At 45.0% G+C, this 71,928-nt stretch overlaps 1 protein-coding gene across 2 annotated transcripts; it reads left to right on the top strand.

Annotated features, from left to right (window-relative positions):
* Positions 1 to 38,068: 38,068 nt before the first annotated feature.
* SLC35C1 (solute carrier family 35 member C1) lies at positions 38,069 to 45,446 on the top strand. 2 transcript variants are annotated; one of them, XM_027837662.1, is made up of 3 exons: positions 38,069 to 38,142; positions 39,619 to 40,145; positions 44,853 to 45,446. In XM_027837662.1, the coding sequence occupies exons 2-3, from the start codon at positions 39,650 to 39,652 to the stop codon at positions 45,410 to 45,412; spliced, it is 1,056 nt and encodes a 351-aa protein (XP_027693463.1). In that variant the 5' UTR covers positions 38,069 to 38,142; positions 39,619 to 39,649; the 3' UTR covers positions 45,413 to 45,446. The 2 variants fall into 2 exon arrangements, with proteins under 2 accessions (XP_027693463.1, XP_027693462.1); XM_027837661.1 differs by lacking the exon at positions 38,069 to 38,142 and having other exon boundaries at positions 38,446 to 40,145.
* Positions 45,447 to 71,928: the final 26,482 nt, after the last annotated feature.

Here is a 71,928-nt window from a genome sequence, read left to right as displayed (position 1 = left end):
CAGCCTTGGAGTCAAGAGGACCTGAGTTCAAATCAGACCTCAGACACTAACTGTGTGACCTTGGCTAAGTCACTTAATCCCAATTGCCTCACCAAAAGAAAAGCAAAAAAAGAAGAAGAAGAAAGTGGCCTGGGGGTGCTGAGAGGTCAGTCAAGCAACTAGCATTTAGTAAGCTCCTACAGTCAGCATGTGTCAGAGGCAGATTCTGAGCCTCCTTTATGCCAGGAAGGCCCACCTAGGAAATAATTATTATCATTAATAGCAATAATAATTGAAAGATTTACAAAAAGCCATGCAAGATAGAAAGTGAAACTGTTATCACACCCATTTTACAGCTGGGAAGACTGAAGCTCCATGAGGTTAATAGATGGTTGTTAAGTTGAGGAACAATTAAAGGACTTAACCATAGTCACATAGCTAACTGTCAGGGCTAGGATTCAAACCCAGGTCTCCCTACCTGCAGCCCCAGTGCTTTAGACTCTACATCATGTTTCTTCTCTAGGAAGAAGGCAGACTGTTTCCTTTGATGGCTCTTTAGGTGCATGGTGAGAGTAAGCGTAAAAGGTCCTAGAAGAGCTGAGTGGCAGAGGCAGAAAGAAGGGAAAGGACCCGCTCCCTCCCCCCCAGCCCAGCCCACCATCCTCTCCATCCTTTATCAGACCACCACGCCCAGGCCCCCGCTCGCCCGGCCATTCCCTGGCATGCTGTCTCATGGAGAAGAGGCAGCAGGTGGTGCTGAGAGATAACTGGTCCATGGGGCCGGCCGGCCTGCTGCCCAGGCAACGAAAGGATGACTGGGGAGGGGATGGGGCAGGGGCGGGGAGAGCTGGTCGAGAAAGAAGAGAGGGAGGAAGTTGTGGGGCATGCTGGGCAGCTGAGAGGGAGGCGCCCGAGAGACGGGGTCAAGGAGAAAGAGGAGACAGGAAGGGGGGCTGGGATCGTGGAAAGTGGAGCAAATCGATTAACCTCCCTGGGTCTCAGTTTCCTCACCAGTACGATGGAGCTAATGGCACTGACTTCCCAGGGTATTGGGAAGGCTCAAATGAGATCGTGTGTCAGAAGCGTTCTGTAAACCTGAAAGTGCTGTGTGAATGTGAGTTTTTATTATGAGTCATCTGGATTCTGGGATCCTTGAGCTCAGACCATTGCTGCCTTATTTCCTCCTCCCTCCCCAGCTTTCCTCTCCATCCCATCCTGGCCAAGGACAAGTGTCAATCACCCTTCGGGCCACTGGCCAAATGTCCAGCTGGCTTCATCTGACTCTGCAAATAGCCCCTCGCCTCCCCAGACAGAGAGGGTCAGGATTGTCTACAGCCGAGGTCAAGTTATATTTATTCAATCCCCAGCTAAGGCCGGGGAAATAAGTGAGAATGAGCAGCAAGAGAAATCTCTCTGGCCTCGTTGACAGAACGGCATGGTCCCAGCGGATGGGCACCTCCTCTGTTTAACTGGCAGCAAATTCCTCATCGTTCCAGCCAGATCCGGCCTCTGTTCCTCAAGGAGGCTGGACTAAAGCCGGAGCTCATCCTCCTGAAATCCAGCAAAGAGGAGAGGATGAGGCAGGGGGTGGGGATGGGGAGCTATGCCCCCACTGATTAGAGGCAGAGGCTGGTTTGGGGGCTCTGTCTCTGCACCCCCAGATTACCTCCCCTTTCCAATGTGTATACATTCTGTGTACGTGATTACTTACACGTTGTCATGCCATTATACTGTAAGCTCCTTGAAGGCAGGGACTTTGTCTTTGATTTTTTTTTTTTTTTTGCTTCTGCGTCTCCAATGTTTAGCACAGCCTCTGGCACATAGTAGGTGTTTAATAAATGCCTCTTGACTGACTCATTCGCATGTAGTAAGCCTTAATAAATGTTTGTCTCATTTGATAGCTTCGGGAGGCAATGTGGGACCCTCTGCATGGGGTGTTATTGAGTATGGTATACTTTTAGCACGGTGCTCGGCGTGTAGTAGGTGCCTGATAAATACTTGTTGACTTGTTGAATTGATGCCTCATTGCAAAGCCAACCAGACACCATTTTGACTCCCCGTTTTTCACCCCCCTACAAGCTCTGACCCACTGCTACCTCTACCCAGTGTGCTGTCTTCCTTTACCTCTCTCCTTTCTCCAACAGCCACTAAGCCAGAGGTGGGGAACCTGCAGCCTCAAGGCCACATGTGGCCCTCTAGGTCCTCAAGTGTGGTCCTTTGACTGAATCCAAACTTCATGAACAAATCCCCGTAATAAAAGGATTTGTTCTATAAAACTTGGATTCAGTCTACAGATGGAACCCAAGGACCTGGAAGGCCATGTGTGGCCTTGAGGAGACAGGTTCTCCACTCCTTCACTAAGCCATTAATTGCTGAGCCTAGGAAAAAAGAGTACCAGAATGAAAGCTGGGAAGTCTGGGTCCTAGTCCTTGCTCTCCTGAAAGCTCAACTTTTTTTTTTTACCATTAACAACCATTAACACTACTCTTTGAGTCCAGCCACCCCACCAGTGCTGAACCATCTGACCATCCAATCCAAGTCTCTCCATCCTCTCCATCAGGAATACTATAAGATACTTTGTCAAAAGCTTTGCTATTAGGAAAAACATCAAGGTAAACTGTATCCACAGTGTTTTCCCCCTCGCCTACTCATTTAGTAATCTCATCCAAAAAAAGAAGTGAGGTTAGTCTGCATCATCTCTTCATGGCTCTTTGCAATCACTGTTTCTCTTTCTAGATGTTCACCAACTATCTCTTTGATGGTCTGTTCTAGAATTTTCCTAGAAATAAAAGTCAAGCTCACTGGTCTATAATAATTTCCAAACTACATTTTCTTCACTTTTTTTGGAAAAGCAGGACAATATTGGTTTTCTCCAACTTCATGGTGTCTCTCCCAAATATCACTGGTGGTGACCTCTGCTGGTCTTTCTGAGGATCTAGTTCATCTGAGCCAGCTACTGTCTTCTGGGCTCCTTCCTCATCTCGAGCGCCAAACCTCCATCAGCCATTTTGGTTCTTTCATTTCCAGTGTAGAGGTCATTCTCATCTGTCAAATGAGGGGGTCAGTCAGCAGCTTCTACAATCCCTTCCAGCTCTAAATCTATGATCCTATGAAATGAATGATGTGAAATTATAATGACCAAGCCTAGTCTCAAAGGAGAAGGCATCTCCCAGCCTTCTTTGCAGGGGTGGGGAACTGTGGACTGCGATGTCAGATTGGGTTTTTTCTGATTAGTTAGTTAATTCTGCTGAATTAGTGTTAGTTAATTCCGCTGAACTTTTTTTTCTCTTTTTTATTCTTTGTGATAAGGGATAGATCTTTGGAAGAAGCAGAAGACAGTACTGTAATTTAAAAAGATGTAAAAAAAGCCAAAAGATATTAATGATAAAAATGTATCTTTTAAAAAAGTACCCTGCCTGCTCTCTTACCCTCACTTTGCACCATACCCACTACTTCCCCAGGAAGTGCCCAGGAATGGAACTAGGAGGCACTGGGCAGTCACATCTGGTTTTGCCTTTACCATCCCATTTCAGCCCTGCCTGAGGTCTTTGGAATTCTCCCAGTATCTCTTTTCCTCACCAATCACTCCTCACCCCTAGTGGTTTCCATTCTCTCCAGAGATGAGAGCAATTCTCATGTGTAGGACATCATCTACTTCCCAAGATTCCCCTTCCTGGAATTCCTCTTCCCTCTTCTGTGGTGCAGCTTCTGCTGGCTGTGTTACTGCTCCCTGCATCTCAGTGTAAGGTTTTTCCTTGGAGCCAGCCAGGGATGAACTGGGAATGTCTGGAGACAGAAATCATGGGCTGCAGTTCATCATTCAGCCAGCAGAGGGCAGCAGATGAGCTTCTTTGGGTTACTGTGGTACCAATCAGAAAGAATGAACTTTAACGTGGAGGAGTCCAATAAAGGTAATCATGGAAGGATTGTAGGCAAGGATCCCCTCTGCTGAAATCAAGCCCTTCGTGCTGCAGAAGGCAGCTCCAGTTACACGATCCCTTTAAAAGAACTCTCCCGCCATACAAAAACAGGAGCCCTGATACACTATTGGTCGAAATGTGATTTGGTCCAACCATTCTGGAAAACAATGTGGACTGATGAAAAGAAAGTCCCCAAAGTGATCACAACCTTTGGCCCAGAGATTCCACTTCTAGGCAGATAAACCAGGGAGGTCAGGGACAAGCAAGACTCCATATACACCATACTGTCCACAGCAGCCCTTGCAGTGCTATCAAGGAACCAGACACAAAGCAGATGCCCATCATTTGGGAAATGGTGACAAGGTGTGGTCTGTGAATGTTTGCTATTGCATCACAGGCAGTGATGACTGTAAAGAATTCCAAGAAGCACGGGAAGACTCATGTGACTTTGATGCACAGCAAAGTAAATGGAAGCAAAATACGCTGGTATACAATGACAACCAGAGAAACAACCCACACAGTGACTACAACAATGTGAATGGAAAGAAAAGAAAAACTGAATGATGTGGAATTATAATGACCAAAGCTTGACTCTGGAGAGATTCAAAAATTCACCTTCCTCCCTTCTTTGTAGAAGTGGAATATTATATACACTGTCAGACACCATTAATTTGTTGGTTGGTTTTAATGAGCTTCTCTCTCTCTCTCTCCCCCCTCTCTTTTTCTTTCATGCTTTCCCTCCCTCTCTCCTTCTTTCTCTCCCTCTCTTTCTTTTCTCTTTCCCCATCCCTCCCTCACTGTCTCTCCCTCTGTTCCTCCCTCCCTCTTTTTCTCTCTGTCCCTCCCTCCCTCTTTCTTTCTCTCTCCTCCTCCCTCCCCACCCCTCTCTCTTCTCTCTTTCCTCTCTTCTTTTTCTCTTCCTCCTCCCCCTCCTCCCCTCCTCCTCCTCTTCCTCCTCCTCCTCCTCTTCCTCCTCCTCCTCCTCATCCTCCTCCTCCTCCTCCTCCTCCTTCTTCTTCTTCTTCTTCTTCTTCTTCTTCTGCTGCTGCTGCTGCTGCTGCTGCTGCTGCTGCTTCTCTCTCTCTCCCCTAACACAGAAGCTAACTAGGTTTTGCTTCCTGAGGCTCCAGGGTCTGACAGCCTGTGCCAGTTCTTGGCCTTTACCTGTCAATGCTATTTGCCCTGAGTTCATTGCTCTGGGATTGCCAGACTTCTCAGCAGATAATGTAGGTTCCCCAGCCCTCAAATTCACTGGCCCTTATCCTCACCTGAGAAACTCCAGGGAGAGTCATTACTTACAGAGTTACTAATTTTAGAAGTGGCAATGGCCTTGGGGGTCTAAGGGTTCTCCCAAACACAAAAAGGTACACAAAATGTACAAATATAAATCAGGTATGAAATGAGTAGTTTATTGCCACACACAAAAAAATGCTAAGTAATAATCATTAATTGATTAGAACAGAATTTAGTAACTGATCATCGCTAATACAATCAGATAGAAAGGTAATATGCAGACTTCTTTGGGACACAGTTTTTGCAGGGCTGCTCATCAGCCCTATTCACGTTTCACTTCCACCGAACACAATCTGAAATGGGATCATCTTTCTGGGAGGATACAACCACAAGCCTCCAGTAGAATCTACCCTTCTCGCTGGCACCTTTCACTGCTCACAAGGTCAATGCTGGAAGAAAGGAAACACAAAAGGAGAGGTTAGGTATCAAGGTCCTCCAGCACTAAGCTAGCTGGCTGAAGGCATTCTCCATGTGAGAAGCAAGGGCTTAGAATACCCCAGCCCTACCATCATGCAATGGGAGGGAAGGACCCTTCCTTCCTCCTTCCCCCAAATGGAGTCACACGTCTTCTTGAAGCTGCCCCCAAAGCCCATCAGCCTGAAGCCACCTCTTATCCTTCCAGGCATCGTCAGCTTTTCCAGCCCAGTCACCACCCGGGGTAGGGGAGGGGGAAATCAACCAAGTCATCCATCATCCATCAGAGGATAGCGGCCCAAGTTTCTACTTGGTTTCCCCAGGACAATTGGAGAATATCTGTGCATGCTATCAGGAAGAGAACCTGTCACCTTTCATCTTTGTTACAAGGAATATTTCACTGGAAGGAAGGATTTATTTGGAAAAGGTGATGTAAAAATTAAATATTTTAACCAATAATTATGGTATTAAAAGATAAATGTTTTATGTGTATGTTTTATGCATTTCTGAGTTTCTGAACTTTTTCTGTGTCATCTGCTGGCTTTTGAGAGCCATCAGCTTTCACAAAATTCCAGAAAAATTCCCATTTCATTTCCTATGACAACCTGCGATATATCAAAACCGTGATGGGAAAGTCACAATATGGAAGGGATAATTGTACAAGCATATATACATTCACTCAACCAGACATACAGAGAACTCACAGAACAAAACTTCGCATGTTTTCAAAACAGAGTATATTTGGGAGGCTGTATTTTTTTTCCAAACTGTACTTTTCATAAGATAAGAAGGTTTGTTTGGTTGGTTTTTTTTTTTAAGATTTTCCTCCATCTGATTTACAAATGGTTTTGAACACTCACTCATAGGGCCTAGAACTGAAGGCCCTCCTGAAGAACGTCTAATCCAATCCCTTCATTTTGCAGTTGAAGAAAATGAGTCTCCAAAAAGGTTGAGCGTCTTATCTGAGAAGATCCAGGCTAGTAAGTCTCAAAGCTAGGTTTGGACCTCAGGTTTCTGACAGCAAAGCCAAGACTCTTCCCACTATGCCATGCTGCCTGAATGCCCTACTCTGATCACGCAGCAACCCTTACCCTGGCCAACCACTGATCATTCTGTCAAGTGAGTGTGAATCTCCCCAAACCCTCTGTTGCGATGATGAATCTTGTTGCTAGCCTGGGTCAATGACTGCAATATGGGTTCCTGTTGAGTGCTAGGATTCACCCGCAGCATTTTTTACGCCCTTCTAAAAGGAAAAGGCAGTTTGGGTCAGTTTGATGGCCAACTTAATTCAACAGTAATACACCAAAGTATCGTTTCCAGGAAACAGAAAATATTTCAAGCAGGAAGGAATAATAACTCATACTTTCAGAACTTGCAGAATGCAACGTGCTTCCATAACTGCCCGGTGATATTTGCCCAACTTCCTCCATTGGGGTGGTTGTAAGGAAAGTGTTTTGTAATCCTTTTTGATGCCACAGAAATAAGCTGCCATGTTACTGCTTCCGACTACACAGGGTGCTAACGAGATTAACTGAAAAAACTGGGCTGTGCCAATGAAAAGGATTACTGTGATTATTTAATTTTCCTATCATTTAGAATCCTCAGATTCAACTCTTCAGTATCCAGAGGGTTCCATAATACTCCATCACCAAGAGAACATGGGTGTTTTTTAAAAGTGAGCCACTGCTTCAGAGAGAAGCTTAGGGGGTCATTAAGAAAATTTTGCAATTTCCCAAAGGGAATCGCCCCACTTTTGTCTTGTTCAGCTCCGGGCCCAGCTCAACACCCATTTACAGTGTCTGTCCAAAGTTGTTGTTGTGTGTGTCCTTCATTCTCAAAGAGGACCATGACGTCATGACTTGCAATTGACTTTGATCTGAGTGAGGGAGGGCTGTGCAAGGTCACCAGCCTCACTTTCTCCTCCAGAGCCATCTGGGTCCAGTGGCCAGATATGGATCAGGACTACTGGAGATGGCCCCCCGGTCCAAAGGACACATGCTGACGGATAGGCCCTATGGATTGCCCATTCAAACGCAGAGCTGGATAACAAGTTTCATCCACTTAGTTTGTCCTGCTATGGTGAGGAAGAGCCGAAGTGCAAAGGTGATATGCACGGCAGGCAAGAGCAAGCAATGATCTGTTATAAATAGGAACTAGACAAGCAACACAGTGTAAAGGCCGTCATAGAAGAAATGTAGGAAGAAAAGAGATGGTCCAGTCATGTGGCAAGAGCACGGAATCATAGATTCATGAATTTAGAGCTGGAAGTTACCTCAGAAGTCATCAAATCCAACTCCCTCATTTTACCCATGGGGAACTGAGGCTGAGAAGTTAAGGGAAGTGTCCAAGGTCACACAGTATTCAATCAGTCAGGCAGTCAATAAATATTAAGCACCTACTATGTGCCAGGCACTGTGTTAATCACTAGAGATACAAAGGAAGGTCAAAAGTCCCTGCCTTCAAGGAGTTCACAATCTATGGGGGAGACAACATAAAAACAACTACGTTAAAAACAAACTATTTACAGGATAAATTGGAAATGTCAGAGGGAAGGCACTCAGATAAAGAAGGACTGGGAAAGGCTTCCTGGGATTTTAGCTGGGACCTGAAGGATGCCAGGAGGCAGAGATACCACGGGAGAACATTGCAGTAATGGGAGACTGAAACCCAGATTCTCTGGCACCCTAATAACCAAAGCAAAGCTTGTGAATTCCACTAGTATCTGCATGATATCAAGAAAACATGAGGGGGCTCCCCAGAACACTGGAGAGACTCCTCCCCCTGCCCTGAACAACTTTGGGAAAGATCAGATTAGAGCTACAGGGGACCTCAGAAGACAACGAGTCCAATGTCCTCATTTTACAGATAAGGAAACTGAGGCCCACAGAGGAGAAAGGTTAAGTGACTTGACCAGGGTCTGAGGCAGGATTGGATCTCAGGTCCTTTTGAGTTCAAGTTCAGTGCCCTATCCACCATGCCACCTACCTGCCACTAGGCCATGGAATAAAGTCATGCTTGCTGGGCAAATATGAATGATTTAACCTTTCTCTAAATCAGTGGAAGAAATATCCCCGTGGATAAGATTACAATTCCATCGGATTCTTGATGGCAATGATGCCAACAGAGACGGCAGCATGAGGTGGTACAGGAGGGTCAAACTGCTCTACCTACAAACTACCAGATGCCTAAACCCAATTAAAATGTAATTGGGAAATGTTTAACAAAACGAATAAAAATACAATGCAACATAGATAATATTGATATGTGGTTTTCTAAGTCAACACACACCCTGAAGGAATCTATTTGTTTGAGTTTGGTTCCACAGACTCACATCATCTCATGGAAACCTCACAATAGGCCTGTGATATAAATACTTTACTATGCCAATTTCACAGATCGTGTCCAATTCCTCATGACCCCATTTGGTGTTTTCATGGCAGAGACAATGGAGTGGTTGGCCATTTCCTTCTCCAGCTCATTTTACAGATGAGGAAACTGAGGCAAACAGTGTCAAGTGATTTGCCCAGGGTCACACAGCTAGTAAGTATCAGAGGTGGGATTTGAACCCAGGTTTTTCCTAAATGCACGTCCAACAATTCTGCTGTGATATATAACCAGAGGACTGAATGAGATGATGTGGGTGAATCACTTTGTATGTCACAAAGTTACAAGTCCTCATTATCACTGTCATCATATCTTTAGTAGCAGCAGGATCTTATCATCTTCATATTTGGACACTTCTTAGGTCCCTCCTACTTTCCTTCATTAGTTGAGCCAGGTCACCATTAGCAGACATGGAAGGACAAATGAAAGCCCAGCGTGGGTCAGCCTCCAGGGATTTTTACGGGGATTTCAAGATTTGGGCTGACAATCCTGGATCACCTTCATTCATTCCACAATTCAACAAATGGTTCTCAAGAAATCACTATGTGCAGTGCACCAAGCTGAGGGGTAAATGGTGAGATGAAGACAATGTGAGATGATCTTACAATACATTCCTGGCAGCCACAGGCAAAGGGATGGGATGGACCAATGGGGTGGACCCTCAATGTGTTCCAAGTCTGCTTGCCAACCAACACCACAGCCAGGGACTCAATAAGCCCTAGAATTAGGGGGAAGGACCTCTTATTCAACCAGACCTGCTGAGACAACTAGAAAGCACTTTGACAGAAAATTGATTTAGATAAGTATCTTACACCATCCACTACAATAAACTTCAAGTGGATAAATTACCTAAATACACAAAAAGGAGAAGAGAAAGGGAAAAAGTGCCTTTCACATTCATAACCAGACAAGGAATACATGGGTCATTACCAAGGGACCAAATGGACCGTTTTGATTATATAAATATCTGCTAGATTATTCTCAACCCCCTTGTCTGGGATGCTCTTCTATCTTGTTTCCTAGAATGAGAACTCCAGTCTGCCGAGGTCTAAGACCCCTAGTTTGTGACTGGAATTGTTCTTGGTCAGATCACACCCGGAGAGATGTGTGCATTTCTAAGCCCCTTATTTTAGGAAGGATGTTGATAAGCTAGTCCCAAGGACCAGAATGAAGAGGGGACTAAAGACATCAGAGGAAGGAACTGGGCATGTTTCAGCTAGAGAAAAGTAAGCTAAAGGGGACATGATTGTCCTCAAACATCTGAAACGCTGTTATGTGAAAGAGGAATTTTATTTTTTATCTCATAACAGTGCCTTATGTGTGATGTGTACTTAATAAATGTCTGTTAGGTGAAGTTAAAGAGGAACTGTGAGCAAGGAGGAGAAATTTCAGAGAGACAGCTTTTGTCTCAAAGGAAGCAAAATCTTCCTAACAATAAGAGACGTCCCGAAGTGGAATGCACGGCCGCGGATGGTAATGAGCTCTCCATTCGCAGAGGTCTTCCAGCAAAGGACACGTGACCAATCGTCCAGGTGTGTTACAGACACCAACTGTTAGTGGCATACAAAGTGGGACGAGGTGGCCCCAGGAGGGCTTTTGCAACACTGAGATTCTATCATTCTGCATTTCCCACTGTCACCCTTCTCCCCAGTCTTATAAGACTAATATCCTTCTCCCTTCCAATTAGACTGAATCTCAAGTTTTCCTACTTTCCCTCTGTTAGACCTACCCCCTCTCAACCAGGAGTGGACTAGTAAATATTTAACAACTGGCTTTCAGGAGGAGAGGAGGAGATGTACACATGACACACTTTTAAGTGTAATCTTGCATTATTAACATTTTGTCCATCATTTCCTAAGTCCGGGCAATCAACAAAACAATAAATCAAGCCTTGATTTGTAGCATATTTGCTGATTTCCAAGGTGTAGTAGATACTCTAAAAATTTAATAATTGGCTCTCAGGAGACTATAGGAGCAAGGTCCAGCATATCAGAGACAGCTGAGTGGGGCAGTGAATAATGCTGAGCCTGGAGTTAAGAAGACCTGAGTTCAAATCCAGCCTGAGACACTTAGTAGCTGAGTAACCCTGGGCAAGTCACTTCACCCTGTTTGCCTCAGTTTTCTCATCTGTAAAATGAGCTGAAGAAGAAAATGGCAAACCACTCAAGTATCTTTGCCAAGAAAACCCCAAACAGGGTCACAGAGAATCAGAAATGACTGCACAAATAAACTTAATCAATGTCAAATTAAATAAAGATCCTAATATCATAGACAGGAGCTGGAAAGGATCTTAGAGGTCACTGAAGAACAGAGAATTCACATCTTAGCGGTCCTGGGCTTCAAAGGTGATCAGGGATTGTTTCATTCTTTGTACCTGGGACAGCGATTGACACATTGAAGGCACTTAATATTAAATACTAGTTGATTGACTGATTGTCAGAGAAAGACCTTCAACCAAATCTTAACTCTGACACACGGCACTATTAGGGAGGCAATGATCAAGTGAGTGGGCAGAGGGGGAGGGTGCTAGAATTGGACACTAAGGCCCTGGGTCTGAATCCCTCCAGCTCCTGGGGTGACCTGGGGCCAGCTCATTAAAGCTCCCTGGGACCACACGGCCCCCTGTGCATAATGAGGGGACGAGAGGGACAAAGGGACCTCTAGGGTCTTTTCCTGCTCTGAGCCTACAAACCTAGTGGTGAGACCCTGGGCAAGTCACTTGACTCCCACGAGCCTCAGTTTCCTCAACTGTAAAATTTGGATAGCAACCTACTTTTCAATGTTGTTGTGAAGAAGGTGCTTTGAGAACCTTATAGAGAAATGTGAGTAACAATAAAAAGAATGAATCAAAAAGCAGAGGTCAGGACATCACCTTTTGGGAGAAGGGTTGCATTATGTATCATGTCTTCAGGTATGACTTAGACGAAATGGTCACTGGCAACTGAAGTCCCTTCTAGCTCTCAAGTGCTGTAATTCTTTGTTGTTTTTTAGTCATTTTTCAGTCGTGTCTGACTCTTTGTGACCCCATTGGGGGTTTTCTTGGCAAAGACACTGGAGTGGTTGGCCATTTCCTTCTCCAGCTCATTTTACAGATGAGGAAACTGAGGCAAACAGGGTGAAGTGACTTGCCCAGGGTCACACAGCTAGTAAGTGTCTGAAGCTGGATTTGAACTCAGGTCCCCCTGACTTCAGGGCTGGTGCTCTACCCACTGCGCCACCTAGCTGCCCCCCAAATAAATAAAAGGTAAATGCTACTGGGGATGGTGCTGGTAGCTGGGGACACAGGCAATGGCTTCATGAAATGGAGGTGTCCTGTGTTTTTAAAGATGCAAAGGAGTCTACAAGGTAGAAGTGAGATGGGAGTGCACTCCAGGCATGAAGGACGGCCAATGCAAAGGTGTGGAGAAAGGAAATGGAGGGCTGTGCGAAAAGAACAGCTAGAAGGCCGGTTCGGCTGTCCTGCGGAGTTCCAGGAAAGGAAGTAATGCATACGATAAGGCTGGAAAGGTAAACTGAGGCCAGGCCATGAAAAGCTAAACAGAGGAATCATGACAATAGAATCCGCCTATTTCTCAGTGAAGTATTTCCCACTGAATCCCTCCCCTTGCTGGGTCTTTAAAGGACACGTGACTGCACTGGCTCTTCTAGGCCATAAATAAGAAGAGAGAAGAACGGGAGACCAGGGTCATCCATAGAAAGAGAAGGGATGGGGAAAGGCAAAAACTCAGAGCCAACCTCGCTGCCCCATTCTGCACTCTGAACAGCATTCAGGGCCTCCAGGCGCCCCCCACCCCACCCTTCTCCTGTGGAAAAAGACCCTCAGTTCTTCCAGAGCTACCCCGGGGGGCATCTGCCCTCCACGCCCAGGCTCAGTGACCCAACAATGAAGCCCAGCCTCGCTGTGACGATGGGGGCTGGGGCTCTTTGGAGGAACCGGAAGCCCCTTCCCACTCCCTGCTGACTGTGGCTGAAGCTTAGCCAGCTTTCCCTGAGAGAGGTATGCCCGGGTCCAGGAGAGGCCAACACCACTCTCTGCCCTGCTCATTCCCACTCTTTTTCCCTCTCCATCCTATACCCTGTTCTGCCACTGGCTTCGTGCAGGTGTTAGTGATGGAAGGGGCTGCAGAGATCACCTCATCCGTCCCTCATTTTACAAAGGAAGAAACTGAGGCCAAAAGAAAGCACAGGATTTGCCCAAGGTCGCACAGGCAACGATTGGTACGTCCAGTTCCCTCTGACTCCTTCCACTAAAGCAGGCTGCCTGCTCTTCACTGAAACTCAGAACGAGTCATGTCGATTTTCTGAGCCTCAGTGTCCCGATCTGCAAAATGGGGATGAGAATACAGTGAAAAGAACACTGGGTTGAGAGTCAGGGGACCTGAGTTACAGTCCAGGTTCTGACACTCACTACCTGTGTGACCTTGGACCAGTCCCTTAATCTCCCTAAGTCTCAGTTTCCTCATCTGTAAAGTAAGTGGGTTGGGCCAGATCATCTCCCTAAAGCCCCTCTTGCCTCTCACTCTATGGTCTTTCTCGTTCTACCTGCCTCACAGGGTAGTCCTGGGGAGCAAACCCAGCAGACTCAATCCTCTTTAGGTTGGCACTGCCCTGGATGGGCTCCTGGTGGGATCCAGGGGTCAGTCAACAAACATTTATTATGACGATGAAGTTCAGGAGAGCAACGGCGTGTGGGAAAGGCTGCCCCAGGTGCCCTCCCTAAATGAAGGCACTACCAGGCACTGTACAATCCGAGGGAAGGAGGGAGGGACTCGGGCCAGGTTTGAGTCTCAGTCTTGATAGGATCTTGTAGGAGGATGAGAATCCTACCTCAGAGCTAGAAGGGGCCTTGGAAGTCATCTCGTCCAACCTCCACATTTCTCAGATGGGGAAACTGAGGCCCAGGCCCAGAGAGACGAATGCTTAGCCCACAGACCCACCAGGAAGTAAAGAGCAGAGTTGAGATTGGGGGCCATTCCTCTGACTCCAAATCCAGTTCCTTCCCTTCTCACAACATCCCCACACTGATGAAATTATACCTTGGACCTTACCACGGGCTTGTGGTGAGGGCCAGACAAAATAATAATAATAATGATAATAATAATAGCTCCTAGCATTTATATAGCATCAGATGCTACATAGCGGCAGGCACTGAGCCAAGGGCTCTACAAAAATATCATTCAGTTTGATCCTCACAACAACCCAGGTAAGTGGTATTATTAAACCCATTTTAAAGTTGAGGAAATTTCTGTATATAAGGTCCATCTTGTCTCCATTAAGGTGCTCAGATTCTTAAAATCTCAGATTCCTTAAGAGTCTGCCCAATATGAAGAATGTTCTAATAAACCTTGTCTTTGGCTGAGAAACAAAGAAAGAAAGAAAGAAAGAGGAAGGAAGGAAGGAAGGAAGGAAGGAAGGAAGGAAGGAAGGAAGTTGAGGAAACTGAGGTTAAGTGACTTGCCCAAGGTCACATAGTTAGTAAGCATCTGAAGCCAGATTTCATCTGAGGTTTTCCTGACTGCAGTCCACTAAATCACCTAGTTGCCTATGATACATAGATAGATTTTGGGGTTGGGGGGGGCAGTGAACTATTATATTACAAATGGGTGTGATATTTTTAAAATGTTGATAACTTTTCCGTTGGTTTCCTTTGTAATCCTCTGTAGAATTTTTATGCATTTAAAAACATGATTCTAGATGGCACATCGTCTGGAGGGGAGGGAGGGGAATGGGAGGGGGAGAAAATTTAAAACTCAAAATCTTATGGAAGTGAATGCTGAAAACTACAAATAAATCAATTAATTATCAAGGGGGAAAAAAACATGATTCTGAGGAGTCCGTAGTCCAAAGCAGTCCATGATACCAAAAAAAGTCAAGAGCCCCTGCCTTAGAGCACCCTGAGAACACAGCGTCCCGTGTGAATTTCCCAGGCCTCCTATCAGCATCACACAGGACGACTTGGCCTTTGGGCCAGTACTGTCAGTTTGTTTTGGAGTTCAGCACCCTGAGCCAGAGTTAAAGAGAAACGGTTCCCATCCCTGCCTCCATCTCTCCCCTCTTCTTCTCTGATTTCTTTTGTAGAATGGATGAGAGTCGTAGGCATCCACGATGCAGACTGGAATCTCAGGCTGGGACCTTCCTGGAATGCCCATCCCTGGAGCAGGGCCTAAGGGGGATTACAGAAGGAGAGAAGCCCAGCCGTGGCTTCCTGCCCTCCCTCCAGAAACCCTGCTTCTGTGGCTGTATCCTACAAAGCAAGGCCATGCTCCACGAACGCACCCCCAGACACCCTCCAACCTGCCCCTCCTCGGTTCCCTCAACGTTCCCCCAGTTAAACTTCCTATGGGAGCCCCTCACACCCTGGGATTCCCCACTCGCTGTGCAGAGCTCCCACAGACTGACCCTAACCATGGACTGGAGAGCCGATGTCACCAGCGCGTCTGCCCTCGGACCAGGAGCACTGAGGCACTCAGCCTGGGCCCCTCTACCCGCCATTCAGACATCCCACCAACTATCCCTCATCAGTGCCCCCCAAGCTCCCAGTGCTGCCACAGGCTCCCTGGTGGCCCTGGCCCAGCACCAGAACAGGCCCAAACGAAGGGTGAAACACCCCCCTTTCCAATTTGGGCCATGACGAGAGCTGGCTAACTTTACCAGCTCCCTTCCCCTCCCAGAGGCCCACTCAACCACCCGCCAATTTATTAAATTCATTCACTCACCCACTCATTCAGATCTGTTCTGGCTCTGACACCATATGGAAGGTCCACCAGCTATCAGAGTAGAAGGTCTGACCTTCGCCATCTCCCTCTCTGTCAGAATGATTCATCCTTTATGACTATTGGTTCATTCCACCAGGGTTTGATCTTTTTGTTGGCCACTGGTGGCCCAGTGGGGTCTGTTCTCTAAATCAAGCAGGCCACCTCGGGTTTACCATCATCACTGTTCTCCAGAGTTCTTCCATGGATGTGAAAATACCAGACATGAAGTTTTAGAGTCTCTGCTCTAAGGATCCAAAGAGATTACCTTGGTAAAGTACCTTGTAGACTCTTCCCTCTCTCCCTCAGCCCCCTCCCCTCAACCCACCTCGTTTATTCTACACCTACAATATCTACCATTGGACCCACCCCTTTACTTCCGGTCCTCACCCCCTCTAGCCTGGACCATTACAATAACCTCCTAATTAATCTCCCTTCTTCTAGAGTTTCCAAGCTTTCGTTCACCCGGCTGCCAATTGACATTTCCAGGTCTGACCACTTCACTCCCCTGCTCAAGCAGTCTCAATGACTCCCAATTGCCTCTGGAGTAAAATAAATATGAATTTCCCTGTTTGGCATTTAAAGGCCTTTACTCTCTGGCTCTAATCTATCTTTCCAAACCAATTTTCCATTACTTCTATCCTTCATTCCAAGCAAATTAGCCTGTCTGCTGTTTGGTATCTACTCCATCCCTTTGTTTAGGCCGTCCACACGCCTGGAATGTCCTTACCTCCATCTCTTCGATTCCTAATCCAGCATCTTCAAGTGCTGCCCCCTACAAGAGGTGCTTCCTGACCTACCCAGCTGTTAGTATTGATTTTGTATTGACTTACTTGTGAACATGTTGTATCTCCCTCCCCCATCCCCTAGAATGGAAGCTCCTTGAGAGCAGGGCATCTTATTTTAGTCTTTGACTTTGTATTCACAGCACCCAGTACGGTGCTTTACACACAGTACACAATAAATGTTTATTGAATTAATGAATTAATTAATGAGGCTACTTCCCATTATACCCCTTTACCATATGCTACATTTCCACCAAAAAAAAAAAAAGGCTTATGTACCTTCCTCTGAACTTAGCACTCCTTTCCCACCTCCACACCTTTGCACAGATTATCAGGCAAGCCCGGAACATTAGCTCTCCTCACTTGGGCCTCTCAGAATCTTTCGCTTCCTTCAAAGCTCAATTCAGATGCCCCTCTCCTGTCTGAAGCCTTTCCTGACCTCCCCTCTCAGTTAGCAGCCTCTCTTTCCCAAATTACCTTGTCTTTAACCTGTGTGTAACATGCCTCCATCTTGGGCAATTAGGGTATTCCAAATACCCATTATAGCTGTGTAAATGTTGACCTGCCCCATTAGAATATAGAAAGCTCTATAAGGGCAGGGAATGTTTCATTTTGGTCTTTGTGTGCTCAGCACCCAAAACAATGTCTGGAACATAGTAAGTACTTCATAATTGTATTTAGTCAACAAAAGTATTTAATCCATAAACTGGATTGGGACTATGAATACCTCTTCTCTCCTTCCCAAAGAAATACAGAGCCCTTAGGTGGCTGCCCAGATGTCGGACCACAAGTCACACCCCTGCTCAGGCCCATGCTGCCAGATGGGTCATGGATCAAACCCAGACAAACATATTCAAAGATACTCACCCCACATTGTCACTGGCCTTACACCACTGAGAGGATGAAAGGGGGAGAACCATGAAGAACCATCTTAAAATGGAAGTCAATATCGGACAATTTGGGGTGTCAGGAGTTTGGGATAGATGTGTCCATCACAGGAAATGTTCCTTCTCTCCTGCATCTTGAGGAGAGGTCACAAAGGAAAGCAAGTGCTTGTACCTCAGAGGGGAGGAAGGGGACTGAAAATCATCTAGGTGTAGCCCCAGAGCAGATCAAGGCAGCTAGGTGCCCTAGACTTGGGAGTCAGGAAGACCTGAGTTCAAACCCAGCCTCGGACACATCCTAGCTGTGTGACCCTGGGCAAGTCACTTAACCCCGTTTGCCTCGGTTCCCTTATCTGTAAAATGGGGATGATACTAGCACCCACCTTCCAGGGTTGTTGTGAGGATCAAAGGAGGGTTTGGCAAACCGTAAAGCACTCTCTATGTGCTAGCTATAATATAGTGAGATGGTCTGGACGGGGTCACTTCACAGGTAGCACTCTGGGCACTTCCTTAATGACAGGGCCCTTGGACCCCCTGCCACAGGACAGACTAGACCTGCAAGTCCTGAGGGGTCCCTTGGGCCCCATGAAGAGAGCTGCTAGGGCCAGGAGCACCTGCCCTAACAGAGAGAGGCCAGGGATCCTGTCCAGCTCCAGCGGAAAGGCCCCGGTCTGTGCCTGTGCCCTCCACTCAGACTGGCCTGGAGGCTGTCCCTCAGTGACCTGAAGTCCCAGTCTTTGACCAGGAGGTAGAGAATAGCAAAGAACATCAGGGTGAGATGACAGAGCTGGAAGGGCCATAGAGATGATGGACCTGGAAGGAGGTTGGGCTTTTCAGGATCTTGAGGCCTTGAGGAAGGGGTGGAGCTTTCTGTAGTCCTCCAACTCAGAATCTCCTTTCTTTCCTCTCTTCTTTTCCTTCCTTCCTTTCCTTCTGCCCTCTTCCCTCCCTCTCTCCTTCCTTCCCTCTGCTCCCTCCTCTTTCCTTCTTCCCTTTCCCCCTACTTTCCTTCTTTCTTCCCTCCTTTTTCTCCTTCTCTCCCTCCTTCTCTCTCTGACTCCATGCTTCCACTGGTTCAGGACAAGGCAACATTGTACCCTGACATTCTATGCTTTCTATCCTACAACCCAATGCCCTGGATCTGCAGGCAGGGGACCTCTGGCATTCACTCCCTGTGGGACCTTGCACAAATCACTCCCCCCTCTCTAGGCCTCACTGTTCTCATCTGTAAAATGAAGGCTGGGACAAGATGATTTCCAGGGTCCCTTGTGGCCCCAGGTCCCATAATCCAGCCTGGGAGGTGGCGCCCCTCGCCTCCTTGGCACATGTGTGGGCTTGCACTGAGCCAACTGGGTGCCAACAGGGGTTACTGACCCTCAGCAGGGACAGATGGGAGGGTTCAGTCATCATTAAGCTTTATTGACCAGCGCGGCTGGTATTTCCCATGGAGGGGAATTAATCTCCTTGCCACTGATTGAGAGCAGACATCCTGCTGGGAGCAGTTACATAAATTCTGTTGCTCAAATTAATTAGGTTGGTGATTCATTTGTTTAATGAGAAGGAATCTGGTGGTGGAGAAGCATGAGTAGAAGACAGGCTGGCTGAGTCCTTCAGAGCCCAGCCCCGAGGGGGCCTGAGCTGGCCCACCTGAGGATGGCCCTGGCCTAGGGCAGGAGAAGCCAGGGATTCACTCTGCACAGTGGCCCTGTTGTTGGTGGGAGGGCCTGGCCAATCAGAACACCGCTGACAGCAATGGGAGAAGCACAGAACTTGGAGCCAATCAGAATGCAGAGATAGGTGAGGGAAAATTGCCTGTAGGAGCTAGGTACATTAGGACAAAGGACCACTGAATGTGGCCTGGCCTGGGAGAATGTACCTTGAACTCTTGCCTTGTGGATGTTTTTGGGGGGGAAGGAATGGGATGGGGAGGAAGGGAGAGAAAAAGAGAGAGAGGGAGAGAAGAAAAGAGGGGAAAAGAAAAGGGAGAGAGGGGAGCAAGGGAGAAGAAGAAAGAGAGAGGAAGACACAGAGAAAGAAGGGGAGAGGGAGAGAGAGAGAGAATACCAATTTCTATTTATCTTGGCAGGGAAAAGAACAGTTTCCCCCCACTCTGGGATTGTAATGATCCTTTCTCTCTCTTGTGACAGGAACAGAAGAAACCTGATAAAAGGACAGTATCTTGGTTTTGTCCTCTCTCCTTCTCCTCTCCTCTTTTCTCTCTTCCTCAGAGACATTAACAGCAGAGCCCAAGACCAAGGTCTTGGAAGAATGAATGGGGTGGTCCAATCCAGGAAACAAGAATTAAGAATAACAATAAGCATCAGCCAGTATCCAAAAAAAAGCTAAATTCCCACCCACCTCCCTTCCTTTTCCATTAGTCTGGGCCTCTCACCAACATGGACGATCTGGGTTCAGTCTTTTTTTTTTTTTCAGTCGTGTCTGACTCTTCGTAATTCTATTTGAGGTTTGCTTGGGGGTTTTCTTCGCAAATATACTAGAATGGTTTGTCATTTCCTTTTCCAGCTCATTTTATAGATGGGGAACTGAGGCAAACGAGATTAAGTGACTTGCCCAGGGTCACACAGCTAGTAAGTGTCTAAAGCTGGATTTGAACTCAAGTCTTCCTGATGCCAGGCTGGTACTCTATCTACTTCATCATCTAACTGTCCCATGGAAGATGTGGGAAGGTGTGAGTATGGTAAAGACAGTTTACAAATTTCTTTTGCATTTTATGCCACGTTATTAGAGACTCTGTGATCCCAGCATACAAAGGTTTGAATCTCGGAGCACGTGCAGAAGTCATCTGACAGACTGAGACTCTGAGTTAGCTAGAGAGGATGGTTTTCCTACGTTCATATTGTGAACATCATTTCATTGCAACTGCTAGACTAAAGTAGAAGCCAGCCAGCAAAGGAATAAAAGAAAAGCTGCTTCCGGTAGGAGAATGGGAAGGCGATGCTGCCGTGTTGAGGGTTTGCTCAGGCTCCTAGCCCTGCTAGAAAGTGGCCCGCCAGAGCCCAGGTGTGGTGGAGAGATTTAGGCATTTTCAAGCTTTGGGTGACACCTGGTGGCTATGTCAGATATTGCGCCCTAAGCTAATTTAAACTCCCTTGGCTGGATAATTAGCTCAGTGGCAGCTGCCTTCCTCTCTGGGTAAAGGAGAGCTGAATCAAAGGGTCACAGATGGACTCCTCTTGCTCCTGCTCTGCTGATCCTGCTTAGCCTCTTACCACACCCCCTGGCATCAGGAGCCATTCCCAGGACCCTCCCCTGTCTTGCCAACAAATTTGGGCTTTGATACTCCAGTGGGGAAGGGTCCCTGGGGAAGCATTCTAGCCCTCTCCTCCTAAAATTTCTTCTCATTATTAAAGGCATAAGCAGTTATGTGGAGATGTGGATTAGAGGCATGGTGTCGGGAAGTTCTGGATTCAAATCCTGTCTCTGACACTTCAGAGCTGTGTGGTTCTGAGCCAGTATTTTAGACATTTCTGTGCTTTAGGCCACTCACTACCTAGGATTACACATCTACAGCTGGAAAGGATCTTGAAGTCCATGCAGAACAGCCCACTCATTTTTACAGATGAGGAAACCGAGGCCTGGAGAGGTCACAAAGGCAGTCATTACCAATGGTAAGCCTTTGGAGGTATGCTTTTTCTCTGTACCACACAAGTCATAGGCAGTTGGGGATTTGTGTTGGTAGAAAGATTCCCTTCAGGGTAAAATTGAATGTGATTCCTGGAACAAAAGTCCACTTGGCTGTCCAAAAGGAAGTTATCCCAGGCTGTCCCCTCCCACCTGGAAGGAAAGCAATAAGGTAAGAGGGTTGGATTCAATGGTCAGTAAAGTCCTCTGACAACTGTCATTGCTATAATTCTTAAACACAGTGTTTTGTAAAGAGAAGCAAACTTGGCAACAGGAAAAACCAGGTTTCAAAACCCAACACTATCACGGTTGAATATGCACAATAATAATAATAATAACAATAACAACAAAGATGACACTATTTACATGGCATTGTAACGTTGGCTTGGTCTTTTATAATTATTGTCTGCGTGATTCTCACAACTCTGGGAAATAGGTGTTATTATTATCCCCGATTTATAGACAAGACAATAACTAAGACAAACAAAGGTTAAGTGCGATACCCAGGGTCCTCAGCTAATAAGAGTCTGAGGCTGGATTTGGATTCAAGTTTTCCAGACTCTAGGACCAGAGCTCTACTCTATTGTCCTTCAGTCATTTCAATCATATCTGATTCTTCTTGATCCCATTTGGGGTTTTCTTGGCAAAAATACTGGACTGGTTTGCCATTGCCTTCTCCAGCTCATTTTACAGATGAGGAAATTGAGGCAAACAGGGTGAAATGATCCTGGGTCACACAGCTAGTAAGTGTCTAAGGCCAGATTTGAACTCAGGTCTTCCTGACTCCAGACCAGATGCTCTAACCACTGCACCACCTAACTACCTTATCTATTCTGTTACCAGGAACACAGCCCCCTGGATTTTGAACTCAGGGCCTGGATTCATATCTCAGCTTTTCTACTTAACTACCTGTGTAACCTTAGGCAAGTCACTGAACATCACCGGGGCTCGGACTCCTCTTCTTTAAAATGAGGGGGTCCGACCTAATACTCTCTGGCTCTCTAAAGTCCATTTCATCTCTTAAATCTATGCTCTTAAGTCAATGAAGTACTCTAAGCAACAGTTTCCCCAACTGAAAAAATGGGTATCACTTGCACTACTGGCTATCTATCTGTATATATGTGTTTATATGTATATATGTATGTGTGTGTATGTTGTCTAAGAGAAGTCATAGCTATGCATAAATCACAAAGATCTGGAAGTGGAAAGAATCTCAGAGGTCATCTTGCCTCACCCACCCATTTTACAGATGAGAAAACTGAGGCCCATGGAGATTAAGTGACTTTGCCCAAGGTCACACAGTATCAGAGATCAAACCCTCTGACTCGAAATCCTTAGAGATTGCCCCATCCAAACTCCAGCCTCTCATTTTACAGATGAATAAATAGAGGCCCAGAGATCTGACAAGGTCACAAGGTAGGAAGTAGCAGAACAGAGAATCAGACCCAGTTCCTCTGACTCCAAATCCCGTGCTCCTACTCCTCAGTTAGGCTGCTTCTAATAAGTGATTAATTCAAGGATCCTGGTTAGTCAATGTAGGTTCTCCTCCACCAACACAGACCTCTACCTCTAGCTACCTCGAGGTCTTTGTTAGTTACTGGAGGCCACAGATTCACAGCCTACCAGAATTTGGTTAAGCTGGTAGTGAGGCTGATCTTCACAGAATACAGTCAATCACTGGGCTCACCCTGGAAATCTTTTCTAGTCTGGTCACAGTCAACAATCAAGTTGTATCAACAAGTATTAAGTGCCTACTATATACCAAGCACTGTGCTGTGCTGGAGCTAGAAATATAGTAAATGAAGCATTTACTTTACATTTACTAGTTTTATATATATGTGTATATATATAAAACTAGCACCTTAAAGTTCAAATAAATATAAATTAATACAAAGCATTTACAAGGTAGATTGGGAGGGAGGGAGGTCACTAGCAGGTGGAGAGTTCAAGAGAGGTTTCATGTCAGAGAAAGTGGCTTGCATTGCATCTTGAAGGAAAAGAGGGATTCTGTGAGGCAGAACTTGACCAGGCCCAGGACGCGGCCAGTGCAAAGGCTCTGGAAATGAGAAATGAAGTATCCCTACCTGAGTAAGAGAGAGAAGGCCAAATGGCCTAGATCACAGAGTAAGGAAGGAGGGCCTCAGAGACAGGTCAGGGTCAGATTGTGAAGGGTTTTGAAGCTTAAACTAGAGGCAATAGGGAGCTACTAGAGTTTATCGAGTGAGGGAATGACAGGGTCTGTGCTTAAAGCTCACCACAGCAGCTGCGTGGAAAACAGAGGGGAGAGAGAGACTGGAGGCAGGAGTCTATCATAATAACCTACTACTTGCCCGGCACTCTTCTAGACACAAGAAAACTCACACCTCAGAAATCAGCAAATTCCACAAATTAGGACTTGCATTATTGTTTGATTGTCTCCATACTTAAGAAAGTGATGGAGAAAATGGCAATAATGTAAATTAAACTTAAAAGTGAGTCATGGGTTCTCACCCCACCCCCATGAAGAGAGCTGGTTGTTAAACACTTACCAGCACACCCCTGAGTATTGCCCCCAATTAATTTTCCTTAAAAAAAGTCTTTTTGTCCTTGACCCATCACCCACCTTCCCCAGGGACTTTTCCCAGGAGTCTAACAAGAGTTTTAGAGGAAAACATTACTTCTTAATGTTAAAAGGAAGATTTTAAATATGTTTCTATACAAGGGATGCCCAGTCCTAGGCTTGTGTCCGATTAGAAGTCAAAGCTGAAATTAAATACCTTTCTGGGTTTTATCCCCCTCCAAGTGGGATATAAAATCAACTGACCACCAGCCTTAGCACCTGTGGGTCCTTGTACAGTAACAACCAAACAGACAGAAATGGTTCCCATCAGCTCCTCAGGCCAACCTGTGCTTGAGTACTTGCTTTTAAAAGAGTGGACGTAGGATTTCACATAGGAATATGACAACGTTTGGTCCAAAGGAATCAGTTTCTAATGGTAAAAGCTCAGGTACCAGAGGATTATTGATTTAGAGCTATAAAAGGCCTTAGCAACCATCTACCACAACTCCCTAAGGAAACTGAGGTCCCTGGAGAGGAAACGTGGCCAAGGCCCCAAGTACATGGAGTAAGAAGCAAAGGTGAGATTTGAACCTGGAACCTCTGATTCTGTACGCCATGCTCTTCCCACTGCACCCCAGAAAGCTGCTGGTGGCCCTTCCCAGCAGGCAGGCAGCTAGGGGCCGCCTCCTTCCCTTATTCCTAAAAGCATCCTCCAGCCAGTCTTCGAGTCCGTGCAGGGGGTGGTGGAGCAGCCTCTGGAGACGGCTGAGCTTCCCTGGGACTCTGGTGGGTGGAGGGGTCAGGCAGCTGGAACAGCCAGATACCACAGATGTCCTGCGTGTTTCCTGGATCCCAGCCTGGGCTCCTGCTCTCCCTAATTCCAATATTTGGCTGCATCTCTCCCCTCATTCACATGCCAATGTCAACACTGCATAATCTGCCCCAAACCCTGACAGATGTGGGTCTGGGAAAGGGAAAGGCTGGGGCTGGGGAGGGGGGAGGCTGGAGGCTGGAGGCTGGGGATCGGGATGGTTTAAGACAGAGGGAGCAGGAACCGGGAAGCACTCGGGCTGACCCTGCCCCCTTCCCTGGGCCTCCTCTTCCCTCGTGGAACATCCAGTCTCACCAAGGAGACCAGAAGGGCAGACAGGAAGCGGCCAAGCACCAAGGTGAGGCAGTGTGTGGTCGGGCCAGAGAGTGGGACACAGGCAGGCAGGGTCAGAGAAATGAAGGAAGCAACTCACCTAAGCCATCAGGGACCTTAGAGATCACCTGACCAACCCTCTCATTTTACAGATGAGGAAACTGAGGCCCAGAGAAAGGAAGCTAGTCAGAGGCAGAGCCGAGACTAGATCCTAGGATCTCTTAAGGGAAGACTTCACAGAGGAAGACAGCTGGGTGATGGAAGGCTGCACAGAGGAAAACAGAGGGGATACTAGGGACACATTTTACAGTGCATGGTGCTTAATAAAGGTTTATTGAACTGAACTTAGAAATGGTCTCCAAATATGCCACATACACACACACACACACCCATTTTACAGATGGGGAGAAGGGATCTGCCCAAGGTTACAGAGCCTGGAAGAAGTCAGCAGACCTAGAGAAATGACACCCATGATGCCTACACAGTGTCAACAGAAAGAACAAAAAAACCAAAACTGATTGCTGCAATACCAGGTGAAGCTTGGCTCCAGAGAAATGCGCCAGAGGCGGGGGGCTACGGCTGTGGGATACTGCATATGCTGTCTTGGTGAACGTGCTGTCTGATGCTTTCTTCTCCCCCTTTCTTTTTAAATCTTTGTTATAAGGCATGACTAGCTAGATGAGAGAGGAAAAAACTGAAGTGATGTTACCAATAAAAAACATCAATAGAAAAACTTTTTTTTTTAAAGGAAACTGGGCTGAGAGTACGGAGAGCTGGAGAGCTCTACCCTACCCTGACAATCTCTCTGGGCCTCGACTTTCCCATCGTTAAAGACGAGGTGCTAAAATCCCTTTCTGGGCTAAAATTTAATGATCTCTGTGAGCTAGGATAGCATAGGTTTGGAGGGAAAGAGAAAAGAGAGGACAGAATAGGAGGAAAGCAGAAGCTCAGATTATAGAAAGAGACCTTGGAGAAAGCGATCGGACCATAGGAGAGAGAACTTGGAGGCCTCAGACTGCCAGAAGGTCAGAGGACCCTCAGAAGGCATCCAGTTCATCCCCCTCACTTTACAGGTAGGGAAACTGAGGCACGTTGAGGGCAAACCCACCAGGAGGCAGTGCCTTCTGTGTACCCAGCGCCAGCCAGACTCAGCTCCAGGGCTACAAACACAGGAGCTGGTTGTGGGACCCGGAAAACCAAAGTGAGAGTCCAAGGCTCCAAGCTTTCTCCCACTCCCTACCGCTTTCTTGACATGGGGCTAAATCCACAGGCTCTCCTTCCCTCTCGGGGTCTGCCTGCTCCTATTTCAGCCGTCCTCTCGGTCCTGCTTCCCCTGGCCCTCCTGTGGTCCTGGTGTCAGCTTTCAGCATCTCCTGGGCCCCTGCTCCTCCTGGCTGGGATTTCCACCACTGACCCAGAAACGGGGAAGGGCACCAGGCATCAGAGAGTTCTGGTGCAGAAGGATCACAATACTGCAGGAGCGCTAGCTATCGTGACGGAGATGCTGCTGGTCAATGAGCCCAGGGACAAGAGCTCTGACATCACCCTAGCTCTCCTGTCTATGTGTAAGGCAGGGCACGGACACGCAGCACTTTGCAATCCCATCTTTGCCTCTTTTTCCAACTCAGCCCCGAGTGCAATTCTACAAGTACCCACCAGAGGGCATAGAAGAGCTACCAATTCAGGGGCTACTATGAGTCCCCACTCTGGAGTTTAGAAGTTCTCTACTGGATGGGGGAAGGGGGTAAGCATTTACAGAGATCCTACTGTTTGCCAGGCACTATCACTATCCCATATGGTCCTCATGACAACCCTGAGAGGTAAGGCCTATTATCATCCCCATTTTACAGGTGAGGAAACTGAGGCAAACAGAGGTTACGTGACTTGCCCAAGGTCACACAGCTAGTCCATAGCAGAGGCAGCACTTGAACCCAAAACCGCCCCTCTTTTGAACTTCTATGGGGGGCACCACCCTCCTCCAGTCACCCAGGTCTGCAATCTTGGCGTCCCCCTTAACACCTGATCCTCCCTCATCCCTCACACCCAATCTATCTTGAAGTCTTGTTTCTGCCTTCATGACATCTGTTAGGTGGGTCCCCTTCTCTCTTCTCGCACAGCCACCATCCTAGTTCAGGCCTCCTAATTGTCTGAGTTCCCTGCCTGGAATCTCTCCCCTTTCCAATCCCACTGCTCAAGAAAATGAAATGGCTCCCTATTATAAGAAAATATAAACCACTCTGACCGTCCAAGTTCCTAACAATTAAGTCCAAGCTCACCCTCCCATACTTGTTACATATAATTCCTAGGGGAGAAGCAATATCAGAACCCATCCCACCCCCCGTGGCTTAGCTAGTTTTCCCTTAAAACAGACTTGGTGAGCTCAAAGGACAAAGGACTGGGACTGCTGACATTTTCTAAGGATAAAGGAGCAACGAGGCCCTGCAGAGGTCCTCAGATGCTTGGCTGGTAGACTACCAGGAGGGCTTCGCTCAGCTGAATCAACTCAAGGGGTTCTCAATGCGTAGCCTCATAGAACATCCTTCTCTTACTGTGGCTAACTAAACCTCCTTTTGTCTACTGTTGAAGGACCTACAAGCATTTCATTTTATTCCAATATTGAACCTAAAGTACCAGGAAAAATGGTCCAGTCCAGAACAACTCTCCATCAGACACTCTACAGTCAAGTCTTCCCGTTCTTACCGTTTCTCAATTTCCCCTCTCCAAACCTTTGTCCTAGCTGTCCCCCATAACTGGAACACTGTCCTCCATCTCCAGCTGATAGATTCTTTAGTTTCAATGCATTGTTGGTGGAGTTGTGAACTGATCCAACCATTCTGAAGAGCAATTTAGAACTGTGCCCAAAGGACTATAAAAATGTGCATACCCTTTGATCCAGCAATACCAGTGCTAGGTCTGTAAAGAGATCATTTAAAGGGGAAAGGATCCACATGTACAAAAATATTTATAGCAGCTCTTTTTGTGGTGGCAAAGAATTGGAAATTGAGGGGATGCCCATCAATTGGGGAATGGCTGAACAAGTTGTGGTATATGAATGTAATGCAATGCTACTGAGCTACAAGAAATGAGGAGCAGGCAGACATCAGAAAAACCTGGAAAGGCTCGTATGGACTGATGCTGAGTGAAGTGAGCAGAAGCAGGAGAACGTTGTGCGTTGATGAGCTTTGACAGACTTAGCTCTTTTCAGCAACACAATGATCCAAGCCAATTCTAAAAGACTCATGTTGGAAAATGCTATCCACATCCAGAGAAAGAACTATGGAGTCTGAATGCAGATTGACACATACTATTTTCCCTTTTTCGTTGTTTTTTCTTTCTCATGGTTTTTCCCTTTTGTTGTGATTCTTCTTTCACAACATGACTAATGTGGAAATTTTGTTGGGCTCACATCCCTCCTAGATTTGGGGTTACTACAAAATTCCTTTCAACTCTCAGTCATTACCCCCATCCAGCCGCAGATCTATAACCCTTCAGCACAAAGGAGTTGTGTGGAGATAAGGTAATGAGACTCCATTCAACTCCCTTACTGGCCCTGGTTGCCACTTAGATCAATTTGGGGCACTTTAACCCAGTGAGTCAGTCAATAAGCATTTATTAAGTTCCCACAACACACAAGGCAAAAAGAGGGTCTCTAGTCTCAAGGAACTCGTTCTAAACCAGGAGACATCACACAAATGACTGTGTATATTCAAGATATATACAGTATTTTAGATAGAAGATACTCTTAAAGAGAAGGGACTAGGGGAAGAGAGGGCAACAGGAAAAGGCCTTTTGCAGAAGGTGGGATCTGAGCTGAATCTTGAAGGAAAGTGGGTAAGCTAGGGGTCAAAGGCGAGAAGGAAGGCATTATAGGTATGAGGGACAGTCAGTACAAAAGCATGGAGTCTGGAGATGAATTGTACGTGAGGAACAGCAAATTCTTGTGCTCACTGTGGCTAGATCTTAGGAGGGGAGCAAAGTATAAGACAACTGGAAAGACAGGAAGGGGTATGGTTATCAAGGGCTTTAAATGCCAAATGTGATTCTGAAGGTTATAGGGAGCCACTGGACTTTCCTGAGTAAGGGAGGTGACCTGCTCCTTAGGTCAATCACTTGGGCAGTTTGAGTGGAGAATGGATTAGTGTGCTGAGAGACTTGAGGTAGGGAGAATAATTAGAAGGTCAATGTAGTAATCCAAGCGAGAGGTAATGACTGCCTAAACTAAGATGGCAGCTGTGTGCCTGAAGAGAAGGAAACAAATAGGAGAGGTATTGTAATGGCAGTATTATGGGAATTTTATATTTCCTTTGATTAATTTTTTATTATTTGGGGCTCATGGTCATTCCTCCTGAAACTTTTGGTTAACAAAAAGCCTGTCTTCTGTTAATATTAACCTCACCCAACCAAAACTTTCCTCCTGGAATAATAGGGTTAAGGCAAGACTGTTTAACATTTCTGCAACACAAGCCAAACCAGAGTTTGAGCTCCCCAAAGTGATGGAGTTATTTATTAACTCTCCTAGCTTAACTGTGTAGGGAAAGATTTCCCTGACACCAATTTTCTTGGTTACCTTGGTAACACGTAAATCTTCCCCCTCAATCAGCCTATTGTGAACCCTCTAAATGTAGTTTAATCTATAATTTGATTTAGTTTACCTACAGAGTTTGTTTAACTAAGTTTGTTTTTTTAAGGAATATATGAGATTATTACTTTCCTTAAATAAGTCTAATTTTTATGACACTGAAAGGAGTATGGGATTATGAATCTTTTCTCTAACTTTTATAGCCTAAACATACAAGATTGTAATACATAAAAGAACTATTTCTCTATAACTCTGATGTAATTTTGTCTATTAGAATCCTAATCTTCATTCAGGCTTATTTGTTTTTGTCTGAAATATGAACCTTTGCTCAAGCATAACAAAACCTAGGTATTTACCTCTATAATTTCTATACTGTGTAGATCAATTTAGGCAGCAGTTACCTACTGCATGAACAGAGAAAGGAGATATTTCTCCCATAATAGTTGAAATAACATGACTTGAGAACTGAAAGGTTATATAAAGAAAGTGCAAGTGAAGAGCCTGAAATGTTGAGTCTGAAATGCCTCCAGGATGTCCAGTCTGAGATTTCTAAGAGGCAGCTGAAGACATATGACCAGGTCGGGGATTGGCTAGGGCTAGATATATAAAGTTCTAGGAATCATCAGCATAGAAGGGACCCTTGAACTCCCAGGAGCTGCTGAAATCACTAAGTGAGATAGCATAGAGCAGTTATTTGGAACTAAAACAGAAACGGGGCCACTTACCCATATATAAAGACCCTTATGGGCTGCATATTAACTTGCTTTTGAAATGCAATATTATCCATCTTTTTACTTATTTTGTTAAATATTTCCCAATTACATTTTAATCTGGTTCTGGCCACACTCTAGTGTGGACCACATCCCTCCAAGTGTTTTGACATCACTAGTGTAAAGAAAGAAGAGGGCCCAGGACACAGCTTTCAGGGATACCTAAAATTAATGGGTATAATATAGCTGAAGAGCCAGCAGAGGAGCCTGGGAAGGAGGAGTGAGACAGGTAGGAGAGGAAGAATGAAAAGAAAGCGTCCCTCCTGAAAAGCTAGAGAAGGGAGAGTATTGAGTGATAGACAATATGGAAGGCTGCAGAGGGGTCAAGAAGGATGACAGTCCAGAAGAGGCTGGTCCAATCCAACAAGCATTTACTAAGCACCTGTTATATTCAAGGTACCGTGCTAATGCCCCAAGGATACAAAACTAAAACAAAAAATAGTCCCTGGGCTCAAAGGGCTTATATTCTACTGGAAGAATACAGCATGTAAACTGATAAATGAACCCATGATAATTGAGAGAACCAGCATCATTGGGAAATGGATGTAGAAACAGAAAAGAGAGCCCTTTTACCTCAGTGGTTGGCATTTGAATATCAACTAGCCAGGATGAATCAGCACTCGTCCCTGCCCGTGTCTGGTTCTGCTTGACCCAGATTAAAAACCCACTGGACTTTACACCCCAGGGATACCCAGAAGACTGTTTCCAGCATACCTGACTGCCCTTCTTACTGTGAGCATTTCCCCTTGGTAAAGCTTTTTCTTAACTGATGCAGTCTTGGTGGGCTCTGAGCTTCCTTGCACACCCTGCCTCCCCTCACACTGGGCCTCCATTTTCCTTAAGGTTTAAGGAGAGGTCATCTCTAAGGCCTCTCCAGCTCGACCATTCTAAATTCTAACAGCCCTTCTAACTCTGACATTCTACGTTGGAAGGTTGCTTTCTTAAAGATCATGCTTAAAAGCAATGCACTCTGACTCTCATCGATTGGTCAACAACAGGTCCCAGTCCAAGCCCCACTAAGTGGTCACAATTTGGACCCTGAAGGCTCAGAATGAATGTAAATAGTAATTGTTTCTGTTTTGGCCAGAAACTCTGAGGGTCTTCTCCTCCCAGATTGATTTACTTTTTAATTAGGTAAAACAGGCCGTTCCTTGGCTCATTTCTTACCCAGCTTTAATCACTAGTTGCCTCAGTCAAAATGAGAACTCAAAAAGACCTTAGCTCAAAAACGCCAAGGTCCCCCATTGCATGCACAGCCATCTGGGTCCAGTCGCAAGATACAGACTAGGACCACTGGAGACGGCTCCGGAGGAGAAAGTGAGGCTGGTGACCTTGCACAGCCCTGCCTCACTTATATCCAATTCATATGCAAGTCGTGGCATCACCTCCCTGATGTCATGGTCCGCTTTGAGAAGGAAAACCACAACCTCGTGTACAACAGTGATAAGTCATACAGTAATGGGACAGCTATTTATTTCACTTGTTCCCCAAAAGAAATACTTAACATTCATAAGGATGCACTAACAAATACTTTGAGATACTGCTGAACAGATCTTTAATCGCCCCCTCGGACCTTGGCTGTCCAAGCAAATCAGTAGTCTAAAGTGCCCGGACAAGCCAGTGCCGCCTTCAGCCCTGGGGCGACAGAATTCTCTTGGGGTTGGGGGAGGTCTGTCTTCTCCTCCCAGAAGTGCTCCTGGGAGGGGCAGGAATCACTTTCCCATGACAGTCAGGGCCTGACTCTAGAACTTCAGAGGCACGAGAGAAGCTAGAAACACCAGTCTCAGGATTTCTGAGCTCAGGGAAAGAAATGCCAAGAAGAGGCTGCCAGATACTTGAGGTCCAGTCTCAGGCTTAGCTAAGAAAGGGCTTGCTCTCCCTGTCCCACAGCAGGAGGGGGAGGAAGTCCCCTCCCCATCCCTCTTGCTGGACGTCCCGAGCAGATGAGAGGCTCCAGAGAGAGGCCAGATGAGAAGGAGCTGTTTCTCCTCCAGCTCCAGCTTAGCCTTTCTGACCAAAAATCGTAACATGTGGACAGCACCTATCACAGTACCTGCACGAGGCAAGCTCTTCATTAATAAACTTAATATTTACTAATAAATGCTTATTTCCTTTTTACTTAATTCTTTTCATTTCTTCCTTTTTCCTCCCTCTCCTCTCTTACCTTCCTTCCCTTCTTCCTCCTTTTTCCTCCTTTTCTTTCTTCTTTTCCCCATCCTTCCTTTCCCTCCTTCCTTCTTCATTCTTAACTTCATTTCTTCCTTCTCGAATTCAAATCTGGCCTCTGACACTTACTAGCTGTGTGACCCTAGGCAAGTCACTTAATTAATCTCTGTTTGCCTTAATCCACTGGAGAAGGAAATGGCCAACCACTCCCCTGTCTTTGCCAAGAAAACTCCATGAATAGTATCGGTGTGCTACAGTCCATGGGGTCACAAAGAGTGGACACACAAATGCTTATTGAAATAGAATTATAATTTTAAAAAAAAAAGTTCATAAGGGGCAGCTATGTGGCACAATGGATACAGCACTGGCCCTGAAGTCTGGAGGACCTGAGTTCAAATCCGGTCTCAGATCAAACACTTGACACTTACTAGCTGTGTGACCCTGGGCAAGTCACTTAACCAGAAGAAGAAAAAGACGAAGAAGAAAAAACAAATTCATTGACCCACTGGCACCCTGTTGAGAGGACTAAAGACATCTGATGATGCCAGTCAGTCAAGCAGCATTTATTAAGTGCCTACTATATGCCAGGCACAGGGACAAAATCCACCTAGCTCACTGGTGTTAGCTAAAGGGGGAGACAGCATGAGGTACTGCTTGGTTTGGAGCCCCCTCGTTTTACAGATGAGGAAATCAAGGCCCAGAGAGGATGAATGACTCACCTCTGTCACAGAGGTCACAAGTACCAGAACCAAGTTTCAAACTCAGGTCCTCAACTCCAATGCCAGGGTTTTTGCCATTGTATCAATCCAATATTTTAAATGAAAATCAAAGACCAAAATGAGAGAAACAGCAGAAGAGATTATGTTAGAGGCCAGGACACAATTAATTGGCAGGTTCATCTCATCAGCACGTAGAGTTCTACTAAATGACTGGTGATTAATACGGAACAAGAGCTGAATAATAACAAAGAATAACAGCTCGCATTTCTAGAATGCTTTCAGGTTTGCAGAGCCTGAGCACTTTACAAATAGCACCTCATTTAATCTTCACAGCATCTGCTATTATGATCCCTATTCTGCAGATGAGCAAACTGAGGCTGTAAAAGGTTAAGTGACTTGCCCAGGGTCACACAGCTAGTCAGTGATTTGAACTCAGATCTTAGTGTCTTAGGCTGGATCTGAACTCAGGTCTTCCTGAGGCCCACAGGTCCACTGTGACACCTGGGGGTGGCCTACAATACAAGGCTATTAGCTGCCCTACAAAAACATGCCTTAAGCTTTCCCATCTTTGTTCTTTTGTTCTCCCAATTACCCCCTCCCCTCTTCTTCATCTTCCCTTGTCAAAATCCCACCTTCAAGACCCAATGCCAAGGCCACCTCCACCAGGAAGCCCTCTATTAAGATCATAGTGCCAAAGAAAAAAAAAAGTTATATTATAAAAAGCTCCAGGCTGCCAGAGTCATTTTCTTTAATGTATCCTTAATCTTTATCCAAGTATTTTTAGCTCAGAGCAGGGATTGTCAGGATCAAATTCAGCCCACCTGGCTGTGTACTGGCCTTGAGCTAAGAGGAGTTTTTTACATTTTTTAAACAAAGGATCCATTAAAATAACCCTTTGTACAAAACCAACCCTCTTCCAGCCTGAATCTGGTGAGAGGGGGCAGGAAGTTTGGTGCGGTCTGGGGCTTCCCCAAAGCACTCATCATCCCCAGTCCTGAATTCTGGTTATCTGTGTCCATCTACACGGATGAGATTATTATTAGATTCTAAACCTCCATAAGGTTGGAAACTGGGTCTTAACTTTCCAGACAAGAACAAGAGGCCATCATGGATAGAGTGCTGAACCTGGAGGCAAGAAGACTCGAGTTCAAATCTAGCCTCACCCTTACCAGAGAGCTGTGTGACCCTGGACAGGTCCCTTAATCTCTATCTGCCTCAGTAGCCTCATCTGTAAAGGAGGGGGGTATTTGTAGCACTTACTTCCCAGGGCTGTTGTGAGAATCAAATGAGAGAATCTGTGTAAATCACTTAGCACAATGCCTGGCCCATAGTAGGTGCTTTTTCTCTCCTTCCACCTCCGAGCCTTGTTGTGAGGGGGAAAGGAGACAATGTTTGCAGAGCACGTTGCACACATTAAAGCACTCTACTATTATCATTTGTCTCCTCAGAACTTAGCTTAGTTCCTGTCACATAGTAGGTGCTTAATATGTCTAGCGAAATACATATTGACTGCTCACTGATTTAGGGGCTACCCTGAGATTACACAGCTCCTAGTGGTGAGGATCCTTCTATCAGATGCAGAGACAGGATGAGGGGTCCAGTCTCTTCACTCCCATTGTGCCAGAGGCTCCCCACCCCCCACTTCTCTCTGGAAGATTCTAGAACACCCAACACAGCGTCATCCATGCCCCTATGCCATGGGCCCTGATCCAACCAGGACAGCCAGCCCTCCCCCACCTGGTGCACTGCCCAGCTTAACCAAAACCCCAGAAGCTGTTTCCTCCCAAAAGGAGCAAAGCTGGGTTTGCTTCCTGCCCGAGCCCTTAGCAAACACCCAGGCAGGTCAACTTTCCTGCTGCTCCACCCTCAATAATGCTCTCTCCACCTCAGGAAGCCGAGGAGATGAGTGGGGTGTAGTCCCAGGGCAGGATTGGGTGAATTCTCTGGACTCCTCACTCTCCAAATCCCATAATCTCATCCCCCAGAGCTGGCTCTAGGCTGCAAGGTCAGATCACTGAACAATTTCCAAGCACTCGGGTCCCTTGAGATTCTCTCCTTTTCCTCCCTCCCTCTTAATTAATGGCTATTAAATAAATGAATGAAAAAAATAAAATGGTGTCAACAATTCTAGGCACCCCCTTCACTGATATACTCCCTACCCCCCCTTTCTATACTCTAAGATTCCCCTCCCCCCAGCTCTGACCTTCCCTGTTCTAAGAGCCCACTCAGCTCTGACATTCCATATTCTAAGGTTACACACACACACACACACACACACACACACAGTTATGACATTCCATGTTCTAAGGGCCCACCCAGCTCTGACATTCCATGTTCTAAGGTTACACACACACACACACACACAGTCATGACATTCCATGTTCTGAGGGCCCATCCAGCTCTGACATTCCATGTTCTAAGGTTACACACACACACACACACACACACACAGTCATGACATTCCATGTTCTAAGGTTACACACACACATACACACACACACAGAGTCATGACATTCAACGTTCTAAGGGTCTTCCTGGCTCTGATATAACATGTAAATGCTTTTACAAATCGTGATCTTTGCATTATAAACCACGTGTTGGCTCTTCTCCTCGCCATTCCTGGTCCTAAGAGCCAGCTTTCTTTCAGTGCTTATTTAGTTCTAAATGCCTTGGACCTGCTTGCTGTGGCCCGGAGGATCTGGCCAGCAGGCTGGCTTCCCTCCATCACTAGCTATGGGACCCTGGGCATGTGTGAGCTTCAGTTTTCTCACTGGTAAAAAAATTTTAAAAAAAGGAGAGGTCAGCCCAGCTGTGCTCTGAGGCTGCTGCATAGCTGGAATTCCGTGATCCTATTTAAGATAACAGGCTCCCAGAAAGTGCTTCTGATGACCCAGCACTTTCGGTCATTATCTCCTTAGGGACTCCCAGAATATCCCTATGTCATCGATCCAGATCCAAGGTGTCAAAAGAGCTCATCAGATCAATTAATTTTTGCTAATGGACCGACAAAGGGGCAAATACCCCAAATACACTTTCGACCCCTCACTCTCACTCCCCATATCCATTGGTTGCCAAGTCCTATTGATTCCACCCCATAACATCTTTAACTGTCCCCTTCTCTCCTCTAAACTGTCAGTCATCCATCCCCTCAAGCCTGGTTCTTCCCCTTGCCTCAAGTCTCTCCCACTCCAATGTCTCCTCCACTTAGCTATCAAAACAATCCTTCTAAAATGCAGCCTCCCCGGGTCACCACACCCTGCCCCCAAGATCAAATAGAAAATCCTCTGATTGGCTCTTTAAGCCCTTCCGGACTGGCCTTAAGTTTCTTTACTCCCTCCACCTCCACTATTCAGCAACACTGGTCCCCTTACTGATCAGAACAAAATACACCCCAAATGGAGGCATTTTCAGTGGCTGTCTCCCCAGCCTGGAACTCTCTCTGCTCAACTCTGCATCAGGCTTGCCTTCTGTTGTTCAGTCGCTGGCTCTTTGTGACTTCATTTGCAGTTGGTTTGCTAGTTCATTTTACAGATGAGGAAACTGAGGCAAACAGAGTGAAGTGACTTGCCCAGGGTCACACAGCTAGGCCACATTTGAACTCAGATCCTCCTGGCTCCAGGTCCATCCCTCTATCCCCTGAGCCACGTAGGTTTCTCTTGCTTTCCTACAAGTCCCCGTTAAAATCCTTCTTCTACAAGAAGCCTTTCCCAATTCCCCTTGACATTAACATCTTCCTTCTAAGATTCTTTCTAGTATCCTCTCTCTTGTATACAATACACTTGGTTGTTTGAATATTGTCTCTCCCATTAGCTCCTTGAAGGCGGGAGGCTTCTGCCTTTCTTTGCATCTCCAGCGCTTAGCCCTAGCACCTGGCACAGAGTAGGCCCTTAATAAATGCTTATAGTGTGACTGACAAAGCCTTTCTAAGGCAGGTTAAGATTCCTAACCTTTTCTATATCCTCAGACCCCTCTGGCAGTCCGGTGAAGCCCATGGACCCCTTCTCAGAATAATGTTTTTAAATGCATTAAATAAATAGAAGAAAATACTAAATTTCGGGTTTGAGGTTAGTAAAAATAAAGATGGAAATTTTTTCCAAATCCCTGTTCCCATACTCCAGATTAAGAACCCTGTTCTAGAGGCAGTACCCCACTTCCTCCTTTGTTGAAATCATTAGTGACTTAAGAATACAAATGCCAAAGGCGGTAACAGAGGAGATATTCTGAGGGACGAAGATGATTTCCGCCCCCTCCCCCAAGCCAAGCCTTAATTCAGTTCCTTTGAGGACATTCTCAATTAAAAGGGTTGTTGACCCTGGATTTGAGAACAGGTGGGAAGGCCTGATTCTCAAGCACGAGAGTTAGTAGATTAAGAAAAGCTGCAATGGTATCTCAAAAGGTAGAGTGGACCGCAAGTCAAGAGACCCGAGTTCAAATTCTACCACTCCCCTACGGTGACCTTGGAAAGTCCCCGACTGTGCCTTAGTTTCCTCTATAAAGTAGGGCTTCTCTCCCTCAAAGAACTGTGAGATTAGATCTCCCTTAACCCTTAAAAGCGCTATGGAAATGTGAGTTCGTATAATTTTTTCTTATCCAGCTTCCCAAGCCCCGAGTCTCTCCATGGGGGAAGGGGGGGGCAGTACACACCCCAACGCGCACCTCTGCTCTCCATAGCTTCCTTGAGGGCCCGGTCCTTGCTGAAGGTGTCCAGGGCCCTTCAGAACACACCGGGGTCTGGGGACTGCAGAGTCCGGGGGCGCTAATGATCGGGTCCCTTCCCTGCCTTAATGCTCCACGTCCTCTTCTGCACAAGCTGGGATCTCCCGGCAGATAAAAAGCCTAGACCTAGGCCGGATCTAGGCTGGGAGAAAGGTGGCCCCCTGACCCCTAAGATTTAACCCATGCTATGTCCGGGGCAAGGGGACCAAGGTGGGGCGCTGGGGTTGGGGCAGCTTCTTCCACCCTAGTGCCCCTGGCTGGACGATGGGGCGGGAGGGGTGGAGCGAGGTCAGGGGAGGAAGGGGGGGGGCGGGTTGTCTTAGACTCGCAGACTGCCCGGCGGGCTCTCCTGGCCCCGGAGCAGGAAGCGGCCTCCGCTTGGCACGGCCCCAGGGCGGGGCAGCGGCAGGTGTAGCTCTGTTCGGGGCGCTACAGCCTGGCACTCAGATCAGGCAGGTAAGAGCCTTCGGGGTGCAGCGGGCCTAGCTGGAGGGGCTCCGTGGGGCTGGGGTACAGGGGCGGGAGGGGCAACCTTGCAAAGGGAGGGGAGGGAGACTCGGGGGCAGCTGGAAGGAGGAAGCGAAAGAAAGAGAACGTGAATGAATGCCAGAGCGCCCTAGGCATGGAGGAGCTGGACCTCTCGGCACCCATCCCTCCCCCCCCAGAAAAAAAAACACCCGTAACTCGGGGTGGAGGAAAGAGGAACGGTCGCGTAGTGAAAGCAAGGACCAGGCTCTTCTCCCATCTTGGGGGGAGAGGAAAGGGGACCGGGGAGTTCTAACCCCGGCACACCAGGCGATTGAAAAATTGATGGTGGGAGTGCACGCGGCAGGATGCTTCCGCGGCGGGTCTCTTTAAGAAATGCGAGTGTGCTAGCCCTTTAAGGCGGGAGGGGGAGGGGCAAGCAGGAAGTATGTCCGGACCGCTGTCTGGGCTGAGCCGGGGGCACAAGGGAGACGCCGAGCTAGCCGGTGCCGCCCTGCACCCTCTCCTTCCCGCACCCGACCTAGCCTGGGATTTCCTAGCAGACGGACCTCTTTGGGACCCTCTCCCTTCCCCCAGCCAACCTAGCCACCGACCCGCAGTGTGACCTTGGGCAAGTCCCTGGCTCTCACTGGGCCTCAGCCTCCCCCTCCCCCCTTGTAAAATGAAGGGACTGGAAACGACGATCTCTAAGGGCCGCGTCTGGCTCCTGACGTTCTAGGGTTAAGGTTCTTTCCATGCCTATCGATCGGCGGTGTCAGATCCTTCCAGTTCCAACATTCCATTTCTTTTGTTGCAATTCGGAGCGTTGTTTCTTACAGCTCCCGGCGTTCCATCTTTTGTAGCTGCAAGTGTCGTTTCTTTCAGCTCGGAAGGTTCTGTTTATTGCATCTCCCAGCGTTACATTTGCTGCAGCTGCAAGTGTTGTTTCTTACAGCTCGGAACGTTCTGTTTATTGCATCTCCCAGCGTTCCATTTGCTGCAGCTGCAAATGTTCTGTTTCCTGGAGCTCCGAACGTTCTGTTTGTTTTAATTCTTTCCATCACTAACATTCTGAGGTCAAACTTGTATGTTCCAAGACTCCTTTTGGTTCTAATGTTTCGGACCATACTAGCTTTGTTCATTAACATTCGGTGCCCTAAGGACCCTGGGTGGACTTAAATTTGATGTTCCAAGATCCTTTCTTGCTCTAGCATTCTGTGGTTTCCATTCAGGTCCCTCACCAGCTTCGGATTCGTGTCCTCTGTTCTAAGACTCCAGTTCTAACATTCTAATATTGTGACAATCTTTGCCTATAACCTCGGTGTCCCATCATTCTCCGTGTAATCAAGGCTGGGCCCTTTCTCTCCCCACCCCCACCTCGCCCTTTCTAGTTTCAGCCCCGAGCCGGCCTTCCCCGGCTGCCTAAAGTAACCCTCCCCCACCTCCCAATTCCTTTACCATGAACAGGACCCCTCTGAAGCGCTCCCGGATCCTGAGGATGGCCCTTACAGGGGCCTTGGAGGAATCGGCGGAGGGAGAGCCGGGGCACGAGAAGCCATTTTTGCTGCGGGCGCTGCAGATCGCCCTGGTGGTGAGCCTTTACTGGCTCATCTCCATCTCCATGGTCTTCCTGAACAAATACCTACTGGACAGCCCCTCTCTGCGCCTGGATGCCCCGCTCTTTGTCACCTTCTACCAGTGCCTGGTCACCGTCCTGCTCTGCAAGGCCCTCAGCCTGCTGGCCACCTGTTGGCCGGGCACCGTGGACTTCCCCTCTGTGCGGATGGACATGAAGGTCTCACGCAGCATCCTGCCCCTGTCGGTGGTATTCATTAGCATGATAACCTTCAACAACCTCTGTCTCAAGTACGTGGGCGTGGCCTTCTACAACGTGGGCCGTTCACTCACCACCGTCTTCAATGTCTTACTTTCCTACCTGCTGCTGAAGCAGACCACCTCCTTCTATGCCCTGCTTACCTGTGGCGTCATCATCGGTGAGTGGCCCCTACCCTCTGGGAGTGACCCCCCCCCCATGGGGGTGAGCTTAAGTTGCATTGAGAGATTTCGAGGTGATGGGCCCCACGTACGCCGTCCTGGTCAGATCACACCTGGAGTACTTTGCTCAGTTCTGGGTGCCATATTTTAGTAAGCTATTAATTCGATGGAAGGCATTGGTGATAGTGAGAAGCCTGGGGACCAGGCCGTGTGAGGATCAGTTATGGGGTGGGGGGGTGGAGTCAGGAGAGGAGCAGGTTTAGGAGAAAACGGATTCGAACAAGCCTGCCAAGAACTGACCAGGGAAATGTGGATTAGTCATTTTCTGTTTGGACGTGGAGGGGAGGCCTGGGGACAGTGGATCAAATAGCAAAGTGGCAGATTTAGGGTTGATGTAGGATAAGAACTTCCTAATGGTTAGAGCCCTCCCAAAGTGGAATGGGCCACCTCAGGAACCCTCATTAATTCATTAAGGAACTTTGTATTAATTCCAGCAGCTTCTTTGCTTGACCTTCCTAATCTCCCTCACTGTGAAGAGTGAGCCTTCCATCACTGGAGGTCACTGAAGGGACTACATGGCTTTGAGATTTTAGGGTTGTCCCATTAAGAGGTCATGACTTGTCCATGGCCACACAGCCAAGAAGTGTCAAAGGTGGGGTTTGACCCCAGCCTTCCCGACTCCTGGCCTTCTTGTCTCTGTAGTGACATATCACCAGGAGGCAGGCTGACCTCATCAAAAACAGGTGGGGCCAGACCACGCTCATCATCTTTTTTTGGACAAGGTTACTCTACCAGATTAGGGGAGTGCCATGGACAGAATGTGCCTGGACGTCACCCAGGCGTAGGACAAAAGCCGCCCTGTGCCCCCTGGAGATGTAGGGTTAGGTCAGGTTGAAGCAAAGGGTAACAATTCATGGCCACTGTCAGCCAAGGAAGGACCTCTAGTGGAGGGCCTTTGAGATCTGGCACTGGTTGGCCCTGTACCCAGTAACCCCTACCCTTTTTTTTTCTTATCAGGAACACATGAAGGCACACTAATATTTTCATATGGTCCCCAACTGGGAGGGCTAGTCAACGCTCCTAATGACAGGATCTGAAAACAGCCTTTGAGCCTAGAACATTGGGCTGGGTCTAAGAACAGGGACTTTAATAGGGATCAGAGTAAAGTCACAAGAAAGGAAGTAAGCATTTATTAAGTTTTGGGCCTTGCATTATTATTAACTGTGTGCCAGTTGCTTTACAAATGCTATCTCGTGTGACCCTCACAACTACCCTGGGAGTCAGGTTCTCTTATTAGCCCATTTTACAGTTGAGGAAACTGAGGCTGAGAAAGTCTTGCCCAGAGCCACCCAGATAGTCATCATCTGAGGTGGAATTTGAATTCAGATCCTTCCTGGCTCCACCCCCAGCACTGTAACCCCTATGAGATGCTGCCTCCTTGAAGTCAGGGCCGATGCTCTATACACTGCGCCACCTAGCTGTCCTGGCACTGAGTCTTCAAAGAAACCAGGGATTACCACAGGTGACAGTGGAGGGAATGGCATGCCAGGTGTGGGAACAGCCAGTGCAAAGGCATGGAGGTAGAGTGTGTATGGAATGTCAAGGAAAGGGGGCCAGGATTCAAGGAGGCAAGTAATGTGTGAAGAGCCTGGAAAAGTAGGAAAGGGCCAGATTGTGAAGAGATTTCCACATCAAATGGAGGACTTTATATATTTGTTTGATTCGAGAGCCCGAGTTCTTAGCCTCTTTTTTTTGTACGTGGACACCTTGGGCATCTGGTGAAGCCTCTGATGCTCTGTGTTGGTAGGTCCCTCCTGACTCTGACATTCCCTGTTCTAAGGCCCTCTCAGCTCTGACATTCCATGTTCTCAGATTCCTACAAGTTCTGACACTCTCTGTTCCAAGGTTCCTCCCAGCTCTGATATTCTGTATGTTCTAAGGTCCCTCCCAGCTCTGACATTCCCTGTTCTAAGGTCCCTCACACCTCTGACATTGTCTGTTCCACAGTCCCTCCCAGCTCTGACATTCCGTGTTCCAAGGTCCCTCCCAGCTCTGACACACTCTGTTCTAAAGTCTGTCCCAGCTCTGATATTCTATATGTTCTAAGGTCCCTCCGAGCTCTGACATTCCCTGTTCCAAGGTCCCTCCCAGCTCTGACATCCTATCTTCTAAGGTCCCTCCCAAAGCTGTATTCTAGGGACCTCTATGTTCCAAGGTCCTTTCCAGCTCTGACATCCTATGTTCTAAGGCCCCTTCTAGTTTTGACGTCTGTGTTCTAAGGCCCCTCCCAAATCTGATAGGTGAGATTTGAGCTGAACCTTGAAGAATGAATCTAGGCTTGGGAGGGACTAAGTGATCTCTGGTTCTCTCCCTCAGAATCCTGTCTGTTGCCTACATTCCTAATGGAAGGAAAGGCTCAATGTCAGTTAGAGGTTAGTGAAAATAAAGGTGTGATTTTTTTTTCCCCCATCAGAGTTCATGGATCCCTGAAATCTGTCCGCAGACCCCTTTCCTAAAGAGTTTCCAAGTATTTGAAGGGGTCGTGGAAAAGAGAGTTGGACTCTTTCAGCTTGGCCCAAGACCTAGGAAGCTGGGAGAGAGGTAGATTTCGGCTGGATCTAGGCCCCTGCGGTCTCAAGGTCACATGTGGCCCTCTAGGACCTCAAGTGCGGCTGAATCCAGACTTCACAGACCAAATCCCCCTAATATAAGGATTTGTTGTGTAAAACTTGGGCTGGGTCAAAGGGCCTCACCCAAGGACCTAGAAGGCCACATGTGGCCTCTAGGCTGCAGGTTCCCCACCCCTATTCTAGGGAAAACCTTCCCAAATTGAGTTATGCCAGAGGGGAGTTGGGTTATCCTTAAGGGGCAGTGGTTTCCCCACCTCTGGAGGTCTTAAAGCAAAGCCTGAATAGCAGAGCAGGGATCCAGGGATTCCAGGGCCAGGTTGGACCAGACAAACAAAGCTAAAATTTGGTAACAGGAGTAGGATTATAGCTGGTGATGTTCGGCTTCATTGGCCACCAGTGAGACCCTTACAGGGGCTCCTGGCAAACTCAACCCCCAAAAGTCAAACAGTGGAAGGAGCCTGGGTGCTTAAAATCAGAGGACCCAGGTTCAGATTTTACACCTGGATTCTTACTTGGCTTAATTTCCCTGGGCTTCATTTTTCATCCATAAAATCTCATAGTTTCTGAGATGCCTTCCAGCCCTCTGCTCCGTGATTGTATCACTATAATCGCTGTAATTCCTAGGTCTGTGAATTCCTGTCTGAAGATTGAGGTTGTCTGGGCTTGGGGTAAGGGTGTTGGGGAAACTGGACCTGGTGCTGAGACATGGGGAGAGGAGCTGGCTGTAGCAGCTTCAGAGGGAAGGAAATAGGGGTGGAGATTGGTGCTTGGGGCTTCTTCCAGCCCCTCCTCAGCCCTCCTCTCCCCTCACTGACTCGGCTTTGTAAGTGGCTTTGTAAGCTTTGATGCACTTTTTTCTTTCTTTTTTTTTTTTTTTGGAGGCAACCGTGGGTGAAGTGACTTGCCCAGGGTCACACAGCTAGTAAGTGTCCGAGGCCGGATTTGAACTCAGGTTCTCCTGACTCCAGGACTGGTGCTCTATCTACTGAGTCACCTAGCTGCCTCTTTAATGTATTTTAAAAATGCAAGTTGCTGTAATTATGACTCTCACCTCTGTTGGCATTAACAGCTAGGAGGCGCCACAGTGCATGGAGTGCTGGGCCTGGAGTCGGGGAGACCTGGGGCCAGATCTGGCCTCAGACACTTCCTGGCTGTGTGACCCTGGGCAACTCACATAGCTTTTCTGACCTCAGTTTACCCATCTGTAAAATGGGGATAACAATGGCACCTGCCTTCCAAGGTTGTTGTGAGGACACAATGAGATATTTGTAAAGCACTTTGCAAGTCTTAAAGCTGTATATAAATGCTAGCTGTGGTTATTATTATTGTTACTGTTAATAAAAAATCATAATAATATATAATAATAATAAATCATAATAAAAATAATTCTAAATGAGAAAAGACCCTGTAGCTTCAGGGTTGAATTTGTCATGTCCATGTTGTCTCCATCGATAAAATGTAGCTCCTCAAGGGCGGGGATTATTTCACATTTGTTTTTATATCTCCTGTGCCTGGCACACAGTTGGTGCTTAATAAATGCTTAGGTGACCTTGGGCATGTCACCCTTCTTGTTTCCCCATCTGTAAAATGAAGGGAGTGGTTGGCCTTTTATAGAATCATAGGATTTAGAACGGGAAGTCATCTTCGAAACCATCTGTTCCAACACTTTCATTTCACAGATGAGGAAACTGAGGCCCAGAGAAGTTAAGGTCATAGGTGTATTGACTAGCAGAGCCCAAAACCTTGGTCTTCTGGAGTGTTCTTTGTAAAATAATGACAAACACGTATATATGTCATTTTATGGTTTGCAAAGCAAACATAGATTTTCTCCTTTGATCCTCACACCAACCCCAGGAGATAGGCACTGTTATTATCCCCATTTTTCAGATGAGGAAACTGAGGTAGCTAGCAGCACGGTCACACAGCTAGCATGCAGCTGCATCAGGATTTGAACGCTGGTCTTCCAGACTCTTCCTTCTCTACGCCTGCAGGGGATGATGCTCCTGTGACCTTCTCTGCTCCATGGTCTAACACATATTCCCATCCCCATCCTCCCTCTCATTGCTCTGGCTACAGGTGGCTTCTGGCTCGGTGTGGACCAGGAGGGGGAAGAAGGCACCCTGTCGTGGGTGGGCACCCTGTTTGGGGTGCTGGCCAGCCTCTGCGTCTCCCTCAATGCCATCTACACCAAGAAGGTGCTGCCGGCGGTGGACGGCAGCATCTGGCGGCTGACCTTCTATAACAATGTCAACGCCTGCGTCCTCTTCCTCCCGCTGCTGTTGCTGTTTGGGGAGCTGCAGAGCCTGGCTGCCTTCGACAAACTGGACAGCACCCACTTCTGGGGCGTGATGACCCTGGGCGGGCTCTTTGGCTTTGCCATCGGCTACGTGACGGGCCTGCAGATCAAGTTCACCAGCCCCCTGACTCACAACGTGTCAGGCACGGCCAAAGCCTGTGCCCAGACGGTCCTGGCTGTCCTGTACTTTGAGGACACCAAAAGCTTCCTCTGGTGGACGAGCAACTTGATGGTGCTGGGTGGCTCCTCAGCCTACACGTGGGTGAAGGGGCTGGAGATGAAGAAGGCCCAGGCGGAGCTGATCCCCAGAGAGGGCGAGAAGGGCGAGATGGGGGTGTGAGCCCTCCCTGCCCCGGTCAGAGACCTCAGGCAGGGCTGGGGGTGAAGGGCGGGGAGGAACCCTCTGGGGGGGGGGGCGGGGTGGACAGATCTGGGGAATTGGAGTCTGCTGGCCCCCAGGGGGAGTGGGAACCCCAGTGAATGGATCTGGAAGCTGGCCAGTCACTCCTGTATCATTACACCCGTTTCTCTCATGTTTTATGGTTTACTTTATGGTTTACAGAGTTCCTCCCTCACAACCGCGTTGTGTGGGTGTGCACGTATTATTATCCCCATTTCACAGGACCTGAGACTTGGGAGCAGCGACGGGTCACTTGGCCAATAAGTGTCAGAACTGGAATCCAAGCCTGGGTCTTCCCAGAATTTCTCTCCCTGCTGCCTGTAAAGAGCCATCAGTCTCATTGTAAGGACCAGCCAAAGACTGCCCTCCTCTCCTGTCTGGGGGGTGTTTTTAGACCTTGGAGGAGGGGTCTCCTAGGAGAGGATGGAGTGGGTGGAGAAGTAAGTTATCCTTGCTGTCAACTTAGGAACCCCAAGCCAGAGGGATTGCCCCTCCGTCCTGCTCTCTTCTCCCATGGAGGATGTTATACCCAGAGGCTATTAAGTATTATAAATGTCCCCGTTCGTCCCTGGGACCACTAAAATCTGGAGTGGGAAGCAAGTGCAAACAGAGCCCTCATCCCTCCCCACATCTCCATCCACCAAACCCCTTTGAAAGCAGTTGCTAAATTTGCTGTCTCCATATCTTAAAGGAAAGTATGGCCTTGGCCCAAATGGAAAAAAATGGGCTATCTGCCCCTTGATGTGTGAGCGGCTGAGAGCCCTGGCTGGCCAAAAGGGTGGGGAGTACACTTTGGAAGGAAGATTGAATTGAGCCCAGCTTCAGTGAAGCTATTTCCCCCACAGAACCACCCTTGACCTCGACCTCTGCTCTTGGGGGTTCCCCTGGCCTCGGCTTGGGAAAGAGCAGTCTCACTCCTCAGCCATGGGCGGGTATTAGCCCCTTGGTTCTCCTCTGGCCTGCCAGGACATCTGGCTTGGATTCCAGCGTGAATGAAAGCCCTCCAGCTGCCCATATCTGTCTGCTCCCAGCCACAGCCCCCGGTGATCTGTCTCTAAGATGAGGTCTGGCTGGGGTTTCCCGATACGGTGACCTGTGGGCAGAGTAACCTCTGATCAGGCTCTGTTGCTTCCTTGTTTTCTGGACTGGGATTTGTTTGGGGAGGGGGCTTTCCATGTGAGAAGACCTCCCCCAACTCCTGTGTGAGGGTAATGTTTGACCTTACATTACCATTCTCTTCCTTTTCACTCCACCCTGAAGTTGGGAGATTCAAATGATGCCTTGAGTGTTTCAAATAGGCCAAGAAAATGTGACTTCTTTCTTAATGCTGCTTATGCCTGTCCCCACACAGGGGCCAGAGGGTATTTTATTCCCATCTATCCCCTAGGAATGAAGAGGGCTTAGGTCGTTACAGAGTCCTCTGTGTCCACCTACCCTCTTTCGTCCACATGACAAATACTGGATTACTTGTATTATGATTGGTGTAGAAGGCTGAGTGTGAGGGGTATAGCATCTTCTTTAAGACTGAATGTTGGAAAGGGTGAAAGAGCTACCACATAAAGGTGCTTAATAAATATTTGTTGATTGATTACATTACAGTTTGCGAGCACTTTCTTCACAACATTAGTGACCATCACCACGCCTCGCACACAATAGATGTTTAATAAATGCACATTGAATTATGGAAGGGTTATCTGAGGTAGGTGACCCAAGTTTTGAAGACCAGGGATGTTAAGTGGTTTATCTGTTGTCATATGGCTAACAGGAGGCTGGGCTGAGAATCCAACCCAGGAGTTGTGGCTTCAAGTCTGGTTCTCTTTGTCCTAGCCTATACACATTTTGTGAAGAGGGAAGAAAAAAGCATTTGGGTTCTGCCTCCTCTGCTCCATATTTCTTTTTTTTGGGGGGGGGGGGCTAGGCAACGGGGTTAAGTGACTTACCCAGGGTCACACAGCTAGTAAGTGTTATGTGTCTGAGGCCAGATTTGAACTCAGATCCTCCTGAATCCAGGGCTGGTGCTCTATCCACTGTGCCACCTAGCTGCCCCTGCTCCATATCTTTTGTTGAAATTTAGGGGAAGGAGGTGCAATGTAGTGTGATTGTCCAGAGGTAACAGGAAAAAGACTGAAAAATAGAGAGGTATGCGTAGGATGTGGTTGGGCTGTATTCATGTAACAGTTATATATCTAGACCTAAAAGAGAGTGTGTATGTGTATGTGTGTATGTGTGTGTGTATATATATACATATATATATGTATGTATGTATGTATGTATATATGTATTTTTAGGCAATTGGGGTTAAGTGACTTGCCCAGGGTCACACAGCTAGTAAGTGTCAAGTGTTTGGTCTGAGGCCGGATTTGAACTCAGTTCCTCCTGACTTCAGGGCCGGTGCTCTATTCACTGCGCCACCTTGCTGCCCCCTAAAAGAGATTTTAGAGGCTAACTAACCCATTCCCCTTTAATTATGTGCATGAAGAAAGATCCACACAGGAAGTGAGTGGCAGAGCCAAAATTCTCACCCCAGACCACTGGCTGCAAATCAGGACTTTCCCCCCTGCAACATACTAATGATACTGCCTAAGCTGCTTTACCATTTGGGGTCTATACCAATCAGACCACCAATGGCTTACTTTATAGAACTAGGAAAAATAACAAAATTAATTTTAGGAATTGAAGGTCTAAAATGGCAGGAAAATTAGGAATGAAGGGATCAGAGCGTTAACCCATCTCATATAAGGCATAAATCATCAAAGCCATTTAATGCTCATTCAAGAAGACAAAAACGGAGCCTGGGAGAAACTAGGTAAATCCCAAAAGTAACACAGCAGCCCACCAGCATCGCCCGTGTTACAGCGTCCCGAAAGTCTCAGTGCATTTTTAAGCTAAAATAAGGCAGCAACCCAGCTGGGCTCTCCTAACGTTCCCCCCTAAACAACTTTAAAATAGCTCCTCAAATCAAGTTTTGGAATAGCAGAGCCAGTCAAAGGTCGGGGTGAGACATTTTTCCAGCCTAAGACAACGTGGGAGGTCTGCCGGAGGGCTCTGTGACATCAGGGTGGGATCCTGGCCCCAGCAGTGGAGTCTTGGGTGGTCCAGTAGCGGCAGCGGCAGCTTTGGATCTCTCAGCCCAGAGACGGTAAGGGAGTTGGACGAGATTGCAGGGGCCCCCGGCTTGCATTGGGGGCAGCTGGCGCTGAGTGGCAACTCTTGCCCATACACAGTTCCAGGGCAGAGAGGAGCACTTGTGGTCAGTCACAAGGGTCCCTGGTAACAGAGAGGATCATTAGCTCTTGTGACTTTGGGAGAACAGGGGCCCTGGTCATAGCCCCAGGGCCAAGAGGAGCACTAGGGCTTGTGGCTGCAGGGGACCAAGGTCCCTTCCTGGGTGAGCCCAAAGCATAGACAGGAGAGCAGTGACCACACCTCTCCCCAGATCACTCAACCTTGGAAGCGCTGAAAACTCGCAGACCCCCAAAACTAACTCTGGAAACAGCAGCACACAAAAGCTTGAAGTTCATCTCATCCAAGATGAGCAGTGTTCAACTTTAATATAAAGTTCAAGGTCAAGAAACAGACTAGGAAAATGAGCAAACAAATAAACAAAAAAGAACTCGACCATAAAAAGCTACTACTGAGGCAGGAAAGATAACTGGCATAAACTGAAAGGACAACAATGTGAAACTAGCTACAACCAAAATCTCAAAGGAAAAAATGCTAATTGGAAACCAGCCCAACAAAGAATTCCTGGACAAGTTAAGGAAAGATAAGAGTGGTAGAGGACAAATTGGGAAAAGAAATGAGAGTGATGCAAGAAAATTATGAAAAAATTAACATCTTGGTAAAAGAGCACAAAAAAGTACTGAAGAAAATAACACCTTAAAAAGCAGAATTGGTCTGATGGAAACAAGAGGTATAGAAGCTAACTAACAAATACAGTCCCCAGTGAATAGAGCACCAGCCCTGGAGTCAGGAAGGACCTCAATTCAAATCAGGCCTCAGACACGTCATACTTACTAGCTGTGTGACTCTGTGCAAGTCACTTAACCCCAGTTGCCTCACACACACACACACACACACACACACACACACACAAATATAATTCCCTAAAAATTAGAATTGGGCAAGTGGAAGCTAATGACTCCACGAGACATTAAGAAATAAGCAAACAAACAAGAATGAAAAAATAGAAGAAAACATCAATAGAAAAACAACTGATCTGGGGGAAAAGATCAAGGAGAGAGAATTTAAGCATTATTGAACTGAAAGCCATGATCAAAGACATCATATTTCAAGAAATTATCAAGGAAAACTGCCCTGACGTCTTAGATCCAGAGAATAAAATAGAAATTGCAAGAACCCACCAAGTACCTCCTGAAAGACATCCCAAACTGAAAACTCCCAGGAATATTATATTGTATACAATTGGGTATAGAAATCTATCTTACGTAATAGGGAAATAGGAGGAAAAGAGGGAAAGAGATATGGGTGGAAGGGAATAATAAAAGGGAGGATGGATTGAGGGAGAAGTAGTCAGAAGCCCAAAAAAAGAGAAAAAAAAACTTTTCAGGAGGAACAGGATAAAAAGAAAGATAAACAGAAGAAAACAGCATGAAGGAAAATACATAGTACTCATAACTGTAAATATGAATGGGATAAGCTCCCCCATAAAATGGAAGTGAGTAGCCTACTGGATTAGAAACCAGAAGCCTAGAACATACTGTGTACAAGACACACAGGAAACAGAAAGACGCACAGTTCAAATAAAAGGCTGGAGCAGAATCTATTATACTTCATCTGAAATAAAAAAAAAGTAGGGTAGCAATCATGATTTGAGATAAAGCAAAATCAAAAATAGACCTAATTAAAGGAGAGAATCAGGGAAACTACAATTTGCTAAAAGGGACCATAGACAATGAAATAATAGCAAAAATTTTACAGCAAATTTCTCTGATAAAAGCCTCATTTCTCAAATATATAGAGAACTGAGTTAAATTTATAAAAATAAGAGCCATTCCCCAACTGATAAATGATCGGAGAATATGAACAGGCAGTTTTCAGGTAAAGAAATCAAAGCTATCTATAGTCATATAAAAATGCTCTAAATCACTATTGATTAGAGAAATAAAAGTTAAAACAACTCAGAGGTACCACTTCACACCTATCAGAAAAGACAAATACTGCAAAGGGTGAGGGAAAATTGGTACACTAATAAACTGTTGATTTAGCTGAGAACTATTCAAACCATTCTGAAGAACAATTTGGAAATATACCCAAAGGGCTATAAAACTATGCATATCCTCTGACCCAGCAATACTACTACTAGGTCCGTACCCCAGATAAAAGGAAAAGGACCTGATGTACATAAATATTTGTAACAGCTCTTTTTGTGGTGGCAAAGAATTGGAAATCAAGGGGATGCCGGGTAATGACTGAACAAGTTGTAGCATATAATTGTTATGAATTGCTACTGTGCTATAAGAAGTTACGAGGAGATAGTTTCAGAAAAGCATGACAAGATTTTTTTTGGGGGGGTGAGGCAACTGGGGTTAAGTGACTTGCCCAGGGTCACACAGGTAGTAAGTGTCAAGTGTCTGAGGCCGAATTTGAACTCAGGTCCTGTGCTCTATCCACTGCACCAGCTAGCTGCCCCCAACAAGATCTTTATGAGCTGATGCAAAGTGAAATGAGAACTAGGAGATCCTTGTGCACAGTAACAGCGGTGTTGTAATGATGATCAATTGTGAAAGATGCAGCTACTCTGATCTCGTGATGAAAAAATGCTGTCCACCTCCAGAAAGAGAACTGATGAACTCTGAATGCAGATTAAAGTACAATTTTCTCACTTTATTTCTCTTGCTTTTTTTTTTAAAAATGTGGCTAATATGGAAATATATTGTACATGATTTCACATATATAATTGAGGAGAGGGGAAAGGAGGGAGAGTTTGGAACTCAATTTAAAAAGAAAAGAATGTTTAAAAAATATAATGAATTTTTTGTGAAAAAAAAGATGCACTATGACTTTTGGGAGACCCTTGTCTATATCTGTATGTTTACTCATTTCTGCAAGAAAAATCAGAAAGAGATCCATCTTGGAAGTGGTGTGGGGAAATGTCTGGCAATAAAATCCACCTGTTTACGACTAAGAATACAAGCCAAGGTAAAGACTTTTTTTTTTTTTTTTGGTCGTCGTCTAGGCAATGGGGTTAAGTGACTTGCCTAGGGTCACGCAGCTAATAAGTGTTATGTGTCTGAGGCTGGATTTGGACTCAGGTCCTCCTGAATCCAGGGCCAGTGCTCTATCCACTGTGCCACCTAGCTGCCCCTAAAGGCTTCATTCTTTACATTAAGTGACAAGCCAAGACAGGGGACACATCAGTGTGTCACGCAAAGAAAAGTATGTCTCTATGGGAGAAGTGGGCTTCAAAATACCATTCCCCCGGCCCCACCTGAGTAGGTACTAACCTGCATTGGTGAAAGTAGTTTCCTTCCTGGGAATTCCCTATATCATTAAGATGACAGGTCTGCTTTCCCACTCCCCTGCCCCCCAAAATTATTTTTAAGGGGAAAAAAAGTATAGCTCTTCTACAACTCCTTCTGATGTCCTCTCCCACATACATACTTTCCCATCAGGTTGCAGGTCATTTAACAAATATGTTAAATATTATGCAAGGAACTGGGGATATAAAGATAGAGACCACCCAGAGACCACTCAAAAAGCTAGCTGCTGAATAGGGTGAAGTGAAAGGATATAACTAGCCATGATACAAAAGTGTGAAAAAATGTGTGAGGGCTTGTATACCCCTCAGTGATGCCAACCTTTTCAAGAGTAGCCTCTGATAACTGCCCTCCTTAGTTGGAGCAAGATAGGAAATGTTAAAAAAAAAAAAAAAGATAGGAATGTTGGTCTCAGACATTTCCTAGCTGTGTGATGCTGGGCAAGTCACTTAAGCTCTATTTGTCTCAGTTTCCTCAACTGTAAAATAACAATAACAATTACAGTTTTAATTATTTATTATATATTTTATTCTTATGTGTTTTTATTATTTATTTGTTATTTTAATGAGATAATAATAGTACTTCCCAGGATTTTTGTGAGGATCTAATAAGAAAGTATTTGTAAGGAACTTAACACAATGCCTGGAATATAGTAAGCACTATATAAGTGTTAGCTATTATTATTGTTCATCAGTAGAATCATCCTAATAGAATCATCGTCCATTTCACCCAGAGACATGATGCAGAAACAAATGGGAAAGCAGAGGCACAACTAGGCTGGGGCCATCAGGGTGTTGCCCCAGAGAGCTGAATTTTGAGGGTGCTGAAGTCAGTTGTTCTCCTTTTAAGTACTAGAAACTCCAGAGCTTAGTATTTAGCCAGGGGGAATAATTGGTCAAAATAGGAAGCTCCTGCATCATGAGCGGGGCCCAGTAAGTTTATCCCATGCCTCAATTTGCCTCTCCCCTACGCTGCACTTCTGTCTAATCCCAGAGACTCATATCCTCCAGCCAAGCTCAGCTGAGGACTTAGTTTCATGCTGTTTACCCCAAGCACAAGTTTATGGTAGTTGTCCTGGGTAAAAATTCCTAGTCATGATAACCTGGATGTGTGTGGAGCACTGGGCTTTGAACATGAGAACTAATGTAGAAAGGAGAGGTCTGGACAAAGTGGTCTGGGAACTTTGTGAAAGGGAGACCGTGACTTCCATGGCTTCTGACTCCACTACTCCACAGTGTAATGGAAGGCAGCATGGAGGAGGCAGTCTCTAAGTTGGGCCTTGAAGGGATTCCAACAGATAGAGATGGACAAGAGGAAGGGGAGGCCACTTCCAGGCCCAGACACAGGAGAGAGCAGCTTGGAACAGGATACGGAGTAATTTGGGAGAGTTTGGAGGGCGGTGGTTAGAAATAAAACTAGAAAGGGAAAGAGAGGAGAACTCTGGTCCTGTTCTCTCCTGCCTCAGTCGATATTCTCTCAGGAGCCTCACGTTTAATAACCAAGAGATGCTAGAAGTCATTGGTACTCATTCTCACGGCTTCAGCCCAAGGTTCCCCATTCAGCTGGACACAGAGGGCAAAGACCAGAGAGGACGTCCGTGGGAGTCACGTGGAAGAGGGAGCACAGCGGCTCTTTCCAGCTGTTTGAAGGGTTGAGATGTCCAGGTGGGCTTAGACTTGGCTCGCTTGGCCCAGAGCGCAGTGCCTGGAAGGTGCCAAGAGACAGGTTCAGGTTTGACTTCAGGAAAAGCTTCCTGATCATTGGAAATTACCCCACATGGAATGGGCTTCCTAGAGAAGCTCAGAGGCTCCCCCTCTTTGGAGGTCTTCAGGCAGAGACTGCAGGGCTAGTTAACAGGTGGGTTGGAAGTGGGGATTCCTTTCCAGTAACAGGTGAACTAAATGGGCCCTGAGGGCTCTTCCAACTCTCAGTCAGTGATTCTATGACCCTAGGATTGAGGGCAGCCATAGTGCACAAAGCAGCAGGCCTGGAGTCAGGAAGACTCATCTTCCTGAGTTCAAATCTAGCCTTAAGACACTTACGAGCTGTGTGACCTTGGGCAAGTCACATAACCCCGTTTGCCTCAGTTTCCTCATCTGTAAAATGAACTGTTAAAGGAAATGGCAAACCACTCCAGTATCTCTGCCGAGAAAACCCCAAGTGGAGTCACAAAGCATTGGACATGACTAATCAACAAACAGGATCCGGAGTGGTATGGGGTCTTCATAACTCACTTTTAAAATTTACTATTTATTGATTTGCAACATTCTTTTCTTTTCAAATTTTGAGTCCTAAAATCTCTCCCTCCTAACCACACCTCCCCCACCCAGTGAGAAGGCAAGCAATATTATTATCAATTATACATGACTCACACACTTTTCAAAAATGTTCTTTTTTAATATTCTTAATAATTCTTAATCAATAAACACAAACATGCAAAGAACAGCAACGAAGATCATTAATGCAACCATGAGCTTTTGTCACATACGTTTTCTTTTTAAATATGTATATTAAATTTAATATAGCATTACCTTGTTAGCATCACCTCTGATGTGTTTGGTTTTATTCCTCTGTATTTTTTCTTAACTAGTGTGCCTTCTCTTTTTTTTATTTTTTCCCTTCTTTCTTTCTTCCTTTCTTCCTTCCTTCCCTTCTTTCTTTTTTGTATCTCTATTGCTTCCCACTAAAAGCCTTCCAAGTAGAAACCCTCACTTATAACAAATAAGCACACTCAAACAAAATAAATCCATCCATATAATGTGTTTGCCAAGACCTTTTCCCCCCACACTGTATTCACGTTTATTTTTTTACTTTTAGTTGCTCCCAGGAAACTAGAACACCTTAATCAGGATTTTAGTAGCAATTTGTGTAAGCAAAGTCACATTCTTTCTCTTAGTTTGGGTGTTTGGTTTTGTGGCAGGTAAAAGATGAAATGACTAAGGAAAACAAGGGTTCGATCTCCTGAGCATATCAGCTTCTTAAGCAATGCGTGCTGGGGACCAGAGCTCCTCAGCAGAAAGAGAAAGTTCTCCTGGCCCTGGTGACTTCATTTAATATGGTATATGGACCTACCCATCTCTTTCATAGATGGGCATGGTCATAGGATCAACGGAAAAGCTTTCTTTCTGAAGAAGATAAAGCATAGCCAAGGGCTTTCTAGCATCATAAGACCCGAGATCTGCAGCTGGAGGGAGACCTACGAGGCCTTCTAGGTTACTGCCTTCCTTTTACGGAGGAAGTAAACGGCCCAGCAAAGATAAGAGGCTGACCGGAAAAAAGCCAACTTTTTCAGAGTCAGAAGACAGTTTGTGGCAAAGCTTGGACTAGAATTTACCGTGATCATGATAACAAATCATTTTTGTGGTTCTTTCAGTTATGCAAAGGGCTTTCCCCAGAGCAGTTCTAGAAACTAAGTGGTCAAATCTGTCAGTCAGTGAACATTTATTAAGTGCTTACTGTGTTCCAGGCGCAGTGCTAAGTGCTGGGAATACAAAGAAAGACAAAAGATAGTCCCTGCCCCTGAGAAGCTCACAATCGAATGAAAGAAACAACAAGCAAACAATTACGTACAAACAAGCTATACATAGGGCAAATAGGAAATAATAATAGGAGAGAGGGCACTAGAATTAAGAGGGATTAAGAAAGGCTTCCCACTTGTCAAAGATGGGATTTTAGCTTGAAGGAGTAATTCTGTGGGGTTTTACTTCTAACACTATTGCTCCTGAGCCCCCACTGGTGTGCTTCCCATTAACAATTAGATAGTAGACTTAGGTAGCTTGTAGCAAAGGCATTTTACAAGTGAGGAAACAGAGCTCAGAAAGGTTCTGACTGTTAGACACCATCAGGGATCACACTTGATTCAAGGCCTCCTAATTCCAAGGCCAAAGCTCCTTCCAGTGCACTACATTGCCTATTATCTTACTTTACCCTCAGGGCATCACTATGAACTAAGCACAGGAGATATTATCTCTGTGTAACAAAGGACAAGACTAATATACAGAGAGTTTGTGTCAAGATCGTGTAGCAAATCAGTATCAAAGCTCTTCCAACCCCGTTGAGTTTGTTTTTCATTGGGTGACTTTGGTGAAGATTGCTGCCCTCCAGCCTGACAAAGCCAACCCTGTACTTACTCCCAAGATGTTCAAAGAGGCTTTCCTTGCACTAGTTCTTCAGTCTAAATTTAGAAAGAAAACCAGTTGTGAAAGAGTGAATTGAAAATCAGGACAATACAGCTTGGTTTCAGAGTCAGCTAATGCCCAGGTGTACTGGAACCTGGAGGCTGAGAGAGGCCTAGGGGGGAAATGTATAACCCCCAGGTCCAGGACTTTTCCTCTGAATATGTATATATGTGAGAGAGACAGAGATATATAGAGAGGATGAGGAAGAGGAGAAGGAGAAAAGGGGTGGGGAACACTTCACTGAGTACAAAATGATGGGGTCAGAATCATCACTAGCATTGATAAAGAAGAGTTTAAATGCAAAGTTGTAACTAGGGTGGGGTGATAGGGCATTGTTCCAAGGTATTAAAATTTAAAGGCAGCTGGATTGTGCAATGGATAGAGTGCCAGGCCTGGAGTCAGGAAGATTCATCTTCCTGAGTTCAAATACAGCCGTAGATACTTAGTAGCTGTGTGACCCTGGGCAAGTCACTTAACCCTGTTTGTCTCAGTTTCCTCATCTGTAAAATGAGCTGGAGAAGGAAATTGCAAACCACTCCAGGATCTTTGCCAAGAAAACCCCAAAATGGGGTCACAAAGAATTGGACACAACTGAAATGACTAAACAACAATAATTCAAATTTAAAGACTGCTGAGCTCACTTGTCTTCTTTCAGCAATAGAAATGAATGAATGAATGAGCCTTTTTTAAGTGCCTACTATGTGCCAAGCATTGTGCTAAGTATTAATGATACCAGTAAAAAAGAAATAACAGTCCCAGCTCTCAAGGAGGAGACATTATATAAAAGAAATCCAGCTATAGGGAAAGTGAAAAGAAAGGTCCTTAGGTTGTATTAGTAGGTGAGATGATGGTACCTGGGGTCAACAGGGCGTAAACGGTAAGGCCATCTCACTGGATGAGATAGAATTGGTGATTGCTCTCCCATAAGCCAAGTAAACAATCCAACAGTCTGGGTGGGTTCTGGATGATCTTGGGAGGGGAAAGGGACACAGTGGGAAGGGTGCCCCCAATCAGAGGGGGGTCTTCCTGCTGCCTGAACATCTAGATAGATTCTGGGACAAATGACCTTTATCATTTGATTCAGTAGGAAGAGCGTTGGCAGAGAGAACGGAGGAGCTGGGTTCAGATGCCAAATCTGATACTTTCTATTTGTGTAACCTTGGGTGACTCATTTGAACTTCTTGGGCCTCAGTTCCCTGATCTCTAAAATGAGGGGGTTGGGTAATTTGGCCTCTGAAGTTCCTTCCAGTTCTAAATCTATGATCTATGACCTAGTTAACAAGAATAATTCATGAAGATAAGAAGCTATCCCATGGCCTATTTCCCCCAACCCACATCTACGCCCCCAAATGAGCTGCTCTCTGGCCCAGCCCTACCCAATTCTCTCCCCACCCCTCCCATCTGGCCTCATGGTCTCCCGGTATCTCTGTCTCCTCCCTATAGGGCAGTATCCCAACTCTCTCTTCCCACTGGGGCTTGTGTCTCTAGGTGCAAGTTCTCTTCCCAAAGTCTCCCTCTCTCCTCCACCCCTGCTCAACTGAATTTGTCTTGGACAACTGATTTGGGCAACTTTCTGCTGCTTGCCCCAGGCTCTTGAATGACAGCTCTATTTAAAGACACATCAACAACAGAGTTGGCAGAAATAGAGTAGCCAAGGGGATGGAGTTGTCAAAGGAGGAAAATGTAGCAGGAGGGGAGTGAGGGGGTTATGGGATGCAGCCATTGATGAAGCCGTCCACCATGGAGTAGACAGGATGTCTGCTATCTGTTTGGCTCAGAGAGGAGGCCCACGAAAGAAATTATGGCTTCCCATCAATCCAACAATACCAACATTTACTAAGTGCTTACTATGTTTGGATTCCTATGCCAAATTCCTACACCAAAACACCCATGGCTGTTTCTCTTTGAAAGACTTTCACAGCCAACTCAAGAGAGGCAAAGGAAACTTTTAAGACTTCATAGAAAGCATTTCAAATCACAGCTGCCCTAGCCTAGTCAACTTCTGAACAGGTTCATGGAATAGGACCGTTTGAAAGAAAGGCCAGGTCTCCAGATTTAGGAAGAGGTGTTTGCTCATGCCTGCTCATGTCTGCATTGGCGGCTCTGTCCTGTGTTGTCTATGGGAAGCCTTATGTGATGCCGGAATAAACCCTACATTAGCAGCTTTAAATCACCTGTCCAGTCTGGGACTAAGCCACTTTTAGCCCCACTGGACCACTTGTGAGCCTGGTAACACGAACACTTTCCTTACCCTCTTCTTAACGTTGGGTAGCAAATTCATGCAAGTGAATCACCTGGGATTAGGTGGCTCCGGGCATGAACAGAAGCCTGATTGTTCCCAGATTCTCTGGGAATTTCACAACTCCATGGCTTGCTGTCCAGGGACTCTCAATGGGCTAAAAGTGATAAGTCTGTTGTACTTTCTTCAGTTTTTGTCCTGGCTTGTTTGGGTGTGTAACTATTGGCCTGTTCTGTGCTTAAAGATAGAAAGGCCTAAAGAGTAGGATTGATCTTAAAACCAGTAAGTCCTCCATGATAAAGGGGTGTGTGACCAGAAGATCATCTTTGGGATCCCCCAGAAGCATTTGACCTCCTGCTCAGCAGATCCTCTTGGTCATTTTGGAGTGTTTGACCAAAATTGGTCAATGGACCCTCTAGTCTGAGAATAATTGACCTCAAGAAAAACTGATTCTTGAGCAATGGGTCACAAGGCCTTTGTGTTGGGAAGAAGAGACCAGATTCACTGTTATAAGGGTAGCGCTGGATTCTGGCTTTTGTCAGTCAGTGAGCTGGGATAAACAACTCCTTTGCTGTGCAGGTAAGGTGAGTACTGAGTGTTCACCTTGGGACAAATTGCAGGAATCTCAAACTGGGAAGCAGCATATAAAATTCATCCATCCCTGAAAAAGCCAACCTTTCAATCTTTCTCACTAGAGAAATGAAACATGAGAATTGTTGGCCAAAATGACTTGGCAAAACTTTTTTCAAAGGATCCATGTTTAATCTAAGTTAAAAGTACACTCTATGGATTTTTGGTTGTATAAATGAATGTTCCCCTCAATGGAAATGTGTCTTGTCTTTCCTGTGAGTCTCTAGTCTATCTGTTCAGTGAAAAGGTATTCAATCCTTAAACAGAATTGAAGCCAGATTAAAAGTTTTATCTCAGGAAGAAAAAAAAAATTTGTCTCCATGACCCCAACAGCAGAGAAGGAAAAAAAAAATGTGAGTTTATAGTTTGAAGTTTCAAAGCTAAACTTTATCTTGTGCTTAAGAATGGCCTTGCATGAAGGTATTATCTTACCTCTTCTCTCCAGCTAGAAAAACAAAAAGTCTTGTTTATATCGAGGGAAGGAATTAAGAAATAAGCAAAAATTAATTTTAAGAGTTTGGCTACCAGATCACAGTAGGCTTCTTGGAATGATTTGGCAGAATTTAACCACCCAGCTAACTTTGAAACAGTCACCTATAAGGAATTGGACCATATCACACATCTGCAGGTTCTTAAGTTAGCAACCAAACTGGAAATCTTTTACACAGCAAAATGAGGCACTGCCTATAAACCTGAAAGTTTCAGCTCTGATGGGGCTAATTTGCAAGAGATTCAGTGGAGGAAACTAGATCTGGAAACAATTTAAAATGTGAACTTTCCTTTTTTTTTTAATAAGTTATTATTGGCATTTTCCATTTTGAAACATGAGCTTTCAGTCAAAGAAATCTGAAGTTAAGGAATTAACAGTATTAGAAAGAAAGAGAAATACTGAATCAATATAAAAATACAGTTAAGATCAATTTGGATTAATTAGGGTTAGTATTGAAAAAAAGAAATTAAAGATAATTTACAGGGACCTTGTAGACTGGAGGCTCAATTAAAAGGCAATGAAGGGTGTATGCTATTGAAAGTAAAAATTCTGAAACACAGTGGTGCTGCCTCACCTAGAGGCCGGGAGAGAGATCTCAATTCCTGATTCCCCACTAGGGTGAAAATGGAACTTGTGATTTTTCACTCAAGCAGGGACCCATATAAGGTCCTTATTTTTACTAGCTATCAGGCTCTCCATTAAGGACCAACTTAGAAGAAGAAAAAAAAAGGCATAGAAAAAAAAAAGCCAAGATTTCACAAAGTGTTGCAGAAAGATTAAGAAAGTTTTTTAAACCACACTGAGATAAAAGGAACACAGCAAGATTGCCAGGAAGCTGTAAACTCCCCTTGGAGAAATGTTTATTTCTTCCTTAGGAAGTTGGAGATTGGGGATTGCTAATAATTTCCAATCTTAATTTCAAGGATAACTAGTATCTGGCCTCAGATACTGCCTAGCTATGTGATTGCTTGCCTCGGTTTCCTCATCTGTAATATGAGTTGGAGAAAGAAATAGCAAACCACTCCATTGTCTTTGCCAAGAAAACCCCAAATGGGGTCACAAAAATAATTGGGAAAAATGATTATTATAGATAAAATATGTAATACAACCTATTATGTTATATTATTATTATTTGCAGCATAATTGATCTGTGCTCCCAAAAGTAACTATTGGTGCCACATCTTTGTAGCCGTGAGAGCAAAAGGAATAACTACTCTCTTCTGGTTTCTGGATCTACCAATTTTGGCATTTAATACTAGTTGGTATAGAATACCAAAATTGGTAAATTGGTGGATAAATAGAATGCTTTTTTCATGTGGCTGACTCAGATGCCTTGCACTGTATTTAGACTGACAATAGGTTTTGTGATCATGTTTTAAGTCCATGGAATTGTTTTATTAGTAATTTATTTTAAGTTTTCAGCATTCGCTTTCATAAGCTTTTGAGCATGTAATCTGATGTAGGGTCTACATATACATTCCTGTTAAACATATTTTCGCATTAGTCATGTTGTAAGGAAGAATTAGAACCAATAGGAGGAACCACAAGGAAGAAGAAACAAAACAAAACAGAAGAAAAAAAAGAGCAGAGAGTATGCTTCCATCTGCATTCAGACTCCATAGTTCTTTCTCTGGATGTGGATAGCATTTTCCATCATGAGTCTTTTGGAGAAGTCTTAGATCCTTGCATTGCTGACAAGGGCTAAGTCTATCAACATTAGTTATCAACCAATGTGGCTATTACTGTATACAATGTTCTCCTGGTTCTGCTCACTTCACTCAGCATCAGTCCATGCAAGTCTTTCCAGGTTTTTCTGAAGTCTGCCTGTTCATCATTACTGATAGCACAATAGTATTCCATTATAGTCATATACCACAACTTGTTCAGCCATTCCCCAATTGATGGGCATCCCCTCAATTTCCAATTTTTTGCCACCACAGAAAGAGCTGCTATAAACATTTTTGTACATTTGGATCCTTTTCCCATTTTTATGATCTCTTTGGGATACAGCCCTAGAAGTGGTATTGCTGGGCCAAAGGGAATACAAATTTTTATTTGGGCATAGTTCCAAATTGCTCTCCAGAATGATTGGATCAGTTCACAACTCCACCAACAATGTATTAATGTTCCAATTTTCCCATATCTTCTCCAACATTTGTCATTTTCCTTTTTTGTCACGTTAGCCAACCTGATAGGTATGATGTGATATCTCAAAGTTGTTTTGATTTGCATTTCTCTAATCAATAGTGATTTAGAGCATTTTTTCATATGATTATAGATAGCTTTAATTTTTTCATCTGAAAACTGCCTGTTAATATCTTCTGACCATTTGTCAATTGGAGAATAACTTGTATTCTTACAAATTTGACTTAGTTCCCTATGTATTTTAGAAATGAGGCCCTTATCAGAGACACTGGTTGTAAAAATTCTTTCCTAGTTTTTTGCTTCCCTCCTAATCTTGGTTGCATTGGCTTTGTTTGTGCAAAAACTTTTCAATGTAATGTAATCAGAATTATCCATTTTGCATTTCATAATGTTCTCTATCTCTTGTTTGGTCATAAATTCTTCTGTTCTCCATAAATCTGATAGGCAAACTATTCCTTGCTCTCCCCATTTGCTTATAGTATCAGCCTTTATATCTAAATCATGCACCCATTTTGACTTTATTTTGGCATATGGTGTAAGATTTTGGTGTATGCCTAGTTTCTGCCATACTCTTTTCCAGTTTTCCCAGCAGTTTTTGTCAAATAATGAGTTCTTATCCCAGAAGCTGGGGCCTTTGGGCTTATCAAACAGTAGATTACTATAGTCATTGACTACTGTTTCTTGTGTACCTAACCTATTCCACTGATCTATGTTAGGATTTTTAACAGTCTTTTTTGCATTGTTATTTTGGAAAGTAAAATAGATTACAAGTGATTTTAATTTTGGAATAACATATGGTGGGACTCATTTGTAACAGGAGAATAGATCTGAAGGTCTCAATGCTGTGATTGTGAGTTGTACACTTGAGTTATTATTAGAGACTTTTGTCTGGAATTCAAAATGTTCTGATTAATGACTGTCTTAAGCATTCAAATATATATGCTCTGGTTCACAGGTAGGGAACCTGTGGCCTGGAGGCCACATGTGGCCTTCTAGGTCATTGGGTGAGGCCTTTTGATTGAGTCCAAGTTTTACAGAACAAATCCTTTTATGAAGGGGATTTGTCCTGTGAAGTTTGGATTCAGTCAAAGGGCTTCACTTGAGGATCTAGAGGGCCACGTGTGGTCTAGAGGCCTCAGGTTCCCCACCCCTGCCTGATTAGTTTAAAACACACACACACACACATACACACACACACACACATACACACACACATATATACACACACACACACACACACCACACACCCATAGTGAATTTGGGACTGGTAAATAAATAAATAAAAAGCTTTGAGAAGTTGGACATAACGTGAAACCTCAGGAATCCACATAGTCTGTTCAAATAACCTTGTCTTTGGCCTGGTTATTCCTGGATGTTTGTGGCTGAGCAGAGTGTAGCCCCAGGCAAATGTCCCAAGAACCCTTCTTACTGAGGTGAAATGACATTCCAATATGGGAGAAGTGTGAAGGCCCCTCCTAGAATGAATGTCAATCAGTTCTCTGGAAAGTCAAAAGCTAAATGAAAATTCAGGCCATAGACAAGCCTTGGCACCTTTGCTTGGCAGAATGCCCAAAGCTTTCAAGAAAGGATTTTTCGGAGGGTACAATCTGAGGCCATCTTGGGACTGAACTACTAGGCAATTTAGAGAACAGAGACCCAGGCTGACTCCTTAGCCAAGCTCTGTGGCCTTTTTAGAGCATCAGGAGGAATAATTATGACTTAATTTGATTTTTCCCCCAGTTTCTATCGGCCATTCTAGAAAACTGTGCTTTTCTACAAGGTTTGTTTTTGGTATTCCTTACCTTTCCCATTAGATTGGGAAGCAGAGATTAGCTTTTGCTTCTCTTTGTACTTATTCTCAACGTTTAGCACAGTGCCTTAGTAAATGCTCATTGACTAGCTGACAGGTTGACATAATACACTTTAATAAAGGGGGGAGGGGAAAATTGGTGTCATTGGTATTTACTGGTTTTGCTTGGGGGGGGGGGCAGGGAATGGCTGAAATTTTTCTCCAATAGCCCAACAATATTATTTTACTGGCTTCATTTGTTAGGCATGTAATGTTGCGAAAACAGTCCAAACCGAAAGACAGCTAGGTAGTCTAGTGGATGGGATGCTAAAATTGAGATCAGCAAGACCCGAGTTCAGATCCAGATGATTGCTAGCAATGTGACACTGGTCAAGAGAGCTAACCTCTCTCAGCCTCAGTTTCTCTGTTGGTGAAATGTGGATAATAACAGCATCTACTTGACACTGGCCAAGAGAGCTAATCTCTCTCAGTCTCAGTTTCTGTGTTAGTAAAATGTGGTAAAATGCTAATAATAGCATCTACTTTCCAGGGTTGGTAGTAGGATTAAATTCATAAAGTGCTTTACAAACCCAAAAAAGTTTTAGAAATGTTGGCATGTTAGCCATTAAGACAAAGAGATCTCCATACATGACGGCAGTGATGGTGAGGTGTTGGTTATCATACAAGTTGGTTTTATTCAAATGACTAAATGCTATAATGATCAATGTGTTCTGGTTTAAAAGGATGTGTGTTTTTAGGATGAATTGGAATTCACCCCACTGCTAACACAGGAGACTTCAACATTATTTCAAATTAAACAGCTAAAAGATTTTCATAGTTATATTATTCACTCTTTTAACCAGGAGAATAGCTGTTGGAACCAGGCTCTTCAATGCTGAGTTCATGGACACTGAGCTGTAAAAGGACTTTGGAACCCATGGAGTTAGAGGCAAAAGGACCCAGCCACTGAACTAGTAGCCTGTGCCCTGGCCAGAGGAGAGGATGTGCAGCTCCAGGGCAACTACACTCTACCTTGTGGTGGTATGGCTTCCATGTCTGGGACAAAAGATTGTACATTAATCCCTGATGAGAAAGAGACCTTTCTGAGGAGAATTGTGAAAGGTTTAATTGTGAATGTGAGATGCGTTGGTAATGATACATTATGTAACTAAATGTTGGAATAGCAGGAAACATTTATCACGTTTCTTTACCTGCTGCTTCCTACCTCAGTAGCCAGACACATAATCTTTAAGAAAGTGTTTGTTAAACTTGCACACGGATTACACAACACCTGTAATGATTGGGCAGGTCATTGCCCTTGATGACCATACTTTCTGTACAATAAAGTCACTGCATGGGGTAGTAGATTTATTTAACCAGGGTTCCTAGTACTGCTGTTCTGAGATAGAACACAATGCTATCTTATTACAGAATCTAGATTTAGGAAAGAAGATAGATACTTACAAATGCTATGCTAGGGATTTTTAAATGACCTTTTTAATAATCTATGGGGCTCTAAGACTATAGCTATCTGATTTGACACTACTTGACCGGACTTAATAAGCACCTAAGTAGCCTTACTATCTAGGAGAGGCAAGCAAGATTTTATCAGATACCTCTGTGATAATAATAACACTGCAGTTTCAGTATAGAGCCTACATAAAGACTTAGAAAGAGACCCCTGATTAATATAATTAGGAAAGCCACCGTTGTTACGATGCGAGCCTAATGAATCAGCTCCAGATGGGTTTGGGAGAGCTCCCCGTAATTTCTTCACTAGGTATCCATATAGAGCAGGGATGGTCTTTTGCCTTTCTTTGTATTCCCAGTGCTTAGCACAGTACCCAGCACATAGTAGGCACTTAATCAATGTTTATTGACTGACCGACTCTCTTCAATAATGAGAGAATTTCTAACAAGCTGAGACACTCCAGTTCCAGTGGGACGGAGCAATGCTCCAAGGTCCAGAATTTCTTGAAGACCCAGCTGTGGGCCAAACATTGTGACCTCACTCATTGAGGCTAGCCAGGGAATTCAAAGAATCAAGAATTCCTTCTGACCTCCAGCCATGGAGTTATACCTGCAAGTTCTCAGGCTGGAAATACAGGGCAGCCTCTACTAGCAGTATATCTCCCATGCCTCTGGCTTCATGCAAGGAGCCTAGGCCCTGACTCAGGGACTCCAGGAAGGATGTATGTGGGATTGAGTAGCCCACTGGGATGTGTGGGAGCTCAACCCCCCAGGGGAGCCTAGTAAGTACTCCTGGAATAATGTCAGCTATTTGGTCTAGAATAGGGAATTGATGGATTTTCTGACCTTTACCATTATCCAGTTGCAGTATGCACATAAATTTAAGATGAGAATGCATTTGCTGTTCTTGATAAGACCTGTTGGATGGAATAAATGGAAAACAGCAAGAGGGCTCTCCCGATGAGTTATAGCTTTATTGGAAGAATCTGCCTAAGGATTCCAAATGCCTGTCCTGTAATACCTAAAGGGATGAGCTGACCAGCAGAAGAAAGTTTCAGTTACCTCAGTTAATCGGCAGTCTTCTGGCTATTTACTCTTCGGGAGATTAAAGGGAAGGGAATAAGTATTAAGTGCCTACTATGTACCAGGCACTGTGCTAAGCACTTTACAAATATTAATTCATTTGATCCTCATGACAACTCTGGAAAGTATATGCTATTATTATCTCTGTTTTACAGTTTGGGGAAACTGAGCCAGACAGGTTTTTTTTTTTTTTTTTGGTTTTTTGTTTTGTTTTGTTTGTTTCTTTGTTTTTGTCTTGTTTTGTTTTCCAGGTTCACAGAGACAGTAAGTGCCTGAGGTCGTATTTGAACTCAGGTCTTCTAGACTCCAGGTATGAGTGCTATATCCACCAGCTAGTTGACACAAAGGGTGATCTAGAGATACAAATGTATTTGAACCCTGGATCTTATCTCCACTCACTGTGTTGTAGGAGTGAGAACTCAGAGAGAATCTCGCCCACCATGAGCTCTTTGAGACCAGGAGCCCAAAAGTGGGTAGCCAAACTGCAAACCAAGATTTCAAGATTTGTCAGCACACATGGAAGACAGCTCAGACTGGGATCAGCCTCAATTTTTTAGGGCACAGATTGAGTTTCTGGAGCTTTTTCGACTCCCTTAGAGCACATAGTCAATGGGTGGCATTCCCCGACAGGAAGGAAACGGGCTAAGTGTAGTTTGGGGGTCACAGGAGTTGTTGATATAAGATCTGATCTTTGGGTAGGACAATGATTTCTCTACAATAGTGGAGGCTTCCTTCGAAATAGAATCAGCCTGGCTCCTTGGTTGTGGCCCATAAGGAGGGGGTTAAAATACAGCCTGAAGGTCTCTTGCTGATAAAACCTCGGTTTCTTCAGTCTCCGATGTTTCTTTATCAGGGGAGATGTTTTCCCCAAACTCTCAGAACATCTTCCTCTTCCACAACATCTCATTGTGTTCTGTACCCCAATTCAAAGCAATGCCCCAGTTCTATTATGTAGCTTGGCATTGTGTGATAGGATATAAGGAGAAGAGCTAACATTTTATATCACTGTAAGGTTTACAAAATTCTCCATGTCGACTCATTTGAGTCACCCCCCACCCCATTAGACTGTGAGCTCTTTGAGGGTAGGGACTATCTTTTCCCTTTCTTTGCATCCCAGTGCTTAGCATAGTGTCTGGCACATTTGACCTCATTTGGGGTTTTCTTGGCAAAGATACTGGAGTGGTTTATTTCCTTTACCAGCTCATTTTACAGTTGAGGAAACAGAGGCAGACAGGGTTAAATGACTTGCCCAGGATCACACAGCTAGTAAGTAGATGAGTCTTCCTGATTCCAGGCCTGGTGCTCTATCCTCTGCACCACCTAGCTACCCAAAGTATATTTTAAAATATCCTTTTTAGGAAAACTGAAAACGTTAAGAAATATTTTCCTCTAAAGCCTTTTCCAAAGTTTTTGGAAAAGCCACTTGGAAAGGTGGGTGATAGTGAAGGTCTTCCTATGGGAGCTGGCACTCCGGTCATTGATTTCCCCACCCCTCAATTGACTTGATTTCCCCACCTCTCAATTGACTAACCCAAGACTCGCCCCACCCTGCCCTCCACTGAGAAAAGATTAAGACATCCATCCAGGGAGGAGTTACCTTTATTTGCTCCAGCTAGGAGGGAGTGATCCAGGCGGCGATGGGATGGTGATGTGGTTACTCAGCTCTTCTGGAATTCTAACCCAAGCTGTCTTGTTATACATTGTGATTTTCTTCTTCTGGATTGTTCTGAATGTTACCTGAAATCCTCTTGGGGCAAAGAGTCATGAAAGAGACCAACCATAGGGGACCCTGCCTCTCTCTCTTTCTGCCAAAAATGCTTAGATATTAGATTAATAATGATTAATAATTAGATGAATAATAAAATTGTTTCTGAAAAACTGAAGTCTAAAAATTTAGAGCACAATATTAGCATTAATATTTATTTTTCTTTGACAACTGCAAGCTCTGTGTTAAATACAAGGGATACAAGAACAAAAGTTCCTGCCCTCAGGGAGCTTACATCCTACTACCTCTTGAAGTAGTAAAGAAAGTATTGACCCAGAATATCAGAAAAGTCCCCAAACCACTGAATCTACAGTCCAAAGAGGTATGTCAGAAAGTGGACCTCAGTTTCTTCATCTGTAAAATGAGGCAGCTGGAAGAGAGGGCCTCAAAGGTCTCTGACAATTCTAAAGCCTCCCATTCTAAGACAGCAGCTCTCTATAAATAGAGTGAAGTTGGTATGATTTCTCAAGCCAACAATCCACGTAGAGGTTTGCTTCTTTGGCAAAACAGAAATTCCCCACAAGGAACACAGACTGAAGTCTCTCTGCTTCCACACACCTTTCAGTGGAAATTATTTTAATTAAGCCAGGGCTATGACTATTATTGATTTGATCCCCTCAAGATGCCCCTGGGTCAATTAGCATGAAAGGTGTGCTCAACTCTTTGAGATAAATTCAGTTGTAGGGAGAGATTTTCTTGGAGACACCAAGCCCCCAGAGATACTGTCTAGTGGAAAAGGGACAAAGATCCCAAGATAGCAAGAGTCCACTGGGAGAGGGGAGAAGATGGGGCTAAGCCAGAAATGGACGGGGTGCAGCCAAAGATGGAGAGGGGTGGAATAGGCTAACCTCTTATTCTAATGGATTCTTCTTGCTAACCAGCTCAATCATTTCTGTCTGCTTCATGAGTACAAGTGTAGCCAGCACCTCCTAAATTTCTGCACCTTGATACAAAGCTCTAGCAGTCCCACTCTAGTGACAGCTCTCAAGTCAATACTGGCAGGGGTCCTCAGATTTCTAAGGGGCTCTAGCACCTTCCCTCATTTCTTCTTCATAAGTATGGAAGCCACCATGGTGAGGGATTGGGGTTTTGAATTTATTATTATATTAACAGCAGTCCAAGTGAAAGGGGATAAAAGCCTCAGTTGGGGAGGTAGCAGTACGGGTAGAGAAAAGGGGATGTATGCATGAGATGTGAAGGCAGACTTGACGTGAATTGCCAAGTGTTTTGTATATAGTAGGCACTTAATAAATGTTTGCTCAATTAATTTGACTTCAGTTGATTGTTGTGGAGGATGAAGGAGCACCCTTCTTAGGTATCTTCTGTAAAGTGGGAGTCAGTACGATGTGCCCTAGACAGAGGTTCCCAAAGTGGGTGATATCTCTACCTGGGGGACATAGGAATGATGCGGGGGTGGTAGTAGCCTCAGGTGCAATTGGGGGACATTGAATTAAAATAAGGCGGCAGTGGAAGCATGAGGAAAGAAGAAAAGAGAAGAAAAATTTGAAAAACTTTGTACATGTTCCATCTGTTGTGTAACAGACTTAAAGCCATAGTGATTACGTTATTTTCCAAATAAACTCACAAAATGCAAGTTATAACTGATCAGTGGTCAAGTCCACCAATAGGTCTTAACAAGCAAGTGTTGGCAGGCGAGCATGTGACTCAAGCATTGTCAGGAAGTCCAGCATGCATCGGCAAGAGTATGTGTGTGTAATGACTTGTTTACAATATGATACTATACAGTTACATGACACAACATTGCATCATCAAAATTTCAATGCAGGAAAAAAAACCCACAATTTTGCAATAAACTGTTAAATTTAAGATGTGTCATTTTTTTAAAAAAAATTATATTTTCTTAAATGACACAAATTTTAAAAAAACATTAAAGGGTTAAAGAAAGTAGATTTCTAGGGGGGTGATTAATAATTTTTTTTTTAAAGGGAGCCATAGGCCAAATAAGTTTGGGAACCTCTGTCCTAGAAGATGCTTTAAGTTAACATTCTGAAGTGGAGGAAAGAAGGGGGAAGAACCAGTATAACTCAATAGGACAAGAGGGGAGGAGGAGCCTGAAGGGTATTAAGAAAGGTTCAGGTCTTCAATGACAAACAAAAAGTCACCAGTTAAGTTAGCATTCCTCTCCTACTTTCTCCGGAGAAAAAAAGATATAGAGTAAATATAATAGTAATAATGATAATAATGACAAGTATTTATGTTTTATAAATATTATCACATTGGATTCTACCAACAACCCCAGGAGGCAGACACTATTATTATCCCTATTTTACAGTTGAGAAAACTTAGACATTGTACAGAGTTTAAGTAACTTGGCCAGGGCCACACAACAAGTAAGTGTCTGAGGTCAAATATTGAACTCAGTGTGAACTGATCCAACCATTCTGGAGAGCAATTTGGAACTATGCCCAAAGGGCTACAAAAATGTTCATACCCTTTGACCCAGCAATGCCACTACTAGGTCTGTCCCAAAGAAATCATAAAAAAGGGAGAAGGACCCACATGTACAAAAATATTTATAGCAGCTCTTTCTGTGGTGGCAAAGAATTGGAAACTGAGGAGATACCCATTAATTGGGGAATGACTGAACAAGTTGTGGTATATGAATGTAATGGAATACTATTGTGCTATAAGAAATGATGAGCAGGTGGACTTCAGAAAAACCTGGAAAGACTTGTATGGTCTGATGCTGAGTGAAGTGAGCAAAGCCAGGAGAACGTTGTACACAATAACAGCCATGTTGTTCGATGACTAATGTTGATAGACTTAGCTGTTCTCACCAATGCAAGGATCTAAGACATCTCCAAAAGTCTCATGATGGAAAATGCTATCCATATCCAGAGAAAGAACTATGGAGTTTGAATGCAGATGGAAGCATACTATTTGCTCTCCTTTTCTTTTGTTGTTTTGTATTGTTTCTTCTTCCTCATGGTTCTTCCCTTTAGTACTAATTCTTCTTTACATCATGACTAACGTGAAATTATACTTAATATGAATGTATATGTAGAGCCTATATCAGATTGCCCGCCATCTTGGGGAGGAGGGAGGAGAGGGAGGGGAGAAAATTTGAAATTCAAAATCTTATGAAAGTGAATGTTGAAAACTAAAAATAAGTTAATTAATTATTAAAAAATTTTTTTTAAAAAAATTGAATTCAGGCCTTCCTGAATTCCTAGGGCAACTAGATGGCACTGCAGCGGATAAAGTGTCAGGCCTGGAGTCAGAAAAACTCATCAAACACTTACTAGTTGTGTGACCCTGGGCAAGACATTTAGTTTCCTCTGAGTATATTCAGAGGTTTGCTGGTAAATGTTTAACAACCAGACCCCTGGAGGCAGGAGGAGGGAAAATGTACAAATGACATATTCAAATTTAATCTGCATTACTAACATTTTCTCCATCACATTCTCAAGTCTAGACAATTAAGAAAATCAAGCTTTTATTCGTAATGTTGGCCCATTTCCAAAGTATAACTATTCACACTGAAAGTTTAATAATCACTCTTGTGAGCCCTATGAGCTGGTTCTGGCACACCCTTGTGTATGTATTAAGGTAGCCCAATTATCCACCCACAATCAGCAAATTCATAGGTTAACATGGTATAATGATTATTATTGTTGTTATTATTGTTGAGTCACGTCCAATTCTCTGTGACCCCATTTTGGGGTTTTCTCGACAAAAATATTGGAGTATTCTGCCATTTCCTTCTCCAGTTCATTTTACAGATGAGGAAACTGAGGCAAACTGAGTTAAGCAACTTGCCCAGGGTCACACAGCTAGGAAATGTCTGAGGCTAGATTTGAACTCCAATCTTCCTAACTCCAGGCCCAGTGCTCTATCCACTGAGCCACCAAGCTGCTCTTATTATTATTAATAATTGTATATTTATATGATATTAACAACAATGGTTATGTTATTATATCATATTAACCCACCAACCTATTAATAATTTTATATTAATTTATATAATATTAACAATTGTTATTATTATACTTTGTTAACCCATAAACCTATTAATAATTTATAGTGATTTATATATTAATGATAATTATTGTATTATTAAGTATTATTATACCATATTAACCCATCAACCTATTCAATAATACTTATTATTATTGTTATTATTAACATTTATATCTTGTTTTAAGG

This window comes from Vombatus ursinus, unplaced genomic scaffold (assembly GCF_900497805.2).
Source record: "Vombatus ursinus unplaced genomic scaffold, bare-nosed wombat genome assembly UNPS02014822.1, whole genome shotgun sequence".
Taxonomy (NCBI): domain Eukaryota; kingdom Metazoa; phylum Chordata; class Mammalia; order Diprotodontia; family Vombatidae; genus Vombatus; species Vombatus ursinus.
This window is presented reverse-complemented; position numbering and strand designations above follow the sequence as displayed.

Bases quoted from the DNA above. Each gene is read 5' to 3' on its own strand.
- SLC35C1 (XM_027837661.1), top strand. From the start codon at position 39,611: ATGAACAGGACCCCTCTGAAGCGCTCCCGGATCCTGAGGATGGCCCTT. The intron at 40,146-44,852 runs GTGAGTGGCCCC...CTCTGGCTACAG, and splicing joins TACCTGTGGCGTCATCATCG to GTGGCTTCTGGCTCGGTGTG.